This window comes from Vitis vinifera, chromosome 6 (assembly GCF_030704535.1).
Source record: "Vitis vinifera cultivar Pinot Noir 40024 chromosome 6, ASM3070453v1".
NCBI lineage: Eukaryota > Viridiplantae > Streptophyta > Magnoliopsida > Vitales > Vitaceae > Vitis > Vitis vinifera.
The window spans coordinates 3,298,496-3,369,380 of NC_081810.1; the positions used below are offsets into that span (position 1 = coordinate 3,298,496).

Below are 70,885 nucleotides of genomic sequence, written 5' to 3' on the forward strand. Positions count from 1 at the left end.
AATTCAAAATTTTTATGACTTTCCTCACTTCTTGAAATTGAATTTAAAGTTCCATTTGAGTTATAAATCCATTCTAGAATAGAAGATATAAATGAGTCTTTAGGAGGGCTCCGTTTTCACCCAATTCTAGATACCCGAGATATTTTTGAAAAAATAAATACCAAAAAACTTGTTAAATTTAATTCAATATTTTCCCTCAATTTTAGGCTTCTTTAAATTTGTCTTAGATACATAAAATATTAAAAAAAATGTGCCTTTTGGAAGGAGATATGATTTTTCAAATTCGTTTCTACTGTGCATGTTAGATTCTGGACATCTAATTAGATTGAGTGTTTTAAAAATATTTTTTAGTACTATCAACCCTGGATTCATTTTTTATGTGATATAGACACTTTCAACTATGTGTGTGATTTTTTGTATGATTTTATGTGATCATTTATTATTTTTAAAAAAATCATTTATGCATGTCACTTTTTCTTATCTAATATGGACTTTGTAGAACCCTTAGATGTCTTTGCTATAATCTGTCATTTGAATAAGTGTTTGTATTTCGGTATGTTGATCTAGATGTGTAGGATTTGTTTGCTAAAATTTTTCGTAATTAAATTCCACTCTAAGCCATTTTTTTAGAAATTGTTTTATGATGCTTCCTTTTTCTAACTGCATGCTGATGGTTTTATACTTTACTTGAAATTATTATTATTATTGGAGTCATTTGATTTATATTAGCTCAATTTTTGGCTTTGGCATTGTATATCAGACATAATGGATATGTTATATAATTTATGTTTGTGCTAACCACTCTAGCATTTTTAGAGAAATCTTATAAATTATGCATGCTATCCAGGTATGCTCTCTATCACTTGTTTTTCGGAATTTTATGAACATGCATGTTGTTGTGAGTCATATCCATGTATGATTCCATCCTTGAGTGCTTAGACGTATGTTAGATTTGCTTGGATAAAATGCATGTTGTGTACTATATTTCTATACTAACTTTGATGTTTTATGATAGCACTTGAAAGGTAGTCCAGGTACGCATCCTAAATTTCCTTTGTGATTGTGATTTGATTTCTTGTTTGGCATGCTAGTTTTGAAATCACTTTAGCCTACTTAGGTATCTACAATCAACCAATTAATTGTCTCATTTCCCTTGACTTAACCAGTAGAGACCTCTTTAAGGCTTAGAGGAGTGTTACCTCTTTGAGGTACCTTCCTAATAAATAACCTAATCCTTAAACCTAGATTTTGGTTTTCAAAGACATGTTTGTCCAAAACTATAGAGTCACTTCTTTAGGGTTTTCTTTCTTATTTTATTTTCCCTTTTAAATTAAAATAAAATAAGTGGCAACTCCAACTTTTCTAAAACTATTTTTTCATCAATAAAAATGAGTTTCGTCGATTGAGTGGGGACGCACGTGAAAAATGCGGGTCCATAGTGGTGTTAAATATTGTCATGATATAAAATAATTTTCCTTTTGAATTAAATTTTATTTTGTAGCAATGAATCCTACTACTATTACAGGCTATTTGTCTGATATTGAATAATTAAGTGGGACAAATTTTAAAAAATGGAAGGAACAAATTGGAATTGTTTTTGGTTGCATGGATTTAGATTATTCCTTAAGAGAGCTTACACCCACAAAGCCTACTTATGAAAGTACTAATGAACAAAAGGCTTTATATGAAAAATGTGAGCGTTCTAATCGCACGAGTCTAATGATTATGAAAGGTTCAATCACTCCTACAATTAGTAGAGCAATCTCGAATTCATATAATGCAATGAGTTATATTAAATCAGTTGAAAAACAATTCTAAGGAACTTCCAAGTCCTTGGCAAGTACTCTTATGATCGAAATGATAACAATGAAATATGATAGTCATAATGGTGTACGTGAGCACATCATGAAGATGAGTGACATGGCTTCTCAATTGAAAGGAATGGACATGGCAATTTTTGAAGGCTTTCTTGTTCACTTCATAATGACTTCCCTTCCTTCACAATTTGGTCATTTCAAAATTAATTATAATACTCAGAAGGATAAGTGGAAAATGAGTGAACTAATTGTCATGTGTGTTCAAGAAGAAGAGAGGCTTAAAGTGGAAAAGCCTAATATGGCTCACCTCACTATTGGTCCAAATAAAAAAAAATCCTTCAAGAAAGGTAAAGGTAAGAAAAATAAGCAACGTAATGATGTATCTCACAATGGGCAAAAGGACGAAAATAAGATACAATGTCATTTTTTCCATAAGAAATGTCACAAAAGAAGATATTGTTTTGGCTTTAAGGCTTGGTTGGAAAAAAAAAAAAAAAAAGTAAAACTTAATGCTTAGTGTCTTATGAATCTTATTTAGTTGATATACGACCAAACTCTTGGTGGATTGACACTGGTGCAAGCATTCACATAACGAATTCATTGCAGGGATACCTTACAAGCAAGAGACTAAGTAAATGAGAGAAAACCATTACTTTGGGAAATGGAACAAAAATGGAAATTGAGGCTATTGGCACTCTTCGTTTAATTTTGGATACTGGTTTCATTATGGATTTAGTAGATACAATTTATGTTCCTGTTTTTACTAGAAACCTAATTTTAGTTCCAAGACTTGATTCTTATGGTTATGAATTAATTGGAAATAATGGAGTTTCCTTGTTCTATAATTCTTGTTTGGTTGGCTCTAGCACGTTACATGGTAATCTTTATTCATTGAATTTAGATTGCAAATATTCATAGTCTCTTTTATCTTATCATGTGTATGAATTCTCTAAAAAACGAAATCGAGTGAATGAAAATTCATCCATATTGTGGCATAAGCAATTAGGTCACATTTCAAGAGAAATGATGAAACGTCTTATTAAAGATGAAATTTTGACTTCATTTGATTTTTCTGATTTTACTAGTTGTGTTGAATGCATAAAGGAAAAATACATTATAGTTAAGAAAAATGGTGTCTCAAGGGCTACTGAATTGTTAGAATGTATTCATTCTGACATTCGGGGACCTTATTCAATTCCAACTATCAATGGACATAAGTACTTTATTAGTTTTATTGATGGCTTTTCAAAGTATTCTTATGTGTATATTATTCATAAAAAATTTGAAGCATTAGATGTTTTTAAGATTTATAAAGCTAAGGTTGAAAATCAACTCAATCGGTGAATTAAAAGTGTAAGATCTAATAGAGGTGGTGAATATTATGGTAGGTCAAACTTTTATAAACTTTATGTGAAAATAATTATTTAAAAAATAATTTTGGATGCATAAAACAAAATAAATGTAAGTATTAAAATAATGATCATATTATTATCTTGATCCATGATACCAATAACATTTTTTAAGTAAGATTGAGTCACCTTATGAATTGTATTGTCAAGGTCTTCAACTCACTACTCTCATATAGTGGATGAGTCACTTGTGCAGTATGCGTTATTAAAAATAAAACACCAAAAGAACATAAGAATGAGAGTGTGACTTGAGATCTTAACTTATAAAAAGTTGTACATCTCTTAGTCTTTAATGGATAATGGTAGGTTATTTACTTGAATGCATCTTTATAATTGCATAGGTTATACTTTTCCATTTTTCTCCAATACTCATAAACATAATGTACAAAATAAATTTCATAATGATGGGGTTACAAAAGTTGTAACACCACATTCATATAAATTAAATTTTCTAACTCCCCATTTATAATTTAAATCTTCCATACATAAAACTCTTGGATGTCCAATCAATTGATTCACCTATCTATCAATTGATACCCTTAAATAATATTTACACAAATATAATTATATATGGTCACACATTATAGGAAAAAAGCTAACAGATTCAAGGGAAGCACTTGGAACAATGTATATATTCATGACTTGGGCTAATCAATGAATCATATATGCCAATCAAACCCAATTATGGCCCAACCAACACTTATAAAACATCCCACCTACAATCATTTACATCCGGATACAATCCCTGCATTAGGTGTGCCTATAAATCATTGACGGCAAACAAATGCAATAAACTATCTATTTGAATATTCTTCCATCTTCATATTACCTTTTTACTTAAAATTACAAAAATATATAAAATGTCACCAGGATGTAGGGGTGTAACTTGAACGGGTTGATCAAACTCAACCCAATGTTTTGTCGAATGGAATAAATATTTTCAATACTTGTGATGAGTTTGAGTTCAATTGCTTCAACACGAACTCAATTTGGATTGACTCCGACGAAAGTTCAAACAACCTAAACCAATTTCAAATCTATAATATTTATTTTCTTATTAGATTTTTAATAAAAATATCGACTTATAATTATATTATATTCTTTTTTCTTTTTTTAGAAAGATATATAAATTGATTTTTACCTTTTTGTTGCCATTTTGAAATTCTATTTTAATTATTATTTAATTTTTGGTATAAATAAAAAAAAATTTGAAAAAAACACTATGGATTGATTTTGAATAATTCTACTCAACCAATCTAACTAACTCAAATCGAATTACCCAAGGTCAACCTAACCAATCTGAATTCAACTTGAGTATAGGAAAATGAGATTGGGTTAGGTTTGTGTTGAATACCTTGGGTTAGAAGTTGGTTGAATTGACATTGGGTTAATTATTTATTAATTTGGGTCATGTTTGAGTTTTAGTCATCAACCCGACTAATCTGTCCAAGTTACAACCCTACTAAGATGTTTGGTGACAAAAATAAAAATTACTTTCTACTTTTGTATATGAAGAATAAAAATGACATAAAATATGTTTGCACGGGATTGTATTTAGAGGAAACTATTTTTGACAAATATTCTTGAAAAAATTAGTAATTTAAAAAAATATTTTCACGTTTGAACAAATTCAACTAAACAAAATAGTCATTTTCATTTTCGAAAAGAAAAATCTCCCAAAAGAACTAATTCTATTTTCTGCCCAAAAATATTCTCAGCCTAATCATACGGAAGAATCAAAACAGTATTCAAGAAGGAAAGGAAATAAAAAAATCAGCCCTGATGAATTCTGGAAATTGTAACGAGAAGTATCAGTAATGGAAGAAGGAATGCTTGGGCCCAACGAATTGGGCCAACTAGGCCCACCATACTCAATATTTTTTGGACTGGGCTCTTAATGGGCTTGGACAGTGTTCTTGCAAAACAATTTACTCAACCCAGCCCAAAAGTACTGTTTGGGTTTCTGACCATTTTTTAGTACAAATTAGCAGATCTCTATTAGAGTCGAATCGACTACGATACAAATAAACTAAATTTTATATTCAAATCGACTATGATACAAATGACCTAGATTTCACCATGCACTTTCAATGGTTGAAATGCAAAGTTCGATACGTATAGATTTGGTATCAAATCAAGAAGCGATAAAAGATTCAACAAATGCATCTAAACCACTTAGCCTTTCTGGTCAAACATAATTTTAATTCATATATTTGCCCCCAACTAAACTCTAGTGAAGTTTTGATAATGTATTTATTTGGAGCACGTCACCACCCACATCAACAGGGCGATATTTTTAACTTTTGACCCATTGGTATGGTCTCAGAGCGAACAAAATTTATAATATTTTTGGTGCTAATCACTATTTACAAATGATAAATGGCATTCTCAAAGGCGTGTTTGGAGGCCCACATGGGGGTGATGGAAGAGCAAGTGGGAAATGAGAGAGGGAGAAGAGGAATGAATTTTGGGAAGCATGCTGACGAATGAGACGCCCCGCTGTCATGTCATCTCCAAAATTCAAGTACTGGTTGAGTGAAGATTGAATGGAACTTGAAGAATTCACATGTTAGGTGTTGGAAGCATTGAAAGATTCAGTGCCATTCCATGAATTCTCACAATCCAAGAAAACCAGCTAAGCCTAAGACCCCATTAACTGCCTCAACCCCATTCACAAAAAAAGACAAGATACGATCTTTGGCCACTTTTATTTTTATTTTTGTTCAAGGAGGGGCCCTGGTAAAAGGGGCAGGGCTCTATCTTTTAGATATAAAAGTGATTCCTCTCACTAGAGAACATGAACTAGGACCCAAGATAATGGCTCCTTTTCATTGAACTCCTTTTGAGACCACAAGTGCTTCCAAGCTGCCTTAATTACAGTTAGTGGGAGAGGTATTGAGTAAAGAATCCCCATGGCTCCTTTTGTGGGGTTGGGTGCCCTCTTTTCTACCCCTAAATTTGCCAAACTTTCTGGGGCAAGTCAACACAAAAGGTAGAAAGCAGGCTTTTACAGGGGAACATCTCCTCTAATGGTGTCCCTCCCTGGGTTATTAGGGCCATGGGCCATGCCTTTGTCCACTTTTTACAACCAACCATAATGGCCACCTACCCCATTATTTGATAAGCTTCAATCTTTCGTAACTTCATCAAATCAAACTCTATCCTCTTTCTATGCTCTAACCCTAGCACCTTTTAAATAACCCACTGTTTTTTTTTTCTTTTCTTTTTTTTTTTGAATGTAGATACATGAATGATATATTTAAATATAGGTCTGTACATTTTGGGTGAATCTTTTAAATATATATTTATTTTTTTATTGGAAGTACATTTCCACTTTACAATCCTAGATCTAATGGCGAACAGCTCGAATTCAGAGAAGTTTTAGCTTCTTTCATAACAAAATCTAACTAAATTGCCCAAATTTTTTATCAAGTAAGATTGAACCTAGGACAAGATGCAGGGCACCCCCCCTATGGGTGTTGGAATGCTAAAAAGGATATGCCTTGGGAGCTCGTGTCTCGCGCCGTAGGTGTCCAAACATCAAAACAACTCATTAGACATTATTCACTGTCTCCTCTTGTTTTGTTTTTGTATAATAAATAATTAAGCTAGATTTGCCTGATCTTGTTCTTCTTTTTGAGAGTGCACTGTGGCCTATGCTGCATGGATAATGAAAAAAGGGAGGTCAACTTTCCACTACAATCCATTGCATTGCAAACACTAAACAGGCCTAAATCCCCTAAGGCTATGTTTGGTTCCCGGAAAGTACAAAGGAAAGAAAAAAAATACTAAGGAAAATGATTTTCTCATGTTTGGTTGCCCTATGAAAAATATTAAAGAAAATCAAATATAATTAAAACTAATTAAAAACTTATGTATTTTTAAATTATTTAATCTTTATATTGATGAGTTAAAATAAATAAAATGAGTTTGAAGTAACAAAAAAAATAATTTATCAACTTTTATTCTATTTTTTTATTTTCCTTCACTTTTTCTTTCCTTCTACTTTTCCTTTGTATTTTCTTTCCCTCGCATTTTTCCTCAAATTTTTCGGGAACCAAACATAGCCTAAATCTCTCTTGAGAAAGCAAAATGGTCAAATGGGTATTTGATTCCAGTAATGGGAAATCCAACCACAAAAGGGGCATTCCAACATCATAACCCAACATACACATGCATGCATGTACCCATCATTTATTGATAAAGGTGTCCATGTGTATGTATGTAGAGATGCCCGTATTCATTCACACATTAATTAGTATATGCTTGTATAAAAAAGGTCAGCTTATCCATGATTCTATGGTTTAAGCCTTAAGGTGATGGGTGCCCATGGGACCAAAGCATTAAGATTTTTAATTGTGTGACAAGGATTTGACACAAACACGGGGGCTTGTATGTCTAAAGGTAGGCTTGATTCTAGGACTGCCTTTAATACAACCACCACTGCGGTTGGGTCCATCATTCATCAACCCCTCTTTGGTGGCTAAACCAGGGTTGGGTGAAAGCCATTGATGTTCATTTGACAACCCAAGACATGGAAGAAAGGAACCCTGGTCCATAGGTCATGGCCAATGAGAGGACATTATTTGGGAAAACCCCCCAAAATCATCACTATCACTTTAACTTTGCCCAACAAAAACTATGTGCTATTTTTTATTTTTTTTTTGGTTTGGTGAAGTCCCACAAGGCCTTGGCATGATGGCAGAGGCGAACAACTCATACCAAAAACTATTGAATAAGATTCAAGGTGGAGTGCAAAACTGGCATCATTCACATCTGACTTCCAGTGCCTTACTTCATAATACTAGTAGGGTTCCACCTCCACCCTCCTCAGGGCTCTCATCATGGTCCAAATTGGGGCACAACCTCTCAAAATACACTAATCCCCGTTTGGCTAAATCTAAAAAAAATAAAAAAATAAAATGAAAAAAATAGGCCTTTTTTTTTTTGTGGGTTTCGTCAAACTCTACCATTTTGAGTCCATAAAGTGATGAGGAAGAAGGGGATGGAGGAAAGTGGGGTTAGCGTCATGGGTGAGAGCATAGCCATAGGGTGGTTGAGAGGAACACGAAATCAGAAGTGTATGTAGTTGCAGCAACAACTAGGCCTCACATTGTTGACAATGTGCCACCACCATATGTCACCATTGCTTCCAATTGTCTCTATTCTACAGCTGTCTCTGATGTCTACTTTATAATTTTGGAAAATTTAAGACGTAGATGAAATAACTAAGTACTAAATAGTAAATATTACTGCTGTCATCTTAGCTGTTACATGCATTTTCGGTACAACCCAGATATGCCGATTCACTCCATCTTATCTACTACACCACTGAAATGAATGGGATTAGCCTCTCTTTTTTTTCCTAAATAAAATATAAAATAATGTCAAATTGAAGGGTTATATAATTTTTATTTGTTAAGAGGAAAATATAAAGAATTGAAATTCAACCCATCCACTAATGTCAATTGTCAAACATGGGAGATAAGGTGGCCCACAGAAAGTAATTAGGATGATTGGAGTGCACGTGTAAAGTAGTGTGTGCAGTCATCAGCTCACACAGAAGCCACATCATGAAGCAATCCCCACCACTTGATTCATCCTGAACAATTATTCATCATGATTACGCCACCCCATTTCTCCAACTAAGTCACCAAAACTACTCACTGCCTATTATCACTCCGAACTGACTTTCCCATGATTCCTTGAGTCACTCTCTCTCTCTCTCTCTCTTTTACCATGTAGAAATTTGTGCATGAATGAAGTAAATGTTTCAAAACTTAGGCCAAACTATTTTCAAGAATAGTTATGATTTTCTTTAAAATTATATAGTATTTTATAGAATAAAAGTTTATTTAAAAATAACTAAAAAATATTATAAAAAAATACTCCAATTTATTTTAGGCTATAAAAAACTATATTTGATAACAATTCTCAAACAAATCTTTAATCTTTGATTGTGTTTGACAACTATTTTGAAAGATAATTTTTGTTCTAAAAAATTAAAAAAAAAAGTTTTACAATTAGATAATATAAAATTATTATTTTATATTATTTTCTCATAATTATATTAAAATATATATAATTAAATAGAAGGATTGAAAATAAAAAATTTAACGATTTTTCAGATTCCATATAAACTTTTACTAAATACTTTTTGCAGACAAAACTTTTTCTCCATTTTTATGATAGTGAAATCTGAGTATGACTATACTATAAATATCTAGATTCATTGTGCGTATTTGACTAGATGAGCAGAAGAAGGATGATGTGGTCATGAAAATGAAGTAGTAGTTCTGATGTCTTTAATTGGCCTATAAATCAATTGATTGTGCTTTTGAAAAGTATCATAACCCCATCTTTTATAATTTGGCCGTGTTATACAAATCAAATTGAGTGGACTCAAGCCCCCGGTACAAAAATGTTGGGCCACCATTCAATGAAAATGGTTGACATGATTGAGATGTATGTATATGGTTGAATGGAGGCTGAGAAAATTTGAATTTGGGATTTTTAATTGAGAAGAGATGACAACCATTTGAAACATATAGTAGTGGCCTTTGGAGATGAGCTGAACATGTGGATGTGGATTAGGTTTTGACTGAACAAAAACATATTACAGTTGATTCCACCTTTATTAATATTTTAGAAATAAATCAATTTTAAATTTAAATAAAAAATTGAGACTAATATACGAAAAAAAAAATGAAATTAAGATACGAAGCAATAGAATTTCATATATAATATGAATGAATGAATGAGACTCGTAGATAAGACGATGCGACCCGAGTTATAGATGTGATATTTTTAATAAGAGTCGAAATTGGTGGGCATAGTATGAAATATGAAATTTTGGAAATTTTTTCAAAAAGGGCGTGTAAAGAGATAATAAATATTAATCTCTAACTTCTTTAATGCTTCAGTTGGATTGAATTTAATTTTTGTTGTGCGGTTTCTTTCTTTGGAGAATCCCCGGTGAAGGCAATTTATGATGTTCATTTCCATTTTGTGATTCCGACCGACCAAACACCAATTGTTTCCTCTTTTTTCCTCTTGCAAAGGAAAGAATGGCACATATGAAATTAAACTGAAATACGAGGGCAAGGTAGGTGAATCATCACCGTCTCAACAAGTCCATGGTCCGCCCTCAATATATCAGGAGTAGAAAAAAGGGTGTTCTTTTATCTCTGAAACAGCTCTATACTCGAAGGTCAATAACTTCGTCTCTCCCTCTCTCGTGTCCATTCAAAAATCAAAACCACTACTCTTGTTCGAAGCTTTTCCCATGTACTTCTCCGTTCTGTTTGTTTCTACAGAAAGTGTTTGTTTCCTCGGAAAATATTCTCTTGCAACAAACGGGTCTTGAGCGCAATAAGCAAAAAGAAGCTCAGTACAAGCATTAGAATATCTCTTTTTGATTGGTTTTCTTTGTTTTTTTTTTTCCCCATTTTTGTTGAACCCTTAACTCAACCATCTCTATAAAGCCTGTAAAATGCTTTTTTTTGGGCTTGTTTGGTGATTGGGAATCTTCGAAAGCTTTTCTATAGCGTATATACCCTTTGATTTGAAGAGCTTTATGGGTCAAAACTCGAAGATCCATTAGGTTTCTGAGTCTAAACTCGGGTTTGAGCAAATGGGAAGCAAATGGAGAAAAGCCAAGCTGGCCCTTGGATTGAATCTCTGTGTGTATGTTCCACAAACCCTAGAGGACTCGTCTCCGTCCATGGACGTTGGCAGAAGATATTCCGACGCCGTTTTGCTCTCGCCGTCGCTTTCTCCCCAGTCCCGAAGCTCCGACTGCCATCCGGCGATGCCGACGACGCCCACGCCGTCGTCTTCCGGCCTCCGGCTGTCAAAACACGGAACTAAGTCCTCTAAGGTATATTTTTCAAGCCCTTTTGGTGTTTCCTATTGAGATGAGTAGTGGAACAAATGCAGTTTTTTGCTTGGATGGAAATATTTAACCGACTGGTGGTATACTTTGATCGTGGGCTAAGATTTGTTTGGCTGATTATAATGGTATTTTGATTTCAACTTTTGCAGTTTCTAAAGTAATTTTTTTTGCATATTTAGTGTCTCATCTTCTCTGAATCTCTATCATGCTATAGAATATGTGATTGATTTTTTTATTTTAGGTACTCCAAAAATCTTCATCTATAATTATACCTGATATGTAAATAGTGATTAATGTCAGTGAAGTGATTTCTTGTATTCAGAATCTGGCAATACGGTTGCTAAATATGTTTTCTTTCTTTCCCATTTTTCTCTTTTTGGTATACAGTAATTGTTTCTTCTATCTGTATTGTTGTATTGCGGGGTTGATAAGGTGAATGTGCGATGTATGTGAATTTTGTGAAGATGGGTATTTGTTGTGATGTTGTTTTCAACCCTCTTTGGTTTGTGGAGATAAAGTGGAGTGTAGTCCCTTTAAGGACCATGGCCCTCTGGCTCATTAGAAAAGGAAAACTACAGTGTACCTTTCCTTTTCCACCCTCCCTTGAAGGGGAAAGTGGTTTGGCCGGTCAGCATAACTGCACTATACTCCCACCACCCTCTCTCTCTCTCTCTCCTTTTGATGTTAATTTTAGAAAAGCCTGTGGACCGTTGATTCTGAGCTTTCCTGCAACAATCTTCATCATGGAGAAAAGGGGAATTGGGAAAAAATTAAAAATAAAAATCTCACAGCAACTCATGATTTTCCCTTCTTTTCATGGATGGGCTTTATATATGTGTATATATTAATTCCTTTTCTTATTATCTTGAAAGCTTCATCATTAGCTTGAGTGTTGCTTGATTACCTTTGCTTTTTAAAAGTCTAATCTTTGACTGTTTTTAATTTCTCAATTTGTCCTCTTAAGATATTTTGACAACCTAGCATTTGACTTTTTTTTTTTCTTGGTGTAAGCTGATTTACAATGCCACCCCACCTATTTTAGTAAAACTAGGTCTAATTGAATTTTTTTTAATATGCCTATATTTTGGTATATATATATATATAGATAGGGTGTCTGCCTTCTGTTGCATCTTTTTATGCACCACTCTCAATAATAGAGCCATGTAGAGACACAGGGATCAGTCTTATTCTTAACACATGACAGAACAGTGACTTTGAATTTCACGACCGTCTAAGCATTGGGTTTGATGTTTGATTATTTACCTCATTTTTTTTTGTAATTGGTGATCATTTTATGCTTTACGTACAGTAATTCAGAGTTGCTAGTAAGTCATGGAGTGCCCTGTAGAGGTCAACCAGCTATCTGTTAGTTTGATGAGCTCCTTGTTTCCTCAAGACTATATAAATAACTAATTTCCATATCAATAGATTTTGAGATAAATTTATGTTTTATTTTGCTTCAAGTGAGATGAATTGATTTGTGGAAGACTTGAGATTGCTCCATTTTATTGAGTTTGATTTAAAGCAACCCTGTCACCATTCTCTCTATCCAAGGATGGATGCATTTTTGTGTTTGGGCTCCCCAAGGGGTTTATCTTATTGAAACTAGAAGTGAATTCCTTTGTTTTCTAAATGAATCATTTTAAATGAGACAATGATTATAAGTAATTTAGGAGTACGGTTGGGTTTTATGTACATATAAATTCCTCTTACTTAGTAAATGTGAATGTTGTTTGTGGTTTTTTGGTTATGCTTTTGATGTAACATTGCAGTTCCTGAAATGCACCCTATGCTTTGCTTTCCTCACATGTATTTCTTTCTAAATCACAGAAGACATGTGCTATATGCCTGAACACGATGAAACCAGGCCAGGGTCATGCCATTTTTACAGCAGAATGCTCACATGCTTTCCACTTCCACTGCATTACTTCTAATGTAAAACATGGAAGCCAAAGTTGCCCTGTTTGCAGAGCAAAATGGAAGGAAATCCCCTTTCAGAGTCCTGCTTCTGATCTTGCTCATGGAAGGGCAAGAATCAACCCAGTAGATTGGGGCCACGATGATGCCTGGATGACTGTTCTACGACAGCTCCCGTCTCCACGCCAAGACGCCAGTCGACACATTTCATCGCTTTTCCATGCCCATGAACCAGCTGTCTTTGATGATGATGAAGTCTTGGATCACCAGCCTGAGAGTACTGAGAGAAGTTCATCAACTCGAGATATTGATAACAATTCGATTGGAGCAATAGAGGTTAAAACATACCCAGAAGTCTCAGCTGTTCCAAGATCAACCTCTCATAATAACTTCACTGTTCTAATCCATCTCAAAGCCCCTCTTACAAGTGGAAGGCAGAATTCTGGTACAAACCAGACTAATATGCAACCAACATCTCAGAGTTGTCGTGCCCCAGTTGACCTTGTGACAGTGCTTGATGTCAGTGGCAGCATGGCAGGTACCAAACTGGCATTGCTAAAACGAGCCATGGGGTTTGTGATCCAGAGCCTTGGTCCCTGTGACCGGCTTTCAGTCATTTCGTTCTCCTCTACAGCTCGCCGACTCTTTCCCCTCCGTCGAATGACTGATACTGGACGGCAGCAGGCATTGCAAGCCGTCAATTCTCTGGTTTCAAATGGTGGAACAAACATTGCTGAAGGTTTAAGGAAGGGTGCAAAGGTGATGCTTGACCGCAAGTGGAAAAACCCAGTTAGCAGTATCATACTGTTGTCTGATGGGCAGGATACATACACTGTCTGCAGTCCTGGTGGAGCCCATTCCCGAACTGATTACTCATTGCTCCTGCCATTCTCGATTCATCGCAATGGTGGCACGGGTTTCCAGATTCCTGTTCATGCATTTGGGTTTGGTACAGACCATGATGCAACCTCGATGCATGCAATCTCTGAAACCTCTGGGGGGACATTTTCCTTTATAGAAGCTGAGGGTGTGATTCAGGATGCATTTGCACAATGCATTGGAGGACTCTTAAGTGTGGTAGTGCAGGAGCTGCGAGTTGGAGTTGAGTGTGTTCACCCAAGTTTGCAGCTCAGTTCAATAAAAGCAGGAAGTTACCATACTAGTGTGACACCTGATGCAAGAACAGGCTTTATTGATGTTGGAGATTTGTATGCTGAAGAAGAGAGGGATTTTCTGGTAAACATCGATATTCCAATTAATGGATGTGGGGATGAGATGTCTTTGTTTAAGGTTAGATGTGTTTATAGAGACCCAATCACAAAAGAGTTGGTGAAGTGTGGAGAAGCAGATGAGGTGAAGATCCAGAGGCCTGAGATAGCCAGACAAGTAGTGGTGTCCATGGAAGTGGACAGGCAGCGAAATAGGCTCCGAGCAGCAGAGGCAATGGTGGAGGCAAGAGCTGCTGCTGAACGAGGTGATCTTACAAGTGCAGTTGCTGTCCTTGAGAGCTGTCGAAGGGCATTGTCAGAAACTGTTTCTGCAAGAGCTGGTGACAGGCTATGTGTTGCACTGGGTGCTGAGTTAAAGGAGATGCAAGAAAGGATGGCAAACAGGCGCATCTATGAGGCCTCTGGAAGGGCGTACGTGCTATCGGGGTTGAGTTCACACTCATGGCAAAGAGCAACTGCACGAGGTGATTCCACTGATAGTGCAACCCTTCTGCAAGCTTACCAGACCCCATCCATGGTGGACATGTTGACCCGATCACAGACGATGTTTGTGAGTAGTGGTGCTCCATCACCTCATCCACCTATCCGACCTGCTAGATCATTTCCTGCCCGGCCGCTGCCAAGGTAATTGATATCCTCCAAATGCCAGTGGGCCTTTTTGCTTCCTTGATTTTTATAATATTTTTTATGGTTTTGGGAAGGGTGGGGATAAATTGGAGACACAAAGAACGGGGGAGGTTTTGGGTGTTTTTACAAGGGTGGGTATATTTTCTTGTTTTGTGATGTAAATGAATAAGAACTGGTGAACGCTGGGAAGATGGGTATTGAGGGAAAAATGGTGAAAAGGAAAAGTTGGAAGCTAGGAGTTTATTATTATTACAAGTATGATTGTGGGTGGGTGATGTATATAAGGAGAAATGATGTTTTTCCTTTTTTGGTCTTGGAGAAGAAAGAGGGGGGGTATAGCCTTGTAATTGTGGGGATACTTGAGAAGGTGGATTCTTCACTTAAATATATGATATATGATATATCTGCTCTTGATTCTTTTCACAATTCCTTATCATTGCTTTATTGCTTTATTCATCTACAGAAACTAAGCTCCTTTTAATAACTTAAAAACATTGCATCTTATCAGTGAAGCATGTGGCCATTCTTGCATTTCCCAAAGATTAAAAAAGAAGGTGGTCCATTCGGTTGGGAAAGCAGCCCAGAACATTGTAAAGTGGTTGGCTGCTTCTACCAAATAAAAGTCTATCATAAACCCAAGCTTAAGCCAAGTTCCATCATTTTGCCATTTTGTTCTCTCTAGCAGAATCGAAAGCTGTGTAAGTTAATAGTATAGGATATGGATATGGAGACAAATTAACAAAAATCATTAATTGGATTTTTTATTTTTTTTATGAATTAAAATGGACACAAATTATATTACTTTTACTTTTTCGAAAATTATATTTCAATTTATTGTGTCTCCAAAATAAAAAATAAAAAAATTATGATAAATCAAAAAGTGATTCCTCTAAGGTCAAAAAGGGCGTTTATGTCCTCTAATCATTACTGTTGACCTCTTTAATTATTACTTAATGTAAATTATGAAATTTAATACTCCCCCAAGATTTTGAACCAGAAATGGTGAAAAAAAATGAATATATGGCAGCGGTAGTGACGTGTTATCACCCTCAATGCACTTTTTGTCGATTCGAGTCGTTGAATAAAGCGATCACCTCTTGGATCAATCCTGGCCGTCCATATTCCCGACATATGGATGACGGAACGAGATTCGAGCGTAACCCTCCACAAAACCAACGTTCAAGTCATCCCTTTCTGGTCCGCCTCTCTGCCACGTGGCACTGTGGGACCCATTTTGAGAATTTCAGCCTTCCACTTCAGCACCTGTGCGGGGTTCTCCGTGCCGTTTCACCCTCGCTGTAAATCCTTCTTCCTCTCACTGAAGAGTCTAAAACCCATTGAAGCTCCCTTCGTCTTCAACGTCTACTTTTCCCTCTCTCTCTCTCTCTCTCTAAACCCTTTGAAGCTTCTTTGATCTGAGTCTGAGACCCTCGAGTCTGTTTGTGCTTGCATTCAAGATCGAGTGCTTGCATTGTCGATCGAGTGCTTCCTCGATGGTCTCTATTTATTTCGATTTCAGTTGTTGCATACATTTCTGAATCGAGATCTCGCGCTCAAAACTCTGGTTCTTTGTCTGTATATAGTGCTTGGATTCCATGATCGTTGAAGCTCTCTTGCAGATCTGAAGCTAAAATCCTTCTCAAGCATTTAATTCGGAAGTACCAGAAGTCCTAACCCTAAAATGCCGTTGGATTTGAAAATGCACTTTTCGCGCATTGCTACTGTTGTATTCCTGTAGCAGTGAGGCGACAGGATTGGTGCGGTTGAAGGAGACAGAGCAACAGCACCCTAATTTCTCGGTTCTTTCGTTCAGGTACGGAGATTTATCTTTTTCTTCGTGTTTTCCTTTCTTAATCGTCTTCTCGCGATTATTTTGGGCAGAGATCTGCTACTCCTGGAGATAGTGGAATCTCTTCGAAGCAAGGAGATAAGTGGGTAATGGGTTGGACAATATTGTCTTCCCGGATTTCGTTTAAGGGTATATTTGTAATTCTAATATAGTGTGAAGCGCCACATCACATTATTGTCGGTCGAATCATATTTTCCCCTGGTTGATGCGGCATTAAGTAGGTGAGTCAAATGATCTGATGGTCCACATTACATCAGAACCTTATGGCGTGAGTGCGGACAGCTGACACCGAGAGCGTGGGGCCCGTTTCGGGATAGAGGTTCGCCCTGTAAACATGGCTTTGAAGTCAAGTCAATCATAACCGTTGGAGTATTTACAAATATGAAAATTTAAAAAATTTGCCTTTTTTATATGTCAAAGTGCTGAAATCATTGCAGCACACATGAAAAATGCAAATCTTAAGAGCAAAAATTTTGTCGGTATAATCTGTATTTGATTAAAATCTATGTCCATCGTTATTGTTGGCAAGTCTCTTTCCGATTTGCGAAAGGGGAGCTTTCAAAGAGAAAGAGGTGGTTGATGGGCTTGTTTTTTAGCTATTTCCCTTTTTGAATATTTATTTGAAAATCCATTAGTCTCCATCTAACCAATTTGCTGTCAGATACCCCTTTTTCCATTTCATATAATTATTTGTGATGAGAATTATCTAATCCACCATTTGTTCTGGGTATGGTATTGCTTTCACCTCAAATCCTATGTTTAAAATCTGAAGAAAAAGATGTCAGAATGAGATTGGCTTTTGGTCTATATCTTGAGTGCTTTTTCAGTTTAGTTCCGATGAACTGAAATTCTGGTATGAGGTTTCTCATTGGAGCTCTTACGGATGCTGGTTTCACTTATCTGTTCAGAAGTTTTATTTTAACTGTGGTGATTCTCCTCTGAAACACCTAGTACTCTGTTTTCTCCTCCTCTCTCACCTTTTTTATTTTTTATTTTATTTTTATTTTGAATTTTAGGTAGTGTAAAGAAAATACGATCAATATTGAAGAAATTTCAGTGCATGAATTATTGTGGTTCAGGATAACTCTCCTTCTTCCTACCTTGTTTTCTTCTAGTCTGAGTCCTAAGTGGCATGGTTAAAAAGCGTATGTGTACTGGACTGTCCACGTATCCTAATTATTTAATGCAACTACACAGTCATGACTCTACTTTAGCTGATGGGTGCACAGGTGCTTGTTTCTTTGGATAATCTTACATTTAATTCCATTAGTTGTGCATCATTATCTCATCTGACCTTGCTATTGTGGACTGTTGGAGACCAATAATTTGCTTGGAGAATGTATTTTCAGATTATGGAGAATACTGTAAATCAGTATACTTCAACTTCATTTTGCATGTATCCTTTTCAAATACTAAGGATTGGTTGAATTATGAGGAACCTTCAGATGTTTGTTGGCCAACCATGAGTTTGGTATTCCTAACTTTTACCTTGTTTTATCCCATATTTATGCTTGCTTATAATTCTAGTCTTCTGTTACTTGTGTGGATAGTTATTTGTCATTTTATTTTGGCCCAGATTTTCGTGATAATCTAGTATGTGCAGTTACCAACTGTAATTTCATCCAATCCACTGATAAATGCATGAGTTGAATTGAATTGAATATGAAATTTGATCATCTATATCTGTGAAAAGTCCCCCATCCATGTCATGCTTATCTTGATGTGCGTTGTAGTTTTATGATGTTTGATGGTCCAAGATGTTTTTCATTAGCTTTATTTCTGAATTTTAGATATTTATGGTGCTTTACTCCTATCTGCATATTATTCTGATGGTAGATTTAAATTGTAAATTTTATTAACATTTTGCAGATTGGAGGGGTTGAGGTTGCAAATGTTTGATGAGCTAACCTCTTGTCTCTGATAAAGGTTTTTATATTCATCCTCTCTCTCTCTTTCCCTCATATCTATGAGCCGATAACTTTGACTCCTTTGCATTTTAAATGGAATCTTAATGAGATATTTATTCTGTTGAGTGGTTTAAAGTTGATCTATGAACTTTGTAATTCCATCATGAAATTATTCACAAACAGTGATTATAGTTGATTCATTTTCTAGGAAATCCTACATGATCAGAAATATATATAATTCTGGAAATGATGAATATGCACTCCATGTACACTGTATAGCAACTCAAATAGTGAACCAAATGTTTCTTTTCAAGTGAAACTAAATGAAGATGCACTTATCTATTCAACAGGATTAAACTTGGTTATTTGCTTATTATCTTTGTTATGAGTTTGAGATAACTTGAAAAAATAAGAATGCTTTATTTTGAATGGAAAGTTTCTGATGCTCTATTTTAAGGTGTTGAAAAAGAATTTTTTTTGTTTTCAGTGAGAGTTGCTCTTCCAGAGACAGATGTACTTCTGTGTTCTACAAACAGGGTTGGAATAAATGAAGCTCCCAGTGGAAGTTGCTCTTGCTTGTCTCATTAGCTTACTTGGGATTCAGCTTAGTCTTTGTGGTTAGTATTGAAACTGTATACTATGTTTGAGATGTGGCTACGTAACCATTGATGTTATGACAAGGGAATCTAAGTTACCCCTTAGCAGTTCATTTAGAACTTAAGGAAACTCAGGTACAATCCTACAAACAGATCCTGTTAAAGTACAGTTGTACCTTTTAGCAATTAACTACTCATAAACAAACTGTAAATGGTGTTTCTTTTTATTTCAATATTTTTAGTGTTTTGCATCTGTAATGGGGCCCATATGTAGCACTGCTTCTGTGCAATTCCTATCATCATCCTTGGTACTGTGAAGCTTATTTTTGTTGTTTAACTGCTTCTGGCAGATGTACTTTCTGATACATCCAACATAAATAAATGGACATGCACATGTTCTTCTGCTAATCAGGGCAGCCAGAATTATATTCTTGCAGGGAACTGTTCTACATCATGTGATTGCAGTCCAGGTATGCCATTTAATTTCAGGTAGAAGCTTCATACTGTTATTGACAAGGATTTGCTGCTGCTAAACAGTTAACAAGAGATGTTTGTTCTTAGTATTTCTTAAGAATGCACAATATGTATTTTCAAATTTAGTTAAACAATGGAATTGCTGGGACATCTACTAAACACCTGTCAGCTGGGCTTGTATGTACCATTACTTTAGAATATTGAGAGAAACATTTCTATATTCCATGGATTGAAAGTATAGTTTTAGTTTGTCTATACGTGAGTGTGTGCGTTTTGTTTTTGTTTTCTTTTTTATTATTATTATTATTTTGGTGGTTTTTTTTGTTGTGATTTTGCTGCAAATGAATTGGATAACACTGAGTACAATTATAACATGAATTGGTGTAATGAAACTTTTTGCAAGTCACATTATGTTGGTTTAGGAGAATTCTGTTATTAAGTCTACCTGAAAAAGTATGACTGCTGTTTCATGCATATACTATATTGTTAATATTGTATTTTATCATAGTGTGGTTTCTGATTCGCTGATTGTGCATGCGCATGAATTGTTAATTAGCTGGAGGAGGATCAACTGGAGATAGATGGACATGTATCTGTGCTGCTGATGGATTTCCTAAAGTAGCATCAGACAGTGGTCATACCAGCTGCTTTACAGCCTGCAATTGTACTTCTGGTATTTTTTTTTCTTTTTAAAATTTTCTGGATAGGTTTTGCTTTTTGATTCTCCATTGGTAATGGAATAGTGACTAATTGATGAATCATATGCTGAACTGGTTGGTTTATCATGCTTGAAACCATAGCCTATCTGGATGATGCATTTCAGTTTTGTAATATAAGTATTCTTCATTTCTTGTAATGGATTTGCCCCTGTTGTTAATATATACATCTTGCCCATGTATGTTTCTGTATATATAATCTATGTCTGAATAATCATCTATCTTATATAAAGATTGAGTTATATATAATCTGTCAGAATATTCAGTCATTGTCAATATTGAGATAAAGGGGTTCAGAAGTTTACTTTTGTTCATCTAATTGTTCTTCAACAGGATCTCCCAATGAAGATGCACCTGCTCGAAGGAAGCATATTTCCAGTAAAGTTGTTGTGATCATTCTGTTACTATGTGTTGTACTCACAACTTTTGCATTTCTTGCTTCGGTGTTATGTTATGTCTATCGAAAGGAAAAGTGCCCTATCCAACCACCAGTATTCTCATCAGACAAAGAAACAAGTTGCAATAGTGCTACCAACTTAATAAGCCATAAAATTAATTCAGTGCCAGAATCCAGAGTTGATATTGGGTCCCCTATCAATTCTTTAACAGGTAAATAAGTTTTTATCATGGTTGTAACTGGATTTTCTTTGATGAACTTGACTGAAATTATGGTGAAGTTTCCTATCAAAGACTATCATTTTTATCTCTCCATGCTTATTTGTATCTCTGAGTCACCCCTATTCTACAAAACCCGACACACGCTGTTTCCTGCCTATGAGATGATTTATTTTATTTTGGACCTAACATGGCTTATGTACTCCACTATATGATATCTTCTGCAGGGTGCTTTCACAAGGCTTCTTCCTTATTTAGGAGCAAAACAGGAACCATACACGAGACAATTGTCCAATTTTCTTACTATGAATTGGAAAATGCTACCAATAAGTTCTCCAATTCTAATTTAATAGGAGTTGGTGGAAGCAGCTATGTTTATTGTGGTCAGCTCAAGGATGGAAAAACTGTGGCAGTTAAGCGACTGAAAACCAAAGGGGGCCCAGATGCTGACCTTGTTTTCCTAACAGAGGTACTGCATCATTCTGCTATTATTTTCAATTTGTTTGTTGAACATTCTTTTGTTGCTTCGGTTATTATGGGAGGAGTGAGAACAACAGAACATTCTTGGAGATTTTACACTATGTTGCTTTGTCAGATTGAACTCTTATCCAGACTTCATCATTGTCATGTGGTGCCTTTGCTTGGCTACTGCTCAGAATCCCAAGGAAAGCATGCTCAGAGATTGTTAGTGTTTGAGTACATGCTCAATGGTAATCTGAGAGATTGTTTGGATGGGGACTCAGGAAAAAACATGGACTGGGCCACTCGTGTTTCGATTGCTCTCGGAGCAGCCAGAGGCTTAGAATATCTTCATGAAGCAGCTGCTCCAAGAATTTTGCATAGAGACGTTAAATCCACAAACATTCTTCTGGATGAGAATTGGAGAGCCAAAGTAAGAATTTAGCTAGTATGTTAATTTTTTTTCAATAACTTGATCTTTAGCATGGCTGCATGAGAGAGAAAAAGAGAGAGGCTGAACTATGGTGTGAATTTATCTGAGAAAACTTAACTTGATTGGGTTTCCAAGAATTGGGATGCCAACCCCTGGTTACTAATGCAATCAACTCCAAATTATCCGGTGATTTCTTTCTCAAATGAAATTGTCATCTCAGCTAGTCATCTTATGTTGTTCCAAAACTGTCTTTGCCTTTCTAAGAAAAACCATGAGCTGATGGCCTAAGAGTTTGATTATTGACTATTGACTCAAATTATTTGATACTATGTTACGTTGATTATTGACTCAAATGGTATTCATATCTAGTTTTCTATTTTCCTAAGAGTTCGCAATGCATGCAGATAACTGATCTTGGTATGGCTAAACGCTTGAGAGCTGATGGCCTTCCTAGCTGTTCCAATTCTCCAGCAAGAATGCAGGGCACCTTTGGCTATTTTGCACCGGAATATGCTATTGTGGGGAGAGCCTCCCCTATGTCAGATGTTTTTAGTTTTGGGGTGGTTCTTCTTGAGCTGATCAGTGGGCGGAAACCCATCCACAAATCTACCAACAAAGGAGAAGAAAGCCTTGTCATATGGGTATGATGATTCATTATTATTTTATTGCACAAAAATGTTAAGCAAAAGAGGTCTATTTTTGTTAACTTGAAGCAGAGTTATATATTGCTCTTTTACATGTTAACTCTCTTTCACATGTTATAATAATCCAATGGCATGGCATCTCATAGTCTGGGAGCTTCCAGAAGGAGACAGATAAGCTTATTATGGCTAAAACCACAGACTGATGGCCACAATTATAGACATTTTAGATGTATATTAGTGTTATTGAAAAACCCCTAGGGATCAGTTGAGTGCTAACTTTTTTGATGACCTCCTTAAGTAGTGGCACTTGAGCTGTACTTGGAGTTGTGGGTTATTTATAAATAAAAGGGGAATAAAATGGTATATCACCATTTTTTTTTCCTATCAATTATTATTTTTAAGATGAAGATCTAAATTTTCATGATTGGAGTAAGTAATGTCCAATTTCACAATCCTTGGATTTTTCACTTTACCATTTTGGGCTCTGATGTTTATTTGATGCCTAGATCATGTTTAATTCAAATATTAATATAGTTGTGAATTTTGTCTTGTTTATAGGCTACCCCTCGGCTACAGGATAGTGGGCGAGTGATGTCAGAGTTACCTGACCCACATTTAAAAGGGAATTTCCCAGAAGAAGAAATGCAGATAATGGCTTTCTTAGCAAAGGAGTGCCTATTGTTGGATCCTGATGCCCGACCAACCATGAGTGAGATTGTTCAAATCCTTTCAACGATTGCACCAGATAAATCTAGGAGGAGAAATATTCCAGTCAATTTTTTTCAGGTAATACTAGTAAGACTAGGAACTAAAAAAATTCTCAGGATTTTCCTTTGATCACCTTGACATGAAATTTCTTTTCAAAAGAAAGCTGAACAAAATTTCATAATTTTGTCTCTTTCATTTTCATTTCTCTGAAAAGGGAAAGGAAAAATCCGTTACTACAGTTTATTTCTTTCTTTTTTTTATCTCTTTCCCCCTTTTCTGGCAAGCGATAAGAATATATTTCTTGTTATGTGTTGGGTGCCCATGAAAATGTAGGTAATTCATCCAGTTAGTTTCTGTTTCTCTTGCAAATTATTGTATCCACTAATTACTAGTATTTCCATTAACTACTAAACTATATTTACATAAACACTTCAAAGTAGGTGAAGTACCAGGTTAGAATGATCTGATAAAAGTTGAATATGGGATGTGTTCCACATGCTTGGTACAGTCAGATATGTATCTCATATGTATCCATCAAAGAAAAATAAGAAATTATAAATAACGTTAAGACTCATGGAAGAATATTCTGTCTCATTTATATACTTCAATTTGGCTTAAGCTAATGAAATTGGGTGAGACCTAAGCATTCTTGTGTTCTTAGATTTAAGGATCAAACCAATATCTGGCCACATAGGTGGAAACTAAAACCTGACACTCTGCCCCTCAATTCATGTAATACTACACTTCAGTTAATATACGGGTACCAACATGATTTGCTCATTTATCTGTGAACCAACTAAATTTTGCTTTCTTGTGTTCTGTAGAGGTTGAGCCCTCATAGCATGAAAAGTGAAGCACACATGTTGATACCTGACAAAAAATCTGAGAGTCCTGTTGATGTGGAGCTCAGGCGAGCGGGGACCAATAAATGGACAGATCGTTGTTCATTACCATTGGATATTGACCGCACTCTCTGTATTGGAGACAGTCAGACTAAAGCAGTCAGTGTTTCTGCTGAGTATATAGAGAGATTGATCATCATGACTTCAAATGCTAGGAGTTGGCGTGGTCCAGCTGATGAAACTGTGGACTTAACAGAACCCCGGTTTGAATCCTTCTGCATGGCAAATGGTAGATCACCTTGACAACAACAAATGCCTGAATGCCAAGGGGCAAAACTGGACTATGTATCAAGTCCAAGCAGGTCAGTGAGGACAATGTATAGTGATGGTGCAAGTTTGATTTAGTTACTTTCTCCCATGTTGCCCAATGACTTAGAAGAAACAAAGCAAGCAGGTCAGTGAGGACTTGTCCTTTTGAGTTCTTCCTATTCCCCTAAAAAATAAGGTCATTAGGGGCTTTTTTGTTAGAACAGTTCGATTTTTAACTTTTAGTATTCATGTTTTCTTTCAATATTTTATGCAAGAAATACAGAAAATTTAACTTGTATTTTATTTAGGGATATACCCCTGCCATATGGGGGGGCACATAACATATTCAGCCTCTTACAGAAACGAAGAAATTGCACAATGACTGCCAATTTGTGACCCAGGTAGTGTCGCATGAATCAAGTGTTGTCACCGAAAATTTTTATGTAGCTGTATACAGTTTTTGTGCATTTTATGGTTATTTGAGCAATGGGTCGGTTTGGGTTGGAGGGTTTTTGGGTTGGTGGGTTTTCATTAAGCTTCTTTGTACAATTCATGTTAGCTCTGCAATGGTGAAAATCTGATGAAATATTGGTCTGGAACTGTTATTTTCTTCTTTATTTGTTATAATTAACACAACCTTAATGCATGTCAGTGGAGCTCAGACCCCTTGGGTTTGGATCAGTCATTATCCTTTAGTTCTACCAACACACAACCCATCCCTTTATTACCTTCATTTCCCAGTGCATCCTCCATGTCATAACTTGCTTCATCCCTCTCTGCTACAAAAACATGGTCAAAGGCATTCTATTATCAATGGTTTTATTCCCAGAGGCCCCAGAGCTATTCTTCTGGCTGCCATGGAAGCACTCACATGTCTCTAGCAATGTTGCTGCCCACTCTCATATTTAAATGCTAACATTTAATATATTCTAATTTTTTTTCTCTTATTTTAATAAAAATGAATATTCTAGAATTAAAATTTTAATAAATTAATTTTAATTATCTTATATTCAAATCCTGTTTTACTGATTATTAAAATATAAAAGCCATTACATAGTTTTTTAATGATTCTTTCCTTATTTCTTTTATAATTAAAAAAAATACAAGATAAATATAAATTTAAAAATGAAATTGTAATCATTTTTTTTTAATCTTTGAATGCATCTAAAATTAAATATATATCAATAAATATATTTTCAACTTCCATATATAATACTTGATATTAAAAAAAATTATACATATATATTTTTTTTCAACAAAACAACTTTAATATATGTATTATTGTTTTTTCTATTCTTTTTTTAACCTTTCACCAATATTTTTATGAATTTTCTTTATTTTTGGTTTATCTATATTTTTTTATCAATATATCCCATAAAAATCAATATTTTCATTATTGCTTATATATTTATTTATTTATTTTCTCAATTTTTATATGATCAACAAAATAAAAGAAATGTTTTAAAATTTTTATTTTTACTTTTTTTTTTTATTCTTTCTCTTTTTCCCCTTTATTTTCTTTCTCATAAACTTTCATCCTTGGATTGGTTCTTGGAAATTTTGAGAGAAATCATGAAAGAAAGACAATAGGAAGGAAAGATAAAAAAATTAAATTAAATTAAATTTAATAAATTTAGTTTACATATCTTTCTTCAACCTCATTTTACTTTCTTTTTCTTTTATATAAAATTAAATAATATGAAAGTGCATCAAATTTAATTAATTATACTTAATAGCATTATCTTTTTATGGATATTTTCATGATAAGTAAATGAAAATTAATTCCTTCTTCACTATTTATTTTTCCCTCAATCTACTTTTCCAACCAAACATAGCACCAATTATCCAACTTCTCCTAATTGATTTGATTGTCTTATTGTACTCCCGCAATTAGAAAATTGAGAAAAATATGATATTTTAGCATGGTTTGACTACTTACACATTCCCATGTTTACATAGTATACTAACCATAAAAATATCAATAATCATGAATATATAAAAATATATCGATACTTTGATTTTACGAATATATCAGAAGTATATCAATAGATATTTTGAAAAACAAAATTCGATAACTTAAATTTTTTTACAAAAATATTGAGGAAAAATTCTAAAAATGATATAATAAATAATAATAGACATTTTAAAGTTATTTTATAATATATATATATTTGATAATAATATCGTATCCATCTTTAAAAAGATATAAATTTATTAAATTATATAAAATATTATTCAACAATAATATTATGATATTTGATTATAATATATCTTATTTTAAAATTATAATTCATTTAATTTTAATTGTATTAAATGATACAAAATAAATGCTGATATATATATAATTTTTTTAAATATTTACATTTTTTATATTTAATTAATATATAAATTATATAAAAAACTATTAAGAAAATTATAATGATAGGTTTTATATTTTTAGTGATTAATTAAATGAAATTTAAAAATAAAATAATTAGAATTAATTTGTTTATTAACACTATTTTTTAATATTTTGTTGTGTGATAGTTTAACTATATATTTACTTGGTGCCTAATATTTAACAAGTGGGCAAATCAGTTTAGTGGTCGAATCACGACGTCTGCGTGCGCAATTTCATATTTTTGAGGCTTTGAACACGCGTTGACTAGTTTGACCACATGTTGATTGTCGATACACAAAATTTTGAGGAAATTTTTTATACTAATATTCAATAATCCACTAATTGAAGGAAAAAAGAAAGAATAGAATGGTCAAACTCTAAAAAAAACCCTTTCAATTGTGATTGTACTATTTAAAAAAAAAATTAAAACATTGAAAAGTTAAATATATAATAAAAGCAAACTCACGAGCTCAACCAAGAGTTCGATATTCGAAATCTCAAATGAAATGTAACAAAACAAAACCTTAAAACAAAAAAAAGTTAAATATATGATCGGGGAAAACTCACGAGCTGAGTCAAGAGCTTAACCTCAACATGTGTGTGAAGTACAACAAAATTGACTCAACTTCACAACTCAACAATATTTTCTTCGTAACTCAACAAATGATACAAGAAAAATCTCTCAATGTTCTCGTGGGGGCCTCTCTCTTGACAGCCAGGCTTTATTGGTTCCCCTCCCTTCAACGCTAACGTGCATCATGGCGAGATTTCGGATCCAAATTGTAGCGAAGAAGATAATGCCAGCCAGGTACTGTACTACTCTTATATTTAATTTTAGTTCAATCCGACAGCAAACAGTGACGATATTAGAAGACTGGTTGGTGGGCGGCTTAACAAATCAGTCTCTAGTATCCATTTCGCCACCTCCAATTAAGGGTTAGTCAGAGGATCAGAGCTCTGCACCTCATTCGTTAGTTGAATGGCAATAAATTGGGAGTATTGATACCAATATGGTTGAGGTTGACTGGTAGATGGAGCTATGAATGACCAAGGGAAGGTTGTTGTACTCTATGTTTCTAAAGATATATACCTTCTGCTTGCCGATATAGATCCACTCCTTGTTGCACAGCCCCTCTCCTCAGTCCTCCCATGGATCCGCCACCGCCCCAAACACCGCTGCTCTCGCCTGCTCCTTCTGGTGGACTCCTGGAGTCATGGTAATTAACATATTTTTCTCTTCATTTGTCTTCTTTTGGGGTTCATGGTTATGGAGCAATGAAGCTAGAATTCATCATTTTCTTGCACTTACTTGTGGACTGGCTTCCCTTTTTGCAGCTTGTGGTTCTTGTGCTGCTGTGGCCTGTTTGGAAGCTGCTGCCCTCCACTGTTTGAGCCGGGGCCTCCACCTCCCTAAATTTTCTTACTTTCTTTTTGCTTTTATCTATTTGTCTGATTGTGGATGTATAAGGAAAATGAGAAACAGTGTTGATTGGAATTTTTCCGTTTCAACTTTTTTTTTTTTTTTGTACCAGTAATGAATTTCATCATTTGTTTTCCATCTTTTGAAGAAAAATTAGCATATTGGAATCATGTATTATTCACTTTCAGATTCTCTGGGAATGTGACATTCTGTATGAAAAAGAAAAAGGGAAGGAAAATTAGCAAGATCTCACTTCATTATCGGCCAGAAAAGAAAACTAAGAACAGAGACAAAATTTCTTTCATTGTTTGGTGGCAGAAATTTGACCATTTGCATAATTCAAAGAAAAATAGTAACTTGACAAAGAAGTGAAGCATGAGTCAGTTTTGATTCTTGAAAATGAATTTGTAAGAAGAGGCTTGAGAATCTGAAAATTCTTTTCATAAGAACTACAAAAATGATATACCTGAAAATGATGGGTACGGCAATTCATCCATTACAAACCAAATAGTAGATGATACAGAGTGTTAGCATCAAACACTTCGTCTCTTCTATTAATCTCTAAATCACATGAAAGCATCGGGGACGAAAGAAAAATAAATGCAATCAAATCATACCAACATGTCTCTTAAAATTTGGAATCTAAGAGTTGATCATGATGAATCTCCACTTCCACCCCGTTCCGTTCCGTCCCATCTAAATTTTTCATTGGGGCGAGGGGATTCCTGCTGAATCCACCCACTGCAACCCCTAAATCTTGCTCCTGTTTGGGCCCGAATGGGCCTTAATTTTACAAAATGAGAACCAATCCGTTGAAAAGCAGATTCCAACCATTCCGGCCCACGGCCCAAACAACCCTCTTTTAAAACGCATCGTTTTGGTGGAAACCCATTCCATCACCTCCCGGCGCACGTTAGCACGGACGGGCCAAGCTCACATTCCCCCAATTTAAACCGGGCAGACGGCCGCATGGAAGCTTCACTGCAGAGCGAAGCAGAGAGCGAGTACGGTCGCCGGAAATAGAGTGACCATGGCTGGGAAGTCAGCCGCCACACCTTCAACATACTCGCCGTCTCCGGCTCCCAAAACCAAGCGGCCCATTTTCCAAGACGTCGATTGGGTACGACCCGACGGCCGCGGCTTCCATCAGTGCAGACCCGCCTGTGAGTGATCTCAGCCTTTTTCTCGTTGTTTCCAATGTCTTGGTTTCCTTGTGTTGAACAAATTGATTGTTTTTATCGTTTTTATTGTGTGTTTTGATGAAAAGGAAGTAAGGTTTGTGTGCGCCAATGCTGATCACATGCATGCATGTGTTTGTGCTATGAACTATTTGAAGATTGTGAAATGTGTATCCTCTTGAGTTTTTTTGGCTGATATTATCATGATTAGATGGATTATTGAATGAATGAAATTATCCTTCTGACTGAAGTCTAGCTCTATGCAGTGATACTGGGATATATTCTAAACCCTGCTCTATTTTTCCCCTGATTTTCAATTGCACCATCCATTTGTATATATGGGTTTGGTGAAAAATTATAATTGATGTGCAGGCAAGGTGTACGACAATTTGTAAGGTGGTTGATATTTCAAGCATTTGGTTTGGCTTGATTTGGTTGATGTGTATTCTCAATAACCCCTTTTATTTTGGGGATATATATATTGCTTAAATGAGAATTTTGCATTAGGGATTGATGCCATATTTTTAGTTACATCTCCTTATGGGTACAGATGATCTACTATTGAAGAAAGAGAAGAAAGAGAGAAGTAAAATGGAATTCCACTAGATGGTAACCATTTTCAGTTTTCTATAACATGAGGTGGAAAAGAAAGTTGTTTCTTTTTTATTCCTGATGCTGTGGATCAGGAGCATTCTTCCTGTTCTGTAGCTTGCCATTTGTTGGAAAAGTTGCTTTTCCTTACCTTCTTCCAGCTTTGGCAATGGTTTACTCTTTTCAGTGGGAAGTTTTCTTCTGTTCTTTTCATAATTGTCAGTTTAGGAAGTTGAAGAAGGGAATAGCATGGAAAATGGGAGCAAAAATGTTATTCAAAGAAAATGTGGAGAATACAAAGCCCATTTGGAATCAAATGTTAAACTTATTGAAGAACTTTGGTGTCATATACTGGAGGTTTCTTAAGGAACACCAAAATAAGAACTTGGGGGAAAACTAATGAGATTTATGAGGGTCTCAATCATCATGTGAAAATGGATTAAGGAACATTTAAAAGAGAGATATTCATGGGTGATGTGTTTCTCATAGATTTCCCTATCAATGTCAAGAGTTTCTAGAATGTTTTCGAAAGGTTTTTTGAAAGTTATGGTTCCTTTAGGTGGAGTTTTCTCTCATTTTTAAGGGATTTTGTTTTCAGAGATTGGTGCTGTTCCCACCTTTATCACAGTTAGATTTTTCCTGCTTGATAAGGATGATAAATCTTCAAATTAGAGTCACATGTCCCCTTATGGATGAATCATTTAGTTTTTTATTTGAAGGTGTTTTAAGGCATGGGTGGGGCAACTTCACCTCCATGCCGAATATGGACTTCCACACTGTTACTGCTTGGCTCTTTTTGCACTGAATGTGGGTTACTCATTTTTGGATTTTGTTTCAAGGATGGACCTAGTTTTTAGGTAGCAAACCTGGCAGATACAAATTCCCATTGTTAAGTGAAAATGGGTTTGATACCTGTGTGAGTATGTAGATTGATTATAGTTTGCTTCTGATGGTTACAGCTAACTAACATGTATGGCCAATTACGTAAAAGAAGTTAGGCTCCTGAGTAAGCAGAACAGAAACAAGAAATTTATGTTGGTGATCCACAAAGTCAGGATGAGACTTTGTTGACTTGGGATAAGTTGTAAAAATTACATAAATTCCTCATAGGTGAGTTTGAATATTTCATTTCTTATCACAATAAGCCTATAGATCCAATCAGTAGGATTATTAAGTAATAACAAGTGAGTATTGGAAGAAATGTTTCTATTTTGTGGGAATCCGGGATCTATGCATACATGGACAGATATGTATGCCCATAGGCAAACATTCACAATTAGCCTCTTTTGGGCTTACACAATAAAATGGGGAAATAAATATGCAGTGAAGCTCGAACACATGATCTCCCATCAAACAAGGCTTTGATACCATGTTAAATAACCAATTTTCCTAAAAGTTTAAGTTTATAGGATTTGGGTTCACAATTTATATGATGCTCTTTAACAATATTCAAACTGCCTGGTTGCATTCTGAACCTTGAGACATTAATCTGGGAACTTCCACGTCACAATCTAGTTATTGAAGTCATCACTCTTCCCCCTCATTTCAGTTGGATTAGAATATTTTCCTTTTTTTCCTCTTTTCTGCAGCTCATCTTAGTCCTATAGCACTTGAACTTATAAGCATCTGCATGCTCAGATATTTTGATTATATTGTTCTGGTATCCTGTGGTTGGTATCTTAGCATAAGTGAAATATAAAGTGCTTGGAGATTTACTGCCAGTACTCTATGTAAGTTAAATGGCTGCCTAAATTGCAAACACTTCAAAGGCACTCTGGACTTTAGACTTTTAAAATTTGGCACTTCTCACTCTTGTTGTATAGCCTTCTCTTCTTTTGTATTCCTATGCTATTCCCCAATGTTATTACCATTTTATGGTCCCAAGGTTTAAAGTGTTCTGCTGTCTAATTTTCAGCATTATTGTGTCATATGTTGTGGAAAAGTATAAACTTTCTTGAAGGTTCTTGCTTTCTGTCTTCATTTGTTTGGGTTTTGAAGCTGGTGGTTGTTTGCAAATTTTAGGTGATGAGGAAAGGTGTGAAACCCTTTTTATTTCTTTGATATGATTTTGGAATTTTGTTGGTTCTTATGCTCTATACATTCATAGGATTTATTTATTTATTTTGTTTTTTTTTTTGTATTTGTTGAACACAAGTAGGACTTGTCTTTGTCAAAATTGTTTTGGTTTTTGACATGTTACTTTTGGGTTTCTATGAGCTCATGGCTATGTATTAGACAGTCAATACCTGCCTGCTCAGCAGAAAATCTTCAGATCAAGTTCTCTGTGTCTTGGGCTGGGCTAAAATTGATCAAAGTTTTGAGCTTGAAGTTCTATTTAGGCTGAGAGCTTGAGGTGGGGTTAATCAGTGCTATAGTTCACAAATTTAAGCGTAGCATACAGCTTGGGAAAAAGTGACAGAGCCTTGTGGTCTTGAGGTCAGTGACCCATTGTGACAATGCTCTTAATCAGGTAGAAGTGTCACCAAAAAACATGCCTGCTGACCATCCAACATAGAATAGGCATTTTAGCTTCTATTTGTTTGCTTTCTCATGTTCTGTGAAACACCTTTTATTTCATTTCATTATCACAATTGTGTGAATTGATGATATTTTGGTTCTACTTGTACTTGTTATTGTTCTTTAGGCTTTTGTTTCTTATTGTATTATTGTGTTATTTGTTATTCAATTGGGCCTTCCTTGCTAGTCATACTGTACAAGGCTAGAGAGAACCTTTACTGAAAAGGTGATATCTGAACTTTTACTTGGTTGCGCACATGGATCCTGTCAAGTATCTAGGAACTTCTGTGCATATGTGCATTTTGCTTTACTATGATTTGTAATTGCATTATAGAGTGCAATTATGATTTGCATTGAAGAAACGATAAGTTGTTGGTGGCTTGCAGTTCTGAAGACTGGTGCTGTGAATGCTGCATCAGGATCTGCTTATGCAGAGTTTGGAAATACCAAGGTCATTGTGTCTGTGTGAGTATTTCTTTTTCTTTATTAAGAGCCCATTTCACTTTGATTTTTTATTATTTTATTATTTTTATTTGCAGGATAGATTCTGGAAATGGACCCATGACCTTGCTCAAAATTTTCATCTATGATTTCATAGTGTTATGTTCCTTCATTTCACGTTTCTGGTTTCATTTCATTATCATGAAAGTACTTTTAATGGACCTGCTCAATTGGTTTGTATTTTTATTTTGGATGCAAGGAGCCCTCTTATTCACTTTTGTGGTGCCTTAATGTGCATTTTCCCAATTTATGAAATGAGAAGGATGCTAAATACTTGCAGTGTGGACTACGCTAATTCAAAAATTACAATATGAAATTTGGGTGGAAGTGAGGGCTCATAGTTACCATTTGACATATTTAACACAATTTCACCCTTTTTACATATTTCCTTAAAAATTGCCTAGTAAATGGATGAAAATAGAATATTACAAAAGGCAAGTGGATAAGTACAGACGCCAGGAGGGCTTGAGAAAATCCCACTTCAAAACTGAGCTTGCATATCTATCAATCCATGTATGGTCAGTTATCTTTATTATCCTTATATTTGATTTGCTCACAGTAGACAGATTTGATCATCATTTTTATGCCTAAGCTACTTTCGCTATATTCAACTATCCTCTCATGGATCCCTTTTTGTTGTTGCCTTGGTGTTTGCCATCTATTTTTGAATGTCTAAAATTGTTTTACGAAAAGATTTACTTGTTCATATGCATGATATGAATTTTCCTATTCCTGGGTGCTTTAGTCCTTTTAGTTGTCTTTTTTTTCTTTCTAATACTATTTTTCTTTTTAGTCTTTTGTAGAATGCTTCTGAGATTTTCTCTCAAAGCATGTAAACACCAACAAATCTCTTACTTTTCTTTTGTATAATAACAATTTGTTGTCATCGTGTTTCTGTCCAGGTTCGGGCCAAGAGAAAGTAAGAAAGCAATGGCATACAGTGGTACAGGGCGCCTGAATTGTAATGTCAGCTATACTACTTTTGCCATGCCAATTCGTGGACAGGTAAATTTGACAATCATCTAAATGAATTTTGTAGCTCCTTTCTGTCTGTAAATGCTTTTTTAATCTCTACATCTAATATTTGAAGTCCTGCTGTTTTAGGGATCAGATCACAAAGGGTATTCCTCAATGCTTCATAAAGCTTTGGAGGGCGCCATAATAGTGGAGAGTTTCCCCAAGACAACGGTGGATGTTTTTGCATTGGTGCTGGAATCTGGTGGCAGTGAGTCCAATGTTTTTCTGGTTTTAACATTCAACACTGAGTTTATTTAGTAGTTGACTTTCTATGCTTAGAAATTTACGTTTTATTAGAAAAATAAATAGATAATAGCCTTCATACTGGAAAATCTTGGCATTATTTTATATTTTAGACCACTTTTCCTTAAGTTCAAGTTTTTTTCTCCTATTATTGTTTCCTTAATCACTTACATGTTGTTTTACCAACATGTAGCTATACTTTCATTCAGATTTTTGCAACTTGCAAGCTCATTATAGCTTCAACTTCTTAAAAGTGTTGTTCAGCTCTAACAGCTTGGTTTATTGCAACTGTCAGCCTCCCTGTTTTTTCTTCTCTCCTTTTCCTTAAAAGAAAAGACAACAACAGAAGAAGAACAATAAGAAGAAGAAGAATTCTAATACTAAATAATTAACCTTTTTCTTCTTCTGGTTGTCTGACTTATCTTTTCATCCTTAATTTTGTAAAAATATCGAAGTCTTCAACCTTTTAATGGACTAAATTACCATCCTGGACTTGGATTTTGATTTATGAATTAGGATTGTTATCCTCAGTTAATTATAATGTATCAAACAAGACAAGATTAATCATTTTCTTTGAATGAGAAATTAGTCTACAAAATAGAATTGACCATCTTCTGCTCCATCTTGTATAATAATATTATTCTAGGCCAGGCATTAATCTTGATCTTGAGTATATCAGTGACCTGTATAATTTGTGAATGTAGGTGATCTTCCTGTTGTGATATCATGTGCTAGTCTTGCCTTGGCAGATGCTGGGATTATGATGTATGACCTGGTTGCCTCAGTTTCTGTGGTATGCGCACACATGCTGATGCACATCAGTTCTCACTTTCCTTATTTGAGATAAGTTATATGGAGTAAGCTCCATATGCATATAAACAGTCATTCACCAACATTCTTTGCTTTTAAAGTCTTCCATTTTACTCAAGTTCGGTTGTTTGTTTTATCATATGAATGATTTAAAGAACACTGGTGTTTTGATGTATAATTTTTTCTAAGGAAAAAAGTCTTAATAATTTTTGGAGAAAATTTTTTAGTGTAAATAGCCATTTTATACGATGCAGTTAGAGATGATCATTCCTTTTTTATGAACCTTTCCAGTGCTCTACCTGCCTTTTCTTGTACCTACCAATTTCAGAGGGAGCACTCAGGATTTCAACCCTGTTATTGAGGATAGTAGCTCTTTATCCTGCCAACATTTCCATTATATTTACATTCACCATTTTTATCTCCAATTTCTGCTTCCGAAACTAGTAACTATCCTTAGGAGGTGACATCCATGTACTGCACAATGGTCATATGTTTCACAATTTTGTAATTTCAACTTACAATTTCTTGACTGACATTGCAAGTCTGAACCTGTTGTTTGTTTTGTCAAGAAAGGAATTGGAGAAAAGAAGCTCAGAGAGGAGGAATATTAGATTGGTTAACTATTGTTTTTGGCTATACTTGTTTTTTAATATGGGGCAGTTCAATTTGAAAATCAAATGGCTCAAAGAAATTAACCACAATTGATAACTCTCTATCACATGGCAAAAATATAAAAAATAAAAATAAAATAAAAAGAAAGAAAGGAGGATTTTTCTGAAGACAACTAAAAAGACAAAACAATGCCAGTTTCATGGGCTGCCATTGACACGGATCCATGACTGCGCTATGAACTTGTCTTGTTTAAACTAAGACAAATATGTTTCCAAAGAACTTGCTCATCTTTGTCCCTTTCGTTGATTTCTCACACCTTTTATTTTTTTGTGCCCAGTCTTGTCTTGGTAAGAACCTTGTCATCGACCCTATTTTGGAAGAGGAAAGCTATCAAGATGGGAGCCTACTGATTACTTGTATGCCTTCTCGTAACGAGGTCACTCAACTGACTGTCAATGGAGAGTGGTCAACCCCAAGGGTTCATGAGGTAAGGCTATCACAGTCATCTTTTCTTATAAAATATGTTGGTTTGCTGAATGTCTTACAGTTCTGGACATTTGCTTCCTGTGAGTAAGAATGTAATAAGCAGCATATTTGCACACATGCAATGTTCTTTAAGTTTGGAGTTGGCACATATGTCTTGCATATTTACTCGAGTGCCTTTAGATCAGGCATTATCCCCTGTTGGCTTAAATTGTCAAGTGAAATTGCTGCAGCCCAGTGACAGCCTCTAGACCAATTTAATCATTCAGCTTACCTTAGCCCAAAATTAATGCAGGAAGTTACTTTTTTCCTCTTTAGATGGTGTCAGAATCTCACTGGTTTGGTAGACAACAGAGTAACTTGAAGTGAGGTTAAGATCCATGACTGGATTGGAAGAAAACAGGTCCAGGAGGAGTTTCCTTTTAGTCTTTTTAGTTTGCTTTGGGGATAGAAAACACAGTTTATTATTTACCAACATGTTAGATAAACAGATGTTTGGTGCCAGTTGTTAATATGGCTGCCGATGGGGCAGGTTAGGATGAGTTAAGGGCAACCCAAGTTCAATCCAACCTCCACCTTGCCCAAAGCCAGGCCCCAATTGGGTTCAGCCTGAGCTCAAACGTTTGAGCTTAGGTTGAGTTGGGGCAACCTACTTTATTCCTACACTGGGCTGTAGTAATCTAACCTTGCAAGCAAATGTTATTTAGGGTTTATGATGATTTACAGTGACTTAAGTGCTGTAACAAGGACATGTGCACGTAGGACTTCTCTCCCAATTACTTGCATCCCCATAATTTTGAAATAGTTTGTCTGGATACATATTGTTATCAAAGGTTATATACATAATATAAAATGGTAATGCAGAATGATATAAATTTGCTTGTGGCTCATAGAACTAATATGCCTTATTGAACAGGCAATGCAGATCTGTCTCGAAGCTTGCTCAAAGCTTGCCAAGATCATAAGGTCATGTTTGAAAGAAACGGCTTCTGCTCCAAAGGATTAGAAAGAAAGTATATATTCCTTCTTCCTCTCTCTCCCCCAATAAATTATTCAAGTCTCGTTAAAACCTTTTTGTGGAGTTGGACTGAATTTTGCTTTATTCTCCCTTAAATGTCAGTCTCTGCTCTGCTTTGAGTTGCCAGTTTATTTGTTTCATTTGAATTAGGAGACTTCACAGCAAAATAGAAAAGAACATAAGGATAGTCCACGTATTATTTCTTCTTGTGTTATGGAGGTTACAGAATGCAACACCACCTCATCAATGGTGCAAATCTCACATGTCAATTACAAAGCTCTCTATCTGGTGTTGCAGATAGATACATTATTTTGAAAACCAATCCCATACTTGTTGCTGGGCGCCATGCACCCACTGACCGCTGCTGTCTCTAGTACCCTAAGGAGCTTTGAATTGCCACATCTCCCAGCCAGGCCTGGGTCTCTTATTTTTAGTTTCAGTTTCCTTTTCTTTTTCCTGTTTGGGCTGAGTAAATGGAAATGTTGTTGAATTGATTTTCTTGGATGATAAATTGCTTCTAGCTGTTGGATCATTTGGTAACTAGAGTCAATTCTTTGATGAATGATTATTATGATTATTATAAGTGATGCTCCATACAATTTGATCCAACTTTGGCCTTGAGTCTCTTTTGATCGTCATCATCCATGAAATAACTGTTCACAACCCAGGACCCAGTATTTTATTTTATGGTCAAACCAATAGCTGTTCATATTTTAAAATTTTCTTGTGAGGTGGAATGCTTGTATTGCGTCATAGGACGTTATTTAACTTGAAAAATCAGTCCCTTAAGATGGGTAAGGCGGTACAAATTTTACCAAACCTATCTAGGAAGAAATCTTCATGTTTGACCAATTGACCCTCTTTTTAAGGCCCATTATGCCGTGGAATTGCCCTGTTTTTCTGATGTGGAAAACATTTAGAAAGGTCTGTATATTTTTGGCCTTTTGATGTGCGGAAGGGCCACTTATAGAATGAATGAATTCAATGTTGGCCTTTGCGCGTTGGGTCTGAATAATCAGCTGAGTCAGAAGCTGAAAAGTCCTTGAGGCCCAGCCCATTGTTGGATCTGTCCCAGTGGTTCGACACTCATTGTGTTGAGGTCACTAGTTGTAAGTTGTAACAAGCTTCACACTAAACCTTTAGTTTGGATTAATAGTGATACTCAGAGCCCCTCTTTTCTGGCTTTTACTTTCCTTCTTTCTTTCAAAAACTGCTTTTACACAAGATTTATTCTAAAATTTCAACTTTGCAGGAACCCCTTTCATCAAACCATTTTTGCAAATTCAAAATGATATAACTATCCTCTTTTTTTTTTTCTTTCTGATCTTGTTTCCTTTTACCCACATCTATATGGAAGGCTTTAACAACACAGTATCGAGACCTTTTCTGGAGGGCCGGCTAGTGGGCACTGCGCCACTATAGCCCTGAACTTGACAATATCAAGTAGAGAGTGGGATTGGGATAGAATGGTATTGAAGTCTGATCTTTGGCCAAAAGTATGTCAACGAGGACATTGGGCCCTAAGAGGGTGTATTGTAGTGTCTCACATCACCCAAAAAGTGAATGAAGAAGAGTCATACATGGAGGGCTTTCACAACACGCTATCGAGAGGTCTTTTTTTGAGGGCATAGACAAATAAAATCGGGATTGGTTGGTTAGTCGTGTGTGTGCCAGTGCAGTCATGAACCGAATAATATTGGGTGGAGAATAGGGTTGTGATTAGAAGTCCAAGTTTAAACAAGATAATCATTTATGTAATTTATTTAGGGATAAAAAGGTGGAACATGTTTCATGATATTTGGTTATTAAGTTTCACAATTATCGTTGTGTAATCAAATTTTTCAGAGACAAATAAGTTAATTGATTATATTGCTCATCTTAGTCATAAAACTAGTATCCAACAATATTTATTATATTCAGATATTTGTTGGGATCATGTTTAGAATTTTGTGTGAAGACAGCAGTGATTATAATGAACGTACTTTGAAAATCTTATCCTTTCTAATGTCATTTATATTTCCTTCTGTGAAGAAAACAGAACTACAGAAGTCATGATAAAGTACAAACCCTGAATGTACGGCAGCTTCCTTTTCAAGTAAGCCACCTGCATACAGTTAAAATACAGTCCAAACAGTCGTACAAGGTTAATAATAAATGATGGGCCAGACGGCCCACTCAACACCAAGCACTACACGTGCAGCCCAGGGCCTTGCTAATTTGGGCCCACACTCATCCATCCAGTCTGTTGTTAGCCCATTAATGAACTCCATCTGTCCTTGTCCCTCTTCCGCAATCCAATGGCTCATGGCTGAGGTCTCCATACATACCTTGTCGGTTAAGCAATTAATAATTTTGAATTACCAAATTGCCGGCGACTCTGAGAATGCCCTTGGGTTTGTCGTTATTTACGGAAAAGTCCTAGTGTCATGTGCAATGCACGGGACAGCGACGACAAATATGGGTCAAAGTCCTTGAATGCTGACCGCTTCCTTCTTCAACTCTTCAACCTTTATTTATTTATTATTGTCTCATCTGACTCTTCTCTTCAGTCTTCGGTCTTCGGTCTTCAGTCATTAACCAATTCCATTTCTTATTTTCTTTCTAATACTTTTAAGACTTTAGAGGGCTTTTGTGGAGTTGCTTCTCCAATGATGCATCCAATTACTATATTTCAAAATCATTTCTAGAATTTTAGATACTTATTTTGTATAATTATAATTATTTATTTGATCAGATGAAAAGAGTATAATTCTTTTTTTCTTTTTTTTTGGTGTTTTTTAATACATTTTTTTTTATAAATAAAAATAATAACAACTTCCATGTAAAATATAAGAACTTCTATTAAAAAAATTATTATATTATGTTTTCCACAAATTATTATCAAATTTTTTAAAATTTAATATTATAAAAAAATATTTAATACCTTGACAAGTTAAAATATTTAGTAGAATTTTGGTAGTTAAAAGATAATTATAAGAATAAATAAAAATGTGAATTAGATCGATGAAAAGGTAATGCCAATTTTTATTAAAAAATATTTATAGTTTGATAAGTTTCCTAAATATTAAGTTTTAATTAAAAAAAATTTAAGGGTTAAAACCATCCAAATATGACTCAAAATCTATTTAAATATTAATGTTGATTTAGGAATGATATTTATGAGAAATAAGAAAAATTATTCAAATATATTTTTCTTAACCCTTTTGAAAAGGGTCTCCTTAACTTTCAAAATTAATACAAAAAGAATTCCCACCTGAGGACATTTGGAAAAAGGATTCAAGCTTCAAAATTTTCAAAATTCAAAAGCCAAGTTCAAATATAACTTCGAGTGTACACAGCTTTGGTGAGGGTTAGCCAAGTCTAAGTCCAATCAACCCTAACCCAACTCAAAATCTAACCATAAGTCCAAGTCGTGATTCACTAAGGTCAAGTCGAATGGAGGAAGACTCAAATTAAGTTTCTTATCAAAAGAGTCAAAGGATTAGTGGAGCTTATACCTCATTCTTGAAATTAATCAACTTTCAATTTGGCCCCTAGTTTTCCTTCAAGAAAGTGTGTACAAATTGTTGTATTGAGTATTTTTCTTAAAGAAAAACTGGTGACCAAATTGAAATTTAACTAATTTCACGAATGAAGTATAATCTCTAATTAATCCTTTGATTCTTCTTATAAGAAATTTGACTTAGGTCTTGACTCAACTTAGATTTTAGTATGTCTCGACTTGGGCTTGGACTCTGGAGTGTCTTAGGTTAACCTTGAACTTTTGTGTCAAGTTTGAACTTTGGTTTGTCTTTAACTTGATCTTAAAATTTGACATGTCTCTGGATCTCAAATTGAAGACACCTCGAATTTGATCTTCTTTAGTCTTTAAATCTTCAGAGGCTTTAAAGAACTCTTTAAATCCTTAAGAGAAACTTTCAAGTTTTCTCAATTCTAAAAATATCTTCACTTCTCACTCCTCTTTGTATATTTTGAAAACTAAGGAGACTTCTCTATTTATAGGGCTTGAGGAATACATATTTGAATAATTTTTATTATTCCTTACAAATAAAGTTAACATTTAGAGAAATTTTGAGATATATTTGGATAGTTTTAACCTTTAAAATAATTTTTTAATTAAAAATTAATATCTAGGAAACTTGGCAAAGCATATTGGGTTACTTTTTAATCTATTTTTAATAAGAATGAATACTTACCTCTTCATCTATCAAATCATTTTTATTTATTTTGATAATTATATTTTAATCACCAAAATTCTTATTTCTTTATCTAATTTGAAAACAACTCAGTTTCCTTTTATATATAAAATCAAACGTATGTCATAATTTCATTTGATAGAATTATTTTCAAAGTGCCAAAAGTTTATAATGATTTTTTATATGAGATTTTGAATTGATTGCCCAATAGCTTATTTGACAACTATTTTTTAGAACAATTTTCTATTCTTCATAACAAAAAAACAAGAGAACACGATTAATAACTGAAAACTGTATTTTGTTTTTTATTCTTAAGAATAAAAAACAAAGTGTTTTCAGATAATATCTTTTAGTTGTTTTCATTTGTTTTAGAGAATTATTATACAAACATATAGAATGGTTAAAAATAAAATACATAAAAATTATTTTAAAAACATATTTAAAATTATTAAAAACATTTTACATTTTTAAATAGATTTTTGTTTTATAAAACATTATAAAATAATTTTCAAAAACTATTTTTAAAAAATTGTCTGTTTTCGAAAACAGTTACTAAATAAGACCTAATCTTTCATTTCTTGTGTTATTAAAATGTCATCCTTAGATCACTTTACCACAGACTCGTGTGTTATTGTTATTAAATAAATAACCCAATTAAAATTAATCATAATGTTGAAAGGTGTAATAGGACCCAATCTTTCATGTCTCGTGCTATTAAAGTCCCCATCCTTGGATTGCTTTACGGCACTTGTATGTTATTAAATAAATGGAAGATGGATAACCCAATTAAAATTAACTATAAGTTTATATATCTCAAAGATAGGTGAGCCGTCAATCTCTTGACACATTGAAAAGTCTTACATCTACATAAATATTCCATTCGAACCAGTCCTCCAAAGACTTTCCCTTGAAGAATTACTTTTCTCTGCAACATAGATGAAAAAAAAAAAAAGCAATCCCACCCCACCCCCCAGGGCCCCAGGGGCCCAGGGGCCCAGCCCAATTGTGGTAGGCGCCAATCACCATCATCCTCCCATAAAAGCATCAAAGAGAATATGAAAATTTAAATGTAATAACTTGTACAAATTTTCATTCATTTTCTTTCTATTTATTAATGTTAATAAATGAAATTAAAAATATAGCATGGTTTTGACGGCAGAGATTGAATTAAATTTAAAGAATACGAAACGTGGCAATGGATGTTTGGTGTAATCATTATCAGGATTTCAAGTACTAATGAGTACAACTGGAAAAGTGGAAAAGCAGAAAAGTGAGGCGACTAACAAAAGTCAAAAAAGTCAGCCTTCTTTTAAAGGTGACGATGGCCGTTCATGATTCCCCACTTATTAATTATTACCCTCTCTCTAATCTATGCGTTTAGTTTTTCATGATTTCCAAACCCTACTTGCCCCACCTCATCTTTATTACGAAAAAGTTATTTTGCCTCCATAATTTTAAAATATATATATAAAAAAAACCCCTCAATTTTATAATTATTTTTTAAAATGATATTTTATTTTAAAATTAATTTATCATTTTGAAGTTAATAAAAGCATCTTATAATCAATATATTATAATTTTTTTATTATATAATATGAGTTACAAATTATAGTAAATTTTAGGGACTTCAAGTGATAAATAAAATTATTTTAAAATTTATAATTAATAATAATTTTATATTTAATATTATATAAATCTCGTCATCTTCCTATGTTTCTTAATAAAATTGAATAAATATATTTGTGAGCTGACATCTATAATAAAATAAAAAATTTTAAAAAACTTAAAACCTAAAAATATAATTGTATTAATTTTAATTTAATTATATTTTTAATATTTTAAATATCTAATTTTATTGTTGTGCAATATTTTTAAGGACGCTTGTTTATAGAGAATAAAAAAAAAGTATTAAATAAGATTTATAGATTAAAAAAAACATAACAAAAAAAAAGGGAGATCGATATCCTATTTTTTCCTCTTTTTTTGGCTCCCATCCCTCCCTTCACATGGGAGGATGCGGGAATGTAAAAAAAAAAAAGATCCTATCAACTCGTTTAACTCGTGTAACTTGCTTTCTTTTGAGTGCGAAACATAATCAAATCAAAATACTCATCAAATATTAACTCCACCCAAAAAGGAGATGGTCCACTACTCTTTTCTTTATTTTTCCCTATTTATTTGACATCTATAATAAAATAAGAAATTTTAAAAAACTTAAAACCTAAAAATATAATTATATTAATTTTAATTTAATTATATTTTTAATATTTTAAATATCTAATTTTATTGTTGTGCAATATTATTAAGGATGCTTGTTTATAGAGAATAAAAAAAAAAAGTCTTAAATAAGATTTATAGATTAAAAAAAACATATCTAAAAAAAAGGGAGATCGATATCCTATTTTTTCCTTTTTTTTTTTTGCTCCAATCCCTCCCTTCACATGGGAGGATGCGGGAATGTAAAAAAAAAAAAGGATCTTATCAACTCGTTTAACTCATGTAACTTGCTTTCTTCTGAGTGCGAAACATAATCAAATCAAAATACTCATCAAATATTAACTCTACCCAAAAAGGAGATAGTCCACCACTCTTTTCTTTATTTTTCCCTATCTATAATAAAATAAGAAATTTTAAAAAACTTAAAAGCTAAAAATATAATTGTATTAATTTTAATTTAATTATATTTTTAATATTTTAAATATCTAATTTTATTGTTGTTCAATATTTTTAAGGATGCTTGTTTATAGAGAATAAAAAAAATCTTAAATAAGATTTATAGATTAAAAAAACATAACTAAAAAAAAGGGAGATTGATATCCTATTTTTTCCTTTTTTTGGCTCTTATCCCTCTCTTTACATGGAGGATGCGGGAATGTAAAAAAAAAAAGGATCCTATCAACTCGTTTAACTCGTGTAACTTGCTTTTTTTTTTAGTGCGAAACATAATCAAATCAAAATACTCATCAAATATTAACTCTACCCAAAAAGGAGATGGTCCACCACTCTTTTCTTTATTTTTCCCTATTTATTTGACATCTATAATAAAATAAGAAATTTTAAAAAACTTAAAAGCTAAAAATATAATTGTATTAATTTTAATTTAATTATATTTTTAATATTTTAAATATCTAATTTTATTGTTGTTCAATATTTTTAAGGATGCTTGTTTATAGAGAATAAAAAAAATCTTAAATAAGATTTATAGATTAAAAAAACATAACTAAAAAAAGGGAGATTGATATCCTATTTTTTCTTTTTTTTTGCTCTCATCCCTCCCTTCACATGGAGGATGCGGGAATGTAAAAAAAAAAAAAGGATCCTATCAACTCGTTTAACTCGTATAACTTGCTTTTTTTTAGTGCGAAATATAATCAAATCAAAATACTCATCAAATATTAACTCCACCCAAAAAGGAGATGGTCCACTACTCTTTTCTTTATTTTTTTTTCCCTATTTATTTGACATCTATAATAAAATAAAAAATTTTAAAAAACTTAAAAGCTAAAAATATAATTGTATTAATTTTAATTTAATTATATTTTTAATATTTTAAATATCTAATTTTATTGTTGTTCAATATTTTTAAGGATGCTTGTTTATAGAGAATAAAAAAAAAAATCTTAAATAAGATTTATAGATTAAAAAAACATAACTAAAAAGAAGGGAGATCGATATCCTATTTTTTCCTTTTTTTGGCTCTCATCCCTCCCTTCATATGGAGGATGCGGGAATGTAAAAAAAAGGATTCTATCAACTCGTTTAACTCGTGTAACTTGCTTTTTTTTTTTTTAGTGCGAAACATAATCAAATCAAAATACTCATCAAATATTAACTCTACCCAAAAAGGAGATGGTCCACCACTCTTTTCTTTATTTTCCCCTATTTATTACCCTCTCTATATGCCTAGCATTTTTTTTGATGTCCCAGCCCCATCTACCCCACCTAATCTTTATTACCGTTTTCATCTTTTATATATAGTTGGCAAATTTTTGGGTACCAACCGTAGAAGTATACAACAAAATTGAACATAAGTAAACAAATTAAATTATAAATAAATAGCATCGAGTCCAAATATAAGGTATAAAAAAATAAAAATAAAATATAAAATAATAAAATCGAACTTGGATGCTAAGTATGAGACTTTGGTTCTAAGAGAATTTTGAGAAAAAAATAAATAAATAAAAAAACCTATTTTTTTTCATATTTGATTTTATGATTGAAAATTAGATATATCATAACTAATTAAAATATAGAAGAATTAAAATAAATAAATGAGTTCTAAGAAATTTATAAAAATAATTTATTGATTTTAAATTTATTTTTAAAAATAAAATATAACCAAAATATGAATAATATAATAATTTTATATTAGATAAAGAAAATTAACCCTTACTTCAATGCTCCATACATATCTAGTAATATATCAGGATGGCCGTAATTCTTGATTGGGAATCAAATTCAATCATGGCAGGGTCTACACCCACAATTTTTGGAACCCCAAAGGCTAAAGCTAAACCCGACACATCTCATCAAAGCCCAAAATATCACGTCCCCGTCAGTGACATTTCAGTAATTACTCTCAGAATCAAAGCCCAGTCTTTTATGACCGTTTCCTACATGTGACCTTATGCCACTCATGACCCATTCCAGCATTAAAATAAATAAAATATATATATACATAATTCATCATATATTATGAATTAATTCAAATATGAATAGAGAATGTGACACTGAATTTTTTTCCATTGTTTATTGTAATATTATAATATGATACGAACTGAATTTAATTTGATGATAAAATTGATATCACTTTTGATAAAATTTAATTATTTTCAGCGTGCATGGGCTGACAGCTGTCGGGATCTGATAGGTGTGTGACATCTAACGTTAGTCAACTCCTCGGATCCTTACAAAACTTTCTTTCGCTTCTGAACCTTCTTTTGTTTGGACACATTCATATGGTTGTGTCTCCCTGTTTCTTTCTTTCTCGTTTTTATGGTGGATTATCTTGTCAGGTATTTTTCTCTCAATTTCTTTTTCTTGTTTGTTTTTCTCTTTCCGGATGAAAAATATTTGGTTAAAATTATAATAAGAGACCCGTCTTCAAGGCGACAAAGTCAAGGAAGAAGCAAGGGTTTATCCATGTCCCAACAATGGAAATAGTTCCTCACGCCCATAGGAGCATAAGCCAAACTTTCAACTTCCAGCCCGCCTCCTTGATTCTTCTGTAATTAATTTTCTTTCGAGTTTTTTCTTGGTTTTTTTGTTTTATTTTAATTTACTTTCTAGGAGAAGTGGGAAACTCAGAGAGTTTCAGTTGCGGCAGTCAAGGAAGGAGAAGAAGGGTCAGAGAAACATACAGGAGTTGATGCAGAGAACATGCTTGCAGGTTCTTCCTCTCTCAATCTCTCTTGATGTTTTCTTTTTTTCTTTGCCCCTTTTTCCCTGCCAATTCAAAATTTAATTCAGACAGGCTAAACTGTTCTGTCTTTTCCGAAATGGGTGTGCTTGGAGAGTTTGATTTTTGATGTTTCTCTTGTTGTTTGGTTTATTTGGGAAAAATTCTAACAGCTTCTCATTTTTGGGCATTCTTCACAATTTTGGTGGCGTTGATGTAATGAACATATTCCATGATCTCAATGCCTTTTCTTCTTCGATCAAAACAGAGAATTTAGGCGAAGCGTGGTGTTTTTCTGAATGTACATAAGAAGGGATCTTTTCGAGGTTTTAAGATGATAAAAGGAATTGATCACATGGAATATGTTTGACCCATAAATTTGGCCCAAAAGGGAGGCAGAAAGTGAGAGAGACAGAAGGCCTTTACAGCTTTATTTTAAGCTATATTTATATATATATATATTCATGTCTTCACATGATTTTTGTTGAAAGAAGCAATCAAAGGTCCTTTTGCACTTATGGCTCCAAATGAAGATATCATCTTTGTCAGTTGATTTTTTGTCCGATACTTTAACAAGCCTGCTGCTTTCTGTCAACTGCAGATCAGTCTTCTAATTGAAGCCACGGCCAGGTTTTTGTAAGAGCGCCATGGCTTATGAGAATTCGAGATCTGTAAAGTAAGTTCCATCTGGGTTTGCTCTAGAATTTCAATTAATGATTGTTTTACTGATTCAGTTGATGAATCCATTCATATTTCCATTCATGGGTTAAACAGTTATGATGAGTTGGTATGTATGTGAAGTTAATATGGACATATAAAATTTCAGATTTCAAGATGATCTTGAACTAGCAAAATTTCCAGCAACCAATGGGGATGGGAAGATCAAGATGAAGTACAAGATCGATGGAACACAAATACAGGAGGCAAGTTACAAGAAGGCTGGGAAGGAGGTGTCTGGGAAGTCTGGAAGATCATTGAAAGCTAAAGTACTGTCCAGAGTTTTTTCTGAGGACTATGAGAGGGTGAAGCAAAAAATATTGGATCCTCGAGGAAAATCCATTCGCAGATGGAACAAGATTTTCTTAGTAGCATGCTTGATTTCCCTGTTTGTGGACCCTTTATTCTTTTACTTGCCGGATGTTCGGGATAAAGTGTGCATGGACATTGAAATACCCCTGGAAGTTGTGCTTACAATTATCAGATCAATAGCTGATATCTTTTACATGATTCAGATTTTTGTTCGATTTCGTACAGCTTATGTTGCACCTTCCTCCCGAGTATTTGGGCGAGGAGAGCTTGTTATAGATACTTCAAAGATTGCATTAAGGTACCTAGGCAAGGGCTTCTGGATTGACCTCATTGCTGCTCTGCCCCTTCCTCAGGTATGTTGCTTACAATTTTCTTCTATCCAGGCCTTTCCAGGGCAAAAATGATGTTAAAGTTTGTTAATCCCGTTCTCTTTGTTGCAAATTACATTTCAGGTTCTAATTTGGATAATCATCCCCAATTTAAGGGGCTCCACAATGACAAACACAAAAAATATGCTACGATTCATCCTCATCTGTCAGTACCTCCCCAGACTTTATCTTATATTTCCACTCTCATGTCAGATAGTTAAGGCCACAGGAGTTGTGACAGAAACAGCTTGGGCTGGGGCTGCTTATAACCTGATCCTCTATATGTTGGCAAGCCATGTAAGTATAAAGAAACCGAAAACTGATCACTACTTTAAATAAATGTTGCAGTTTTTTAGTTTGATTTCTCATTTCATAAGGCTTTTTTTTTTCTTCCCTCTTATTGGGAGCCAAATGGAGGATTAATGCTTTGTATCTCACTTTGTTGAACATTTATATCTATCTTTCAACCTATTCATTTGTTCTGTTTTATAAAGGTTTTAGGAGCTTGCTGGTATCTTCTCTCGATTGAGCGACAAGAGGCCTGCTGGAGAACTGTCTGCAATCTTGAGAAGTCATCCTGTCAGGATGGATATTTTGATTGCCACAAGGTTAAGGACCCTGGTAGGGAGGCTTGGTTCAAGTCGAGCAATGTCACAAAACTGTGTGATCCAAATAATACCTTTTATCAGTTCGGCATATATGCTGATTCTGTGATATCAGAGGTTACATCCTCAGCATTCTTCGAGAAATACTTTTACTGCCTGTGGTGGGGCCTGAGGAACCTCAGGTAAAATAGTGGAATCATGTCTTCATGTTCTTCACAACATCTAAAATGGGGCTTTGTTTTCTCTTTCCATAGGAATTGTAATTAGTTTAATGTATATGATTTTCTCTATGATTTAAGGATATCATTTAACTGTTTATTACTACCGCATTTCAAAAATGGATCCAAGGCAGGCCCAGCCAAACTAATATTAACCTGTCTGTTTAGCTGAACTTAGAATTTTCATTCATCTCTGAACATTTGTAAAAGGAGCATCAAACATGATCTTCTTTCCTTCATTTTCTTGGCAACCAAACTGGGTTTATTTGTTATAACCATAGGCAGCTTACTTATGAGGTGAGAAGTAGGAGAAAATTCTAACAAATTTGAACAATTTCATTTCCACTGGACATCCAAATTCCTCATCAATCAACAGAACAGGGTTTTTTTTTTTCCCTTTCAATTAACAGAAGCTGAATTTTCCTTTTCCATTAATATGTGCAGTTCTTTGGGACAAAATCTTTCCACAAGCACCTATGTTGGAGAAATTATTTTTGCCATCATAATTGCTACTCTTGGATTGGTTCTCTTTGCGTTGCTCATTGGTAATATGCAAGTAAGTTCGAAATACAAATCTCAACTTATACTTTCTGTGTTATTGTTGGAGTTTTAAGAATTTAGGATCAGAGAAGACTGGCGTTTTCCCTTCTCTTAGAAATAAGGCCCCTGAGATGTGCCATCTAAAGTCCATATGGTGTCTGTTAGGGGCCATTCTTTCTAACTTCCCAGAAAGTGTAAACGCCTTTGTTGATTATTTCCATCTATGGAAATTGTACATGCTAATTTCCCATACTTCACTCGCAGACATATCTCCAGTCCACTACTGTTCGATTAGAAGAATGGAGGATCAAGAGAACTGATACAGAGCAATGGATGCACCACAGGCAGCTACCTGCGGAATTGAAGCAGTCTGTTAGGAAATATGATCAATATAAATGGGTGGCCACTCGAGGAGTCGATGAAGAAGCTCTTCTAAAAGGACTTCCTATGGACCTCCGAAGAGACATCAAGCGTCACTTGTGCTTTGATCTAGTTCGACGAGTAAGTCATGGATTCCTCTCATATTCTCTTTATTCATTCACTATATAATTAATGAGTAAGCAATTTTGAATAGATTCGGATCTATATGAGGATTGATGCTTATGATAATCTCAACATGATGTTTCTTCACCAAAAAAACAGGTTCCTTTGTTCGATCAAATGGACGAACGAATGCTAGATGCGATATGCGAGAGGCTTAAACCCGCATTGAGCACTGAAGGCACATTTCTAGTGCGTGAAGGTGATCCTGTGAATGAGATGCTCTTCGTAATCCGAGGCAACCTTGATTCTTACACTACCAATGGTGGTCGAACCGGATTCTTCAATTCATGCCGCATAGGCCCAGGTGACTTCTGTGGTGAGGAGCTGCTTACATGGGCCCTGGAACCTCGTCCAAGCATCATCCTCCCATCATCCACACGCACGGTGAAATCCATTTCTGAAGTAGAGGCCTTTGCTCTTATAGCAGAAGACTTGAAGTTTGTAGCATCGCAATTTCGAAGACTTCATAGCAAACAGCTCAGACACAAGTTCCGGTTCTACTCGCCCCATTGGAGAACATGGGCTGCATGTTTCATACAAGCAGCATGGCGCCGGTTTAAGAGGCGGAAGGAAGCAGCTGAGCTCAAGGCTAGGGAGCACCCTGTGGCTGCTGAGCCCCAACCATCATTTGACCGCTTTGATGTGGTCATGCCTGCACCCGGTTCAGGCCTTGCTGTGTATGCGGCAAGGCTAGCTGCAAGCGCTAGGAGGGGTCCCCTCAAGCATTCTGGATCGGATTCCAGTGTTGTGAGCTCATTGCAAAAGCCAGCTGAACCTGATTTTTCTGTGGATGAAGAATGAAGGAAAGAAGACTTTCAAATGGAGCATGAAGTGTGTATGTGTGAGTTCGGTGTATGTATATTGTGTTATTTGTCTTATAGTGAGTTTGGCAATATTTATAATTGAAGTGCTTTTAATGAAAGTGTTTTCTTTGAGAGTGTTTTTAGGAGAATCACTTGTCAAGTGTTTCTCCAGGAAGCCGTACAAGTGTTTTTTCAACTATATAAAAGTGCTTTCTAAATTTTGCTAAATGTTTTACTTTTCTTCAAAACACTTTTAATGCTAGAAGCATTTTCTAGAAATATTGCCAAATGGACTCTTAGTCTACAATTAGGAGGATGTTAAAATGATTGTTTTATTTATCAATATACATTATAAGATGATAAGAAATTTTTTATATTTCTTTTTAGCATTAACTACTTAAAACTTACATGGAGAATTGCATTTTTTGCTCACTAAAGAATTATATATGAAATGTAAAAATATTCTACAATACTAAAGAGATTTTTGCAATCTAGTGACACTCCCTTGATTCAAAGTCATGACCCTAATACCAATTATTAAATCAGATTCTGATCATCTATTTAAAAATCAACTGATATCCAATAATGGTATATCAAACTTTTTATAATATTTGACATCGTATCCTAAGAGCTATCATTTGAATGACCATTCCTAGGTTTAAGAGTGATATTATTACATCCCGACATTGTCCATGTGAAATTTGATAAGGACATTCAATATATGGAAAGTCCTACCATGAAATGTATGCATGGTGAAGACCAATTGTCCAATGCTTACTAATTCCATGGAACAACATCTTTTGAATAGTTTCATTACCTTCCCCAAACCCTTAGGAGTTTTCATGAAATGGAAAAAGCCCATCCACTTTGTGTTGTGGGTCGTAAATTTCTGACAATGAAACAAGGGCCTATGATTGAAGGAAACTCAAAGCCCATTCTTGGCCAGTCCCATATAAAATACAATGAAACTAGTCAAATTCTCAAGGCTCTCATTTTAATATGCATCATCATGAACACAATAAAATATTTGCAAAAGGCTAAAGTTTCCAAGCCCGTAATCTTTGACTTAATCCTCCATTATGACAACTAAAAAAAATTAATTGGAGCATGATTGGTTGCATGTGATTGGTGCATTGTGTAAGCACAAAACCATTGATTGAAAGACAGCATTCTCAGTCCAAAACTCATGGGGATCACCAACTTTTCTTGCAAAAAATGAGTAGATGGTGTTGTCAACCAATCACACTAGGCATTGGTTAGCCAGCCCATGTTGGATGCATAGCCATGTGGAACACACCAAACATGTGTCTATCAGCCTACCCATTTGGAAGAATTATTACAGCATGGAAGCACGCCTAATCCCTAATCCCTAATCCCCTTTCCTTCATTCCCTTCAAACCTCACCTTTGCCCATTATTTGTACCTTAATCAAATCCCCATTTCATAATTGACTTTGTTGTACAAGTTTGAACCTAAAATCCCATCATTTGAAAAGGCCAGGAGTCCTCCTGACTCTTTGCTGCATGTTGCAGTTTAACCAAAGCAACCATGAAATCTTACTCCTTCCACTTCTTCCACTTCTTTCTAGACATGATGCTTGTTGATTTTGTGTAAAAATAAAAACAAAGAAGCTATGGGACACTCTGGGTTATGGGCCTCATGGCCATGTGCTGAAATCGTAGCCAAATTGGGTTGTATTTATTAACAATGGGTGATGGATTTATACATAGAAGGAGAAAGGAGGAAAGAAATAAATAACTTTGGGGCAAAGAAATGGACAGGTCTCAGGGTAGTTGAAACTGTTTGGAATTATAATTTGCCTCTTCTCCAAGGCACTAATTTTGTTTTGTCCATTTTGGGGTATTGCCCAGTCCATAAGGCACTTATCATTTTTAATAATTTGCATATTCTCCAAGGCACTTATTTTTTTGTCTTTTTATTCCACCGCCTATGCAATCATCATCAACTTAATCACATCCATTCACTCATTCATCCCATCCCGTGAAGGAAAAATAATCAAATCAACTTCCATAATCCCCAAGTAATTCATCAAACCAACTTAACAACTTTTGGTACTAAATATTGTCCATTCTTTTCATTCATTCTGTACTTAATATTTTAAGATCTTTTTCATAATTTTTAAGCTTCAAATGATTGTACCAGCTCTATTCATTCTCTGAAGGAAAAGGGGAAAAAAAAAGTGAAAAGAATAAAGGATAAGAAGAGAAGAATATGAGGGAAAACATTCCATGAAATGGGAAATAGACAAAGTAAAAGAGGATAAAAGAAGGCGGCAATAAGCTATGGAGTGTGGATTTGAGAGGTGGTTAGCTTCATATTAGAGAGAGGGTGGAGAACACATTGATGGGGTGAAACATACATTAACCTCTAAAAGAGGGACAATATCAGTAAAAAGGTAAGAGCAATGGGCCATGGGGTCTTTCTTCCCTTCAACACCTGCCCTTTGTATTCAAGGGTCCCAGCCACTGACCCCCCTCTGCTCTCATCACATACCCTAACCAATTTCCTTTTGATGTGAGCTTAGTCATTAGAGATGGACCCACTTTGACTCCTGGCCTGGCTCGCTTAGCTTCAAGTGGGTTTAGGCAAATTCACAAAGAGAAGAAAGTGGAGGGAAAATAAAGTCAAAAGTAACACCTAACATGGGCTTTTAGTGAATGTTTTGAACCCAAGCAATCCCAATAAACAAAATGGAGACCAATCATTTATGAAAGTACTAACGATTTTACCATCTGGGTGAGTTTGGTCTTCTTAAGTTAAATATTCTGAAGGGGTTTTAAGGGCATGGATTAGCAGTGGATAAGACAATTGAGTTGAGTAGTTGAGGCATCATTCATGGAATCCAATCCCTAAGGCATCTCTACTATGTCATTAGCATCATTGACTCTGTTGTCTCCCTAATAAAAGGGGTGAAAGAAAATGAGGGATAATAGCCTATAATTGTCCTTAAAACAAGACAAGATAGCACTCACACTCAATTGTTTTTCTTTTTGCCATAGACTTCCATTTAGTTCTAGCACCAAAAAACACTTGAACTTGAATTTTGAATCATCACAACCCCGTGAAGAACAGGATGGGCAATCCACCAACAAAGAAAACGACACTCAAACTTGAAAATGTGTTGGGATTTGCTTTTAGCCATTTGAATGGTGAAGGCCCATACAGAGGATCTGCAACAGAAGTTTTTGGGGTCATGGGATTCTGACTCAAGTCTCAACCAAATGCTGCCCTTAGGTTGGAAATGGGTTTGAGTGTTGAAGTGGATTGACCCAACATAATACTTCAAGCGGGGAGAGCAGTCTCTAAGAAGAAAGTTTTCTACCTAAAAGTTCTCTTCAAGTCTTTCAATTTTCTCCATGAGACAAAGGTCAAAGTTCTTGTACCATGAGAATTTTGAATGATTCTCGTATTTATGGTTTCATTCACGACTTAAAATAAAATAGTTGACGATGAGATGAATAAATTAGGATTCTTGGACATCTTTGAAAAAGAGAGAAAGAATGGATCGGGTGTCAATGGGGCGGTGACCCACAGTGATGCATAGCAATTTGCAAAGCATGATAGGACTCCACTCCCATTACCACTCATATCAACTGCAACTCTCCACCATTTTATTCTCTTGTCAAAAACACAATCAAGTTTTTCAAGCTCATCATCCATCCCCAACCCCCCATGACAACTGCAATTTGCCAAAATTGATGATTCTAATTCGCGACGGGTACTAGGTGGCGAAGCACTGTGGCCGACCGGCCGTCATTCTTGCTTCCAACATGATGATTGGACTGTGCAACAACAGGATACAAGTAGAACCCAACCATTCCCATTTTTTTTTTCTTTCTTCTTTTCAAAACTGATCAAAAACTCCTAACACCCCAAAAGCTTCTCATTCCCATCATCCCATGATGCCCATGCAACCATGTAACGAATCACCCCATTTATAACTATTATTATCAGACTAAAATTATGTTCAAATGTTGGTAGATTTCTAATTTTCTTTTTCTTTCCCCGTTTACGAGAAGAACAAGTATCATAATTTTATATAATTAAAAGAATAATAAAGAACGTATTCGAGAAATTTTATTTATTTATTTTTTTTAGTACTTTTCAAAAACCAACATGGTTATAACATTTATTATTCTGCATAACACGAAGTTTTTAACAAGGGACAAACTCCATTGATGCCATAAGGATTTTCACACCGACGGAAACAAAGGGGCTTGAAAAAGATAATTTGGATGGAATTTTCACTTTATGAGAGTGAAGGCTGCAACTTATATTTATTCAAAAGTAGTCAAACCCCTTCCCTATTTTTTGTCAAAAGAACTCAGTAGCTTTTCCTTTACTTGCTGGAAAATTAATCTTCGTAGGAACGTTTCTTCCCCAATCAGGGTCAATTAGAAATCAAACCTCATGGGTCAGGCATGAAGAATAGAAAAACAAATAATTTTCTTGGCAATCAAACACAGCTTATCTTTCCTTCTATTATTATTGTTGTTGTTTTTTGTTTTTGTTTTCATTTGCTAGAAATGGAATCAATGGTGTGAACAACTTCCAATTTGAGTACTCCATTTCGCCAAATTAGTTATAGGTGTGTCTGGACCTGTTTGGAAAGTGGGAATCGGATCAATAATGGGTACACCTTTCCTGGAAATCGAAAAAGGGCAAAGTAAGCCACAAGTTGACGGTTAAGCCAATATTGGTCAATGATTTCGTCCAAAAACAATAAAACAAACATAGTGCACAGCAAATATAAATATATAAAGGAAAATTTTGAATTTTCTCGGGAAAATTATTTTCATGAATTGGTGTAGTACCATAAGGTCACATGGGTGATAGTAAGCAAGAGGGTTGGAAATTTGAATTGCGTGAGACATTTTGCCTCCTTACCTGCTGGTTGCCTTCAGTGATGGTGTCTAGAGTAAAACCTTGTTTGGCTGAAAAAGAAAAGAAAGTGACTGAAAACAACATGACGTACATTGTTGTGTGGACAATGGGGAAGTCGGTGGGGGGTGTTTTATTGTAGAATATTTTTTATTTTGGATGAATTTGTTTTGTCAAAAGTAAGACACCCCCTTAACCCATTTGTCCTCTTCATCCTTTGCTCTGTCTTTTTCACTAGTTGTTGACTTTCTTTAATTTCTTTTTATTCTAATTAATTATGGCAATATTTTGTGCTATTTATTATGCATTTTCTCAAATATTAAAAAAATAAATTAAAATATTATAAAAACAAGAATTTTGATTTGGGTTGGAGGGGGGGCAAGAAGTTCACATGACTCCACCAAATTCTAGCACAATTGTCAATACCTTTGAATTAGGACTTGTAATTAGTAGGGAATATTCACTTATGGACCCCAAGATCTTTGGAGAGATCGAATATACTTATATGCTTTATCCATTTTGGTCATCTCCCTACTCTCATACCATACAATATATTTATCATTTTTTATACTCTTTTATCTTTTTAGAGTCCAACACAATTTTTCAAAAAGTGTTTTTTTTTTAATCATTCTATTTCCCACTTTTCAAAATTTTCTCTAGGTCTTTTAAACGTCACTTTTTTTCTATATATATATTTTTTTTTGAGTTTTAAAACTTTTTGCTTTTTTTTTTCAACCCTTTCATTTGAATATTGGTCTATTAAAGGTTTTTATTTATTTTTTTAAGTTATTGTTTTGTCTTTTTTAATATTTCAAAACTATTAAAAATAGAATATAGAAAGCATACTCCAAAAAAACATAAATGAATTTGTAAAAATTATTAAAAAAATTAGATTATTAAAAGAAAAAATTAACCCCTAAGCCAAAGTTGTTAATTTACAATATTGTCAAATTGAAAATTTTAATTGTAGAGAAATTCAATAATTTTGAGCTTTTTAAACAGTGGGAAAATATTAAAAAGGGGAAGAAAAGAAAGTATATTAAGGATAGTTGAGTTTTGTTCTAAACATTGTTTTCCTTTTCATTTACCAATAGAAAAAATGGAAGTTTAAACCATTATTTTAGAATTGAATTTAATATATATTTTTAAATATTTTAAAATTTTGATTGAATTAAAGATAATTTTTATATTTTAAAAATTTTAGTTAAAATATGAATAAATCATATTTAAAAGCATAGAATGATGATTGTTTCTTCTATAAATTAAATAAACATTGTCAAGGACATCCAACTTATATCTTTATATATTCACCCATTTTTCCTTTTTATAATAAAATTTATATGTAAAATAACGAAAATGCATTCCTTTTCAGACCTCTCAACATCCACTCATCTCAAACCCGAACCCTTTATTATTCCCCATTTTCTCATTTTTTATCTTTTTCATCATTTCCTTCTCCTCATTTGTTTTGAATTGAAGTAGAAAAAGAAAATTATGAGGCGAGGCTGCCAAGGATGACCAGTGAACTGCCCCAACTGTTTTTTCTTTTTTTATTTATTTATTTATTTGGTTGTTTAAAACAAAATATGAGGTTTTTTTTTAAAAAAAAAAATTAAACTTAAAAGAAAGGGAGAGACAAGTTTAGCATGAAGTTCAAAAGTAAGTGATGCAATTATGGCTTGAAGTGAAAGCTTAAGAGTTGACCCCGACCCCAAGTAACCGGAATATGAAGGTATTATTTGAGTCAAGAGTATTGATTGAACTCCATGTTGTTGGTTAGGTCCCAAATTTCAATCACCGTAATGATGAAACCCAAGTGTTCCTTCTTCCCCTATCCCCAAATTTAAGCCTCAAACAATGACAATAGCCCCATTAATCAAGCTTGCCACAATCAGGGATATCCCCCTCATCATCTCTTCTCCCTTTTATTTTTCCTTACATTTCTTTTGCAATGTAATCTTGGATCATCATTACCCACTTTAGCATCCATCCCTCAGGTCTGTTTTTAGTATCAAGTATTAAGCAACCATACATTTTGGTTACAAGTCAAGAAGGGTGGGCTTGAAGAGGGAAAGGGGTTGGTTTGATGAATGTTGGCAAGAGTGGGGACAAAAGTTGATAGTGGAATAGAAAATGGTCTTACTCAACAACACTCCAGTCACTCCTCTCTAAAGCCTTATCTAAAGCATGGATAGTGGTTTAAAAAAGAACTGGATGAGTTATAGCCCTGACTTCTGAGTTCTGAGTAGGAATTCCACAATTCCAAGTGTGGACTTTTCCTTCACCCTACAAACTCTATACACATTATATACAGAGCCCATTCCAATAGAAAAAGAGTCCCTTCCCACCAGACACAACTATATGTAACTAATAAACAAACCAATGAAAAGAAGGTAGAGAGCATTGGATACCAAATTTGACCAATTTTTTCAGGGGCTTTGCTATTATCACATTATATGGATAAACTCCACTAGGGTTATGGTATTTTTTCTTTTTCTTTGTTTGGGTGACTAGAAAAAAGTGATCGTTATAGGATCTTCCATTTACTATAAAAATCATAAAAGTTGAGATTACTCTAAAACCAAAATGAAACAAACATGGAGTAGCTGATCTGGTGGGAATTGGGAATCTGGGATAGCCTCCCCCAATGAAGTTGAAGGGACAGACAACTGAAAATCCCTATAATCAGAGAGGGAGAAACATCACTTCACACCCAATTTTCCACTTTTGGAAAGAGATATCCCTTTAAAAAGGCTCTGGGGGTGGATGGTGGCACTTTCATATCCTTCATGTTCTAACTTACTAAAAGTCTAAAACCCATTTCTGAATTAGAGGTCTTTCTGTTTTTCTTTCTTTCTTTCTTTCCTTTTTCTTTGTTTATGACAAAAAATTTAAATTAGGGGAAGCCCATTGGAGGAAAAAAAATGCCCATGTGTCAAGCAACAATTTGTGGTCTACAGGGGGTGATAGCCTCACCCTCAAATGGAGGGTGATGCCCCCAATAATGAGAGGATAGTGGTACACGTATATTTCCATCACATGGATTTGGGGTGGGAACACGTGTCACACAAGGGAGGCATTCACATTTCTCTCCCAATTTTTGCCTATGTAGGCTAATAAGCCACTTGAAATTGAAGAGATTTTATTTATTTTAGAAAAAAAAAAAAGGGTAAAGGGTATATTTTTGGATGTAAAATTGTATGCATTAGATGAGATTAGTGGCCTTTTGGGGTGTGAAAGTTATGGGGGGTGAGAGAGAGAAGGAAGGGGAGCATTGGGAAGAGAAAACAATAATGGGAGAGGTCGGGTGGTGGTAGAACTAAAAGGGTAACCGCTCTGCCCTTTGGATCTCACACTTTCAGGGACAAACCTGCGACATAAAGATACATTTTCAAAGAAGAAGACACCAAACCCTAATCTATTTATTCATTCAAACTTCTACCCTCTCAACATATTTATTGCGGGAGTGGTGCTCTCACTTCTTCCAATGCACACCTCCTCTCTCTCTCTCTCATTCACTCATTTCCCCTTCACCCTTATATAAAACCATCAAACATTTTTTTGACAATCATAGCTGCTTTGACTAAGTTCCATATTTAAGATATCATTATGGATTCAATCAACAATAAATCCCAACCAACATATATAAAATTGTGCCAGTGGAGGAGCTCCAAAAGGGTTTTGTTTTAATAATCCACCAATGCCATAATTTATACCATTCCCAACTTGAAAAATACAATAAAAAAAACCATTAGTTTAGAACCAGAGGTTTGAAGCAGTTCCAAGGAGCTTGGCAATTAGAATTAATTACTGGAAAAATATTAAAGAAAAAAAAAGGGTGGTTAAAAATATGGAAGTAAATGAAAAAAGAAAGGGGGGTGGGCATTGAATAGCAGAGGAGTGGGATTGGGGACAGCTTGGTTTGGAGAAGAATGTGGGGAAATGGAAGGATGGTGTTTTTTTGTATGATAAAAATACATATGTTTCCTATGAATACAACAAGTATGTCGAGTAAAGGAGGGTGGTTGAGGGTACAATGAGATGGGTGATGGGGCACATCTTCTTCCTCATGTGAACCCACCTTCCATTCTATTATTATTATTCTTCTTCTTACTATTATTACACTATTTCAACCAACATCTTAGCATATATGACATAACATGTGAACCCATGATAAAAATTAGTAAGACTTGTGTGGGGGTTCTAATAATTTTGAGGATTATGTTGGTAATTTATTGGAGTGGAGTATAAGATAATTATTTTTGTTTTATAACAATTTAAAAATTATATACAATTATGTAACAACATGTATGCATTATAATTCTCTTCATTTAAAGAAAAAAAAAATGAGAAGGTGAGTGGATGTTGTACATTGAATCTTGTACGAAAAGGAGCCAAAATGTGTAAGTTCATGAAAGTTGAAGAGTGGCCACCACCATTGTATTAATTGCAATACATTGTATTCATGATTTTCCAAGAAATATGATTGCATAAGAAATATTAAGATTATATTTGGTTCTCGAATCCAAAAAAAAAAAAAAGCAAAAAAAAATGATTTTCTAAAATAGGTCAAACAAGTATAAAATAATTTATTAGTTTTAAATTTATTCTTTATTTTTCTTCACTTTCTCTTTTTTGTACTTTTTCTTTTTATTTTTTGTTCACATTTTCTTGCAAAATTTTCAAATAACAAAATATAGTCTAAGAGTATAATTTGATTTTTTGAGAGGAAAGTTTAGAAATAATAGGTTTTACAAATTATATATATATATATGGTGATGAAAAAAATAAGGTACCCCTATAAGGGAGTATCTGGTCATTGTACGTCCTCGAAAAGAGAATATGTCAGTCTTACACCACTCTTGAGTAGATATCTTCACGACTCACTGTTGCTAGGTTAAGTCAAACCTATGACTTGGTTGTCAATAGTGTCTTTCTGACAAACTATATTGTCTTTTTGGCGTTTAGCTAAAAAGCTTAGAAACGATAGTGATGACACATGATCTTTTTACTTCACACACATGACTATTGTATAAAAGGAATATCATTTCTTACATGAATGAACACAAGAAAAAAAATTATAAAAAAAATATACATCTCCAATATATAATAATAATAATAGTAAGAATAATAATGTATGTAATTGATGTAGTCATTTTTGATATGCAAATTCAAACTTTCTTTATGAGGCAAGGCGTGGATGTGTTTCTTGTATGTTACTTAGACCAATTTATGTGAAAGTATATCATCAATATTTTTATTTCTAAGTGCTTAAAAATTTGATAAAACACAAAATAATATAAGAAATATTAGCAAGATGACAAATTTTAATAAGAAAAGAAACACTCAATGGGAAGAGCAAATTTTGACCAAACATATCATTTAGTAGCAAGAAAAAACTCAGTGGGAAGTGCAAATTTTGACCAAGCATATCATTCCATAGCAAGAGTCTAGGGTCTACATGTGACTCAACATGTGAAGCAAATTTTTTATTTTCATCTCCTTCTTATTATTTCCTTGGATGCAAGTGTTTTCTTTTCCTTAATAAGTAAAAGATACAAAATAAATTATAATAATAATAAAAAATAATTTTAAAAAAAATCAATCACATGTAAATTGAAAAGTTAGAGGCTTGAGCTTTTTATTTCTTTTAGTTAAAAATTAATTTGTTATAATAAATGTAGTCAAAGAGAACAAAGGGATATGATGAGATCACTTTAGAAGTTGAATAGATAGAATATTAAAGAGAATTAGAGTAAAGAGAAACATATAGAAGGAAAAAGTGAGATATCAATTTAAGAAATGTTGTAGTGTAAGGTTAGAAATAGTTTAGAAAATAGGTAATAATAGAAAAGTGTATGAAATATGATCCTAAGTGGAATTTGAGGTGCTAATGTACGCCTGTGCTACCTTTATATATAGAGGCATGAGGCAGCCTCATATGTCAAGGTGTGGGGCACTGGAGCACTGGATATTTGCATAGTCTGCAGAGCAGAGAGAGAGAGAGAGAGAGAGAGAGAGAGAGAGAGAGAGATGGAGAGAGACAAGGAAATGAAGCAATCAAAATTCAAGAGGATTTGTGTCTTCTGTGGGAGTAGCCAAGGAAAGAAGAGCAGTTACAAGGATGCTGCTATCGAGCTTGGAAGAGAATTGGTAATTATATAATGGCTGTATATATCTTCTTAATGGATTCATCTTTCTGCTTTTCTTCTTCTTCTTCTTCATATTTTCATCTCCTTTTCCTGGAAAAAAAGGCAGTTTTCTTTCAAGGGATTTTCTGCAAATCCAATCAAGAGCTGTTCAAAGTTTCATGTTCATGAGTTGTATCACCTCTGTCTGTCTGTCTATTGTTGGTGTCTGTGGGCTACATTTAAACTACATGCTCTTTTCATCCTACATGTACTCTCTCTACATTTTTAATTACCTGTCCATTTCTTCTACATATAATTTAATTGTACTTATTGCATGTATTATTGGGTGGGTGCAATGAATATTGAAAAACCCATATCATCTTTTTTGTACTTTGAGGAGTATACTTCATATATCTCTGTAGAAGTGGGTTTGTTCATAAAAGGGAAATTTTGGAGGTTTTAACTTTTAGCTCACTTCATTAAAATTGAATGGTTGTTGAAGGTTTCAAGGAATATTGATCTGGTATATGGAGGAGGGAGTATTGGCTTGATGGGTTTAATTTCTCAAGCTGTATATGATGGTGGCCGCCATGTCATTGGGTAAGCTTCTTCTTCTTCTTCTTCTTCTTCTTGCTGGAATTTTATAAACTAATGGATGAATTAACAAATTTAGTGAATTTGGGTTGTTGTTGTTATAGTTGGGTTGGGTTCTTCAATCGTAACTGATTTTTCATGTTATTGTCTGCAGAGTCATTCCCAAGACCCTGATGCCTAGAGAGGTATGTAACTGCTGCAAACTGTATTGTTTCAAGGCTTTTTGAGCTGGGTTTTTCTTTTCTTTTTTTTCTTTTTTTTTTCTTAATGAAAATGAAAATGACCACAGAGAAAGAGCATTATCTACTTCTTTTGCACTTTCTCATTTGATGGGGGGGTTTTGGTCTTGTGGTAGCTGTTTTTACTTGAATTTCTACCTCACCTTTGTTATCTTGGATATGGATTTCACACTTTGTCTTTTTGGGTCTTATGCAAAAGCCACTAAGTGGGAATTTTCATTGGCTCAGGGATTTTCTATTTCTATATTCTTTTCACATTTTAAGCTTGGTGCACTCATCCATCACCCCAATTACCCACCTCCCTCTTCACCATTTCCTTTCCCTTATTTATATATATATATATATATATATATATATATATATATATATATATATATATATTTTTTTTTTTTTTTTTCTGATACCCACTACCCAGATTGAAGATTCTAAGCATAGCCCCTCTATTTTCTCACCAAGCTCACATTTTCCTCCATTTTCCTTCTCTTTCTTTCCTACATTTGCTTTATATTCTCAAACGGTAAAATGATTTTGGATTGAGCCCACCACCCCTGCAACACTCATCATCACAACACCCTAGCCAGCATTATTTTCTCGAGACAAAAATTAGGCAGCCTTGGGGACCTATCCCTCAAATTTGTTGTCCCTTTCCAGATTTCGTGTTGACTTGGTAATGCAATGCTCTAATGCAGATAACCGGTGAGACAGTTGGGGAAGTGAAGGCAGTTGCAGACATGCACCAAAGGAAGGCAGAGATGGCTAGACACTCAGATGCCTTTATTGCCTTACCTGGTTTGTATATAATCCTTTCAATATTCTTTGCCTATTACACTCCTCCAGTCACACACCTTTTCTTCTATCTTTTCATGGAAATTTATCATACATAGGTCCATCTTTTGATTTTCCTTTTGTTTTCATGAAAGTCTCTTCATGATGGTGAAACAGATATGCACGAAATACCCTTTGTTTTCCCCTGTGTAAGCAAATAATTCAAGGAATTTTCCAGACTTCGGAAAAAAAAAATATCGACAAGATAAGTGGAGACAGAAAAATTATTCGCTAGGAAATATCATCAGCCACAGTTTTCCATGGGGACAAACAGAACAATTAGTCCACTGCCCCTATCTTTGGTCCCCTCGCTCCTTTATTACATATCTCATATTTATTTATCTTCTGATTAGATTTAAGACTTAACAATTCAAATACCCTTAAGATAACAGAAACTTCAAACAAATCAAATACCCTTAAGATAACAATGCATGTAATGAGAAATGTGAGAGATAAGTAGTTGAAATGTATGGCATATGGGCAGTGGAAGTAACTATTTGGGGTTTTATCTGACAAGGCCCCAAAAACCCATGATTAGAGAGAGACAGCAATTTCAAACACCAGTTGATGAATTGCTCCATCAACATCTGACACTGAAAGCTGAGGATTCTGAACAATCAAACTTGTGTGGCTGATGTGCATTTTCTTCCTCTGCACCACGCCCCATTGCCTTTGATGTTATAGTAGTACTGCGCCAACCCTTGACCAAATTAAGATAATAAAAAGGACTTGTGAACTCCTTGTGGCCAAATCCTCTTGTGGTCCATCAACCCCATCACTCCATTTGCCGACTGCAGATAATGGCTGAGTTTGGTCATTTAGTTATGGTCATTTAGACTTATAAATTGAAGTAATTTATGTGATTCGATGTGTGTGAAGGTGGGTATGGAACTCTAGAAGAGCTTCTTGAAGTAATAACCTGGGCTCAGCTTGGCATCCATGACAAACCGGTAAGGCTCATTTGACATGAATAATCAGCTGATAAACATGGTGTATAATAATGAAGCTTTGATCATCTAATTTATTGGGTTTTGCAGGTGGGATTGTTGAATGTGGATGGCTACTACAACTCCCTCCTCTCATTCATAGACAAAGCAGTAGAGGAAGATTTCATAAGCCCAAGTGCCCGCCATATCATTGTATCAGCCCCCACTGCCAGGGAGTTGATGAAGAAATTGGAGGTAAATGCCTGGTTTTATTTGCCCATGTGTTTGTTAAGTTTGTGGCCTAATGGATGAATGACGTATATATGTTTGTGTGGATGATTTTCAGGAGTATTTTCCTCGCCATGAGGGAGTTGCTTCAAAACTGAGCTGGGAAACTGAACAGTTAGGCTATTCTCCCAAATGTGAACTCTCTAGGTAAGCAGATTTAGGAGTCGTCAAAGACTCAAAGAGAGGAAAAAAGGACTAGTTTTAGAAGATGAAACTCCTTCCCCTTTTTGTAAACAACAGTTCGACTCAATTTATATTATCTCTATATTTGGAAATTCAGTCTCCTAATCCTCTGTTTGGTTGCTGACAAGTCAAAAGAAAACAACATTAATCTTCTCAATTACTTCTTAATCTACAAGTTTTCCTTTGTTCCATGTAAAGCCCATCTGATATCTTCTCATTACTGGTGTATTAATGTTCTTGATCCATTCCAGGTATGCATTAATGTTAAACAATCTGCAACTGTGGCCCATTAGCTTGAGCCCAAACTCATTCTGCATTGGGTTCATGTTGGGCCCAACCAGGATTTTTCTTTCCTCAAGTTGGGCTGTAACATGGACAGGGTTAGCCCAATCCTCTGCAAATCCAGTCTCAACTTGACCTCCTGAAATCTGACTTACAGAGATTTATTGTCATTTTACATGTATTTTATGTTAATATGACCATATTTTTAAATATCACCTATTATTTTTTTTTTAAATTCAATAAATAAAGATGAAGTTGTGATGAATTTTATATAACATTCGATATTTTTAATGATTATAAATCTATACCTTCATAATTTTTATTTTTATTTTATATTTTTAACATATTTTAACTTGTATTTATAAATGCATTATTTTGTAATGTTCCTTTTTTTAATTATATTTAGTTAATTGAATAATCATAATTAAGATGGAGCATAAATATTTTTGTAAGAGTAAGGAAAACAAAAGAGCAATTGGAAGAAACTAAATTCTTAAGGTATTACGAATCTAGTAATCATAACTCTATTTATCCGAGAACCAATTAATGGTTGTCGAAAATCCTCCTTGATGATCATTACTAAAATGACATTTTCTTCTTCTTAGAATATGATTGATGATGGTGGTAGTATCCATCTACAACAAACTTGGATCCCAACTACCTCTTCCTCGAATGACATCAAAGATGGAGCTAAGTTGACAAGAACATCTATCATCTAGTTTTCCTTTCATGGAATATGAACTAATGAAAATTGTTCAAATTTCTATAATAGCATGTTAAAAGTAAAGAAACAAATTATCATTTTTAACCTTGTATTGAGTTGAGAATTGGTTTATGAAAATACAAATAAAAGTATGTCTTAATGGTGAGACAAATACAACACCTACTCCAATCCCATCAATGCATTAGACCTACTAAAGAGTAAAGAAGACTACTTCATTAGGAAATTCATTCAAAAGCTTTGAAACTTGTAGGAATTAGATGGTCTAACAGAAAATTTGTTAGTGCTTACCCTTTAATTGCTTTTTATGAGATGTAGATTGTTTCATTTACATTAAGCATTAATCCCAATCTTATTAAATGCATTGAAAGGATAGGTTTTGACATCACATATCTGATAGGGTCAACTCAAGTAATCAAATGTAACATAGGCATTTGCACATAATGTCTCAATTATTTCACAAGAAAATCAAAGCAAGATAACTTTTCCCTATAGCTAGGTGAATCGTTCAGTTCTATCCCAATCAACATTCAATTCAAGTAGTATAAGGATCTTTCTTTATTCACCCCATTTTCTTAGGCAAGCATTACTCTAAGTGAATGTTGTTGGATAACAATATAGAGTATCAATGGCTTTCTAGCCGTAAAAGCACCTAAGAAAAGTATATTAGTCAAATACTACTTTATACCTTCAAAAGTATTGTCAAAGCTTGATCTCCTATGAAAAGAACATTTTTTATCATAAGCGAGTTAAATAATTGACATTGTCTTACAAGAAAACTTGTAGGCTTTTGAGCCTTTGTAGATTCTCTAGCTCAAGCATGTTATGAACAATTGGGATTTTAGATTGACCTACATCAATGCCTCGATGTTGAACAATGAAGCCAATGAATTTTCCAAAAATGACAACAAAAGTACATTTTGAGTTGGTATTATAATAACTTATTAAACATCATTCGAAGGTCATGCAAATTATTGACTGGAACCAAAATATGTACTTCAATGGCATATATATGATATGCTTTATGCAATATAAAAAATAAATAAATCGTCCAAATGCAAATCAAATTTATGTTAAAATCCTAATTATGGATCTAACTTCTATTTTGAGCATAATTTCAAGTTTAAAAGGAAAAAATGATGCAAGTTACAAAAGTTATTTTCAATCAAAGTAAAATAAAGGGTTAATTATGCTTAAAGAGATATTTAACTCCTATGAGACATGAGAAGGGTCCACAAAAGGGCAAAACAAAGAATTTTGTACATCAAAGATAAGAACTTAATGCTACAGAAAAAAAAAAAAAAAAAAAAAAAAAGAAAAAAAAAGAGGGCAAACAACCATGAGGAAGGACATTTGAAGCAAATGCAATCAAGCTTAAAATGGAATTTAGAACTTAAACCTAGTAGCAACATATACACTATATTTGACATGATTTTTGAAGAACTTTTCATGATTTTTTTTTTCTTTTTGTGCAAGTTACATATGGTTTTGAAGCTAAAAAATTCAAGAGTCTAACACTTTAAATGGTGCATAAATCAATGTTGAAATAAAGAAGTTATGATCAGTAAAAAACAACTGGGCAAAGTCAAATGATTATTTCAAATGTGAAATGGCGACTTCAAAATTCAACTTATAATTTCAAAACCTATCTTGAAACTACCTCAAATTTCAAAATGAACCTAATTTTGAAATCACATACTGTCACTCTAAGATTTTGCCTCATCTTCCTTGAGAATGTGCTTTAGGCACTCTATCCACCTATAATGGGCCACACACCACTAGAAATCATGATTTTATTATTTTTTTAGTTAATTTTAAGTAATTATTTAGGAAACAAGTGTCTAATGGGAACACGTCACATGTTGAGTTTTTGTGGGAATTATTAAAACTCAATTTTTAGGTTTTTTTTTAGGAGTTCTAGATTTTTAGAGAATGGGAGATTTTCTTCATGATTCTTGAGGAAAAGAGAAGACACCAATCTTGTTTCTCTTTTTATTATTGAATAAATTATTGTTTTTAATTTCTTTGAAATCAAGAATGGTTTTTTCTTGTTCTTTTATGGTCTATGTATGTGATAACACACTCATAAGAGACTAAAAAACCATGGGTGTTAAATATGAAAACCTAGGATTAGATCCAAAGGGAAACAATAGGTGAAATTGAGCTAATTATAGGCACCAATGTTAAGATCAAAATACATTCAAAAGTTAGTTTGACTTAGGAGATGGTATAATTGCATATTCTTTGATACTATGGATTTTTGATAATTCTTGATCAAAAGTTTTGTTATTGTTTTTTATCTTAAGACAACTCTATACAAAATGGTAAAAGCATAAAAATCTTGTACCTAAACTCAAATTTCATATTCATTCATCTATTAGGTAATTCAAAATAAAATAAAATATTAAAAGTTAGGATATGGATCAACTTTGAGACATAGAACTTAGGTTGATCTCGTTAGATGATGAATTTTAATTATCCTAGGACTAATTGAATTATATACCCTTATTTCATTTAAAGGTCTATATCTAAAGTTGGATTGTGAAACTCTAAACATGATGAATTGAATTAAAAATCAATAATGATTCTACATATTTTAGGAAATCTTTGTTCATATTTTCTTCTTATTTATATATTGAAATTAGTTTTTTTTTTTTACCTATAACAAATAATTAATCTTTATAATCTAAAAACAATTGAACACATTAAAGTTGATTTCAAAGAACGACAATGTAAAATACTATAAAGTTGTAGTAAATCCATTTCTATTTTTTCTTTACTAGAATTATCATGTATTTAGGATTTAGTACTTTGTAATTATAATAGAGATTTATAGTCAATTATCTTTTCTCTTTATAGATTTGACAACTACATCATCAATATAACTCCCACATGTACCGAAATATTTCACTAAAGATTCTTTACACAACACATTAACTAGTGGCACCCATATTCTATGTAACTTTTGGCTATGAAAAATTATTAACTTTTTTGTACAACTTCTAGCAATATGAAATTATTAAATTGACTTCTTAGCATAACTTTTGCTTATAAGAATTTTTTTTTCCTTCGTAGTTTCTAGCTATGAAAAAATATAAAATGATTTTACTAAATTTTATACATAGTTTTTTACTATAGGAAATAGTAAAATAATTTTTCTTCATAGCTTTTAGTTATAAAATATGCTATGTAAGTCCTATGGCTATGTGAGTATTACAAAATTATTTATTTACTTTTGGCTTTTGACTACATCAAAAAACATAACATAATTTAAATAGCATTTAAAAATTAAAATAAAATGAGATAAAACTCCCTAATATACTTTACAAAATATACGTTTGATATGAATGAGGTCTTTGAAGAAAGGAAAAATCTTACTCTTTTCAGCAACTATGAATGAGATGTTTAATATAAGAAAGAAATCTTTGAGAACTTATCAACCTAAAACTCATGATAATAATAATAACAACAAAATGAATTGATAGAAAGAAATTTATAAAATATGGATTTCGTCTAGTAATCCTACCTATTTTTCTAAGGTTCACTACAAATATGGAAAATGATGTCATCCACAATATATATAGTTTTTCCCTCATTAGGAAGAACATTTAAGGCAAAATGGTTGGATGGATTAAAATATGAAGGTGTGGACCCCGCATTTCGGCTCATGCGTTTCCCACTCGACGGCGAGCTCGATTTATTTTGAAAAAAATTGATTTTTATTTATTGTTTGAAAATGACTTGGAGTCGCCACTTATTTTTGTTTTATTTTTAAAGGGTAAACAAAATAAGAAAGAAAAACCCTAAGTGTGACTCCTTAATTTGGAAAAGGTGATCTGCGAAAAACCGGATCGGGTTCGGGGGTCAGGTTACTTATCAGGAAGGTACGGTAAAAACCGTAGCACCCTTCTAAGTCCCTAAAAACGGGTCTCTACTGATAAAATGAAGCAATCATGGCAATGGACGAGTAGATCAATGAGTACCCAGAATAAATCAGGCACACGTGAGAATCAAAATATGCTTGGACAATTATCAGGGTGAAAGTAGGTGCGTACCTGGGCGACGAGCCACCATGCGCTATCAAGAGAAAGGCTAGTGCATAATTAAGAAATAATAGCATGCATGTCGGAGAGCAGGATAAATAAATCATGTATGGCAATTAAATCAATCAATCATAAAATCATGTATGTAGGGCCCCCACCAAAGCCCGATCGATCTTGCATGAATTAATCTCATAAATTCCATTATTCTGAAATTATGAAAGTGACATTCACGCTTATATAAAACCAAGAGGAACATGAGATTATTTGAAAACCGGAATGAAATTAAAACTGTTCGAGTGAAGACTGGATTTTTAAAATTTGTTTGAAAATTGGAGTTTCGAAAATTATTTGGAAATTGGAGTTTTGGAAATTAAATTTAAGAATTTGAATTTTTGAGATTAAATTTGAAAGAAATTGGAATTTTTAAAAGGATTTGAGAATTGATGTCTTGAGAATTAAATTTAAGAATTGGAACTTTAGAAATTAGATTTTAAAGAAATTGGAAATCGGAACTTTAAAGGATTATTTAAAAATTGGAATTTATTTAAAGTTGGAATTTTCAAAAATAAATAATTAAGATGAATAAAATAATAACAATAGCGAAAATAATAATGATTAGATAAAGAAATGTGAAAAATGGAATTTTGAGGGATTATTTAAAAATGGAATTCTTTTAAAAATGAATGAATCAACAAATAAACGGATATAATAATAATGAAAGTAATAATGATTAATTAAATAATGTGAAAATTGGAATTCCGAAAAATTGGATTTTTGAAAATTAGATTTTTGAAAATTAGATTTTGAAAATTAAAGTTTCGGAAATTAAATTTGGA

The 70,885-nt window shown here is 34.0% G+C and overlaps 5 protein-coding genes and 2 long non-coding RNA genes across 17 annotated transcripts; 6 read left to right on the top strand and 1 right to left on the bottom strand.

The window, feature by feature from the left end:
* The first annotated feature begins 9,983 nt into the window (after positions 1–9,983).
* On the top strand, positions 9,984–15,319 carry LOC100233041 (E3 ubiquitin-protein ligase WAV3). The gene is made up of 2 exons (XM_002285229.5): positions 9,984–11,105; positions 12,951–15,319. Exons 1-2 carry the CDS (start codon positions 10,860–10,862, stop codon positions 14,892–14,894), a joined length of 2,190 nt encoding a protein of 729 aa, XP_002285265.1. The 5' UTR covers positions 9,984–10,859; the 3' UTR covers positions 14,895–15,319.
* Positions 15,320–16,177: 858 nt separating this feature from the next.
* On the top strand, positions 16,178–24,845 carry LOC100263865 (receptor-like serine/threonine-protein kinase NCRK). Of its 8 annotated transcripts, XM_010652885.3 has the most exons (12): positions 16,178–16,706; positions 16,775–17,061; positions 18,612–18,668; positions 19,137–19,266; positions 19,596–19,715; positions 20,276–20,392; positions 20,769–21,044; positions 21,278–21,519; positions 21,646–21,942; positions 22,347–22,583; positions 23,145–23,372; positions 24,119–24,845. In XM_010652885.3, exons 4-12 carry the CDS (start codon positions 19,197–19,199, stop codon positions 24,437–24,439), a joined length of 1,908 nt encoding a protein of 635 aa, XP_010651187.1. In that variant the 5' UTR covers positions 16,178–16,706; positions 16,775–17,061; positions 18,612–18,668; positions 19,137–19,196; the 3' UTR covers positions 24,440–24,845. The 8 variants fall into 8 exon arrangements, with proteins under 8 accessions (XP_010651187.1, XP_010651191.1, XP_010651192.1 ...); XM_010652889.3 differs by lacking the exon at positions 16,775–17,061; XM_010652890.3 differs by lacking the exons at positions 16,178–16,706; positions 16,775–17,061 and adding an exon at positions 17,139–17,314.
* Positions 24,846–27,256: 2,411 nt separating this feature from the next.
* Positions 27,257–29,024, bottom strand: LOC104879572 (uncharacterized). The gene is made up of 2 exons (XR_786009.3): positions 28,712–29,024; positions 27,257–28,454 (listed from the first exon to the last, which is right to left on the bottom strand). It is a non-coding gene; the product is annotated as an uncharacterized LOC104879572 (long non-coding RNA).
* Positions 27,927–28,376, top strand: LOC100853239 (uncharacterized). Its single transcript, XR_786008.3, has 2 exons — positions 27,927–28,042; positions 28,161–28,376. It is a non-coding gene; the product is annotated as an uncharacterized LOC100853239 (long non-coding RNA).
* Positions 29,025–29,140: 116 nt separating the features above from the next.
* On the top strand, positions 29,141–37,747 carry LOC100251840 (exosome complex component RRP41-like). Of its 2 annotated transcripts, XM_019220789.2 has the most exons (8): positions 29,141–29,408; positions 32,918–32,996; positions 33,935–34,037; positions 34,137–34,257; positions 34,997–35,085; positions 36,052–36,201; positions 37,114–37,210; positions 37,513–37,747. In XM_019220789.2, exons 1-7 carry the CDS (start codon positions 29,276–29,278, stop codon positions 37,201–37,203), a joined length of 765 nt encoding a protein of 254 aa, XP_019076334.1. In that variant the 5' UTR covers positions 29,141–29,275; the 3' UTR covers positions 37,204–37,210; positions 37,513–37,747. The 2 variants fall into 2 exon arrangements, with proteins under 2 accessions (XP_019076334.1, XP_002285257.1); XM_002285221.5 differs by having other exon boundaries at positions 37,114–37,747.
* An 8,601-nt stretch (positions 37,748–46,348) lies between these two features.
* On the top strand, positions 46,349–51,034 carry LOC100241591 (protein CNGC15b). Of its 2 annotated transcripts, none has more exons than XM_010652881.3 (9): positions 46,349–46,426; positions 46,701–46,800; positions 47,411–47,485; positions 47,636–48,191; positions 48,291–48,503; positions 48,701–48,993; positions 49,474–49,585; positions 49,834–50,070; positions 50,212–51,034. In XM_010652881.3, exons 3-9 carry the CDS (start codon positions 47,457–47,459, stop codon positions 50,911–50,913), a joined length of 2,142 nt encoding a protein of 713 aa, XP_010651183.1. In that variant the 5' UTR covers positions 46,349–46,426; positions 46,701–46,800; positions 47,411–47,456; the 3' UTR covers positions 50,914–51,034. The 2 variants fall into 2 exon arrangements, with proteins under 2 accessions (XP_010651183.1, XP_059593398.1); XM_059737415.1 differs by having other exon boundaries at positions 46,373–46,426; positions 46,520–46,800.
* Positions 51,035–61,747: 10,713 nt separating this feature from the next.
* LOC100256973 (cytokinin riboside 5'-monophosphate phosphoribohydrolase LOG1) lies at positions 61,748–66,165 on the top strand. Of its 2 annotated transcripts, none has more exons than XM_002285210.5 (8): positions 61,748–61,970; positions 62,451–62,548; positions 62,697–62,727; positions 63,471–63,570; positions 64,486–64,556; positions 64,644–64,787; positions 64,879–64,967; positions 65,255–65,560. In XM_002285210.5, the coding sequence occupies exons 1-8, from the start codon at positions 61,851–61,853 to the stop codon at positions 65,418–65,420; spliced, it is 819 nt and encodes a 272-aa protein (XP_002285246.2). In that variant the 5' UTR covers positions 61,748–61,850; the 3' UTR covers positions 65,421–65,560. The 2 variants fall into 2 exon arrangements, with proteins under 2 accessions (XP_002285246.2, XP_019075849.1); XM_019220304.2 differs by lacking the exon at positions 65,255–65,560 and adding an exon at positions 65,891–66,165 and having other exon boundaries at positions 61,751–61,970.
* The last annotated feature ends 4,720 nt before the right edge of the window (positions 66,166–70,885 follow it).

Coding starts and splice junctions, on each gene's coding strand:
- LOC100233041 (XM_002285229.5), top strand. CDS start 10,860: ATGGGAAGCAAATGGAGAAAAGCCAAGCTGGCCCTTGGATTGAATCTC. Junction 11,106..12,950: donor ACGGAACTAAGTCCTCTAAG/GTATATTTTTCA, acceptor TCTAAATCACAG/AAGACATGTGCTATATGCCT.
- LOC100263865 (XM_010652885.3), top strand. CDS start 19,197: ATGAAGCTCCCAGTGGAAGTTGCTCTTGCTTGTCTCATTAGCTTACTT. Junction 20,393..20,768: donor AGCCTGCAATTGTACTTCTG/GTATTTTTTTTT, acceptor GTTCTTCAACAG/GATCTCCCAATGAAGATGCA. Junction 21,943..22,346: donor ATGAGAATTGGAGAGCCAAA/GTAAGAATTTAG, acceptor CAATGCATGCAG/ATAACTGATCTTGGTATGGC.
- LOC100251840 (XM_002285221.5), top strand. CDS start 29,276: ATGGCTGGGAAGTCAGCCGCCACACCTTCAACATACTCGCCGTCTCCG. Junction 34,258..34,996: donor GGTGCTGGAATCTGGTGGCA/GTGAGTCCAATG, acceptor TTGTGAATGTAG/GTGATCTTCCTGTTGTGATA. Junction 36,202..37,113: donor CAACCCCAAGGGTTCATGAG/GTAAGGCTATCA, acceptor CTTATTGAACAG/GCAATGCAGATCTGTCTCGA.
- LOC100241591 (XM_010652881.3), top strand. CDS start 47,457: ATGGCTTATGAGAATTCGAGATCTGTAAA. Junction 47,486..47,635: donor GAGAATTCGAGATCTGTAAA/GTAAGTTCCATC, acceptor ATAAAATTTCAG/ATTTCAAGATGATCTTGAAC. Junction 50,071..50,211: donor GCTTTGATCTAGTTCGACGA/GTAAGTCATGGA, acceptor CCAAAAAAACAG/GTTCCTTTGTTCGATCAAAT.
- LOC100256973 (XM_002285210.5), top strand. CDS start 61,851: ATGGAGAGAGACAAGGAAATGAAGCAATCAAAATTCAAGAGGATTTGT. Junction 62,728..63,470: donor AGACCCTGATGCCTAGAGAG/GTATGTAACTGC, acceptor GCTCTAATGCAG/ATAACCGGTGAGACAGTTGG. Junction 64,788..64,878: donor AGTTGATGAAGAAATTGGAG/GTAAATGCCTGG, acceptor GATGATTTTCAG/GAGTATTTTCCTCGCCATGA.